The sequence below is a fragment of the Anser cygnoides genome, chromosome 2 (genome assembly GCF_040182565.1).
Source record: "Anser cygnoides isolate HZ-2024a breed goose chromosome 2, Taihu_goose_T2T_genome, whole genome shotgun sequence".
Classification (NCBI taxonomy): Eukaryota; Metazoa; Chordata; class Aves; order Anseriformes; family Anatidae; genus Anser; species Anser cygnoides.
In genome coordinates, this window is record NC_089874.1 from 33,395,295 (window position 1) to 33,467,383 (window position 72,089).

General features: G+C 39.5%; 1 protein-coding gene across 9 annotated transcripts; it reads left to right on the forward strand.

The window, feature by feature from the left end:
• Nucleotides 1-3,442: 3,442 nt before the first annotated feature.
• On the forward strand, nt 3,443-37,639 carry ABCB5 (ATP binding cassette subfamily B member 5). 9 transcript variants are annotated; one of them, XM_048068386.2, is made up of 29 exons: nt 3,448-3,583; nt 4,277-4,347; nt 5,489-5,576; nt 5,691-5,736; nt 6,803-6,956; nt 7,375-7,441; nt 7,674-7,865; nt 8,954-9,125; nt 9,938-10,062; nt 11,091-11,268; nt 13,306-13,419; nt 14,291-14,401; nt 16,793-16,918; nt 18,163-18,366; nt 19,039-19,209; nt 21,489-21,650; nt 21,871-22,110; nt 24,141-24,287; nt 25,132-25,236; nt 26,004-26,081; nt 27,156-27,239; nt 29,138-29,341; nt 30,125-30,225; nt 31,644-31,784; nt 32,292-32,448; nt 33,980-34,177; nt 35,043-35,249; nt 36,240-36,386; nt 36,923-37,639. In XM_048068386.2, exons 2-29 carry the CDS (start codon nt 4,299-4,301, stop codon nt 37,118-37,120), a joined length of 3,966 nt encoding a protein of 1,321 aa, XP_047924343.1. In that variant the 5' UTR covers nt 3,448-3,583; nt 4,277-4,298; the 3' UTR covers nt 37,121-37,639. The 9 variants fall into 9 exon arrangements, 7 of the variants coding, with proteins under 7 accessions (XP_066847899.1, XP_066847900.1, XP_066847898.1 ...); XM_066991797.1 differs by lacking the exon at nt 35,043-35,249 and having other exon boundaries at nt 3,447-3,583; XM_048068389.2 differs by lacking the exon at nt 29,138-29,341.
• The last annotated feature ends 34,450 nt before the right edge of the window (nt 37,640-72,089 follow it).

Sequence of the window (72,089 nt, forward strand, 5' to 3'; positions counted from 1 at the left end):
TTTAGGAATAATGAGCTATTCTTTATATGCTCACTAAAATATGGTCTTATTCCAGAGTGAGGCTTCAAGTACTGTGACATGACTACAGTTACTACTACTGGTTATTAATAATATTACTGTCGAACATGAGAACAATTAGTGTGCCTCTGTACTGTTGTAGAAATGTGGGAGTTGATTGTGACTAATCCATAAAGCCTAAGGTACCTGCATCATCATGCAATCCATTTTAGTCATATTTCTGAGAAATAAGAATGAAAACAGATTTCTTTCCAATATATATATTTTTAATTGATTATGGCAAGTTTTTTCTGGCTGAATCACAGGCATAACAAAGGTGCAAGAATCACAAAGCTACTGTACCAAATATCAGTAAGGAAGGATAAAGCCTTTTATAGCTCCATCCTGCTAATTGTGATCCAGCTACATACGAAAGTTAAGAGATCAGCTACAATTAAAGTAATGAGTCAAATACCACCCATGACTGTCCATATGCAGCTCATGGGTGCAGACCGGGTGTCTTGCTGATGCTCTTCCGGGCTGTTGCAAAAGTTGAAAAGCAGTAAGTGGATACAATGCTTGTAAAATGCAATACACCTTCTTTGTGTTTGACTATTATTTTGAGGAGATGTTCCAGTAAAATTGGGTGTCTTCTGCTTTCACATACCATGCATTGCATTCTCTTTAGTACTGCTGTCTTGCTAGAGAAATTAGTTGTTATTTCCAGCCTGTGCCTTTGGGGAATTTTTGGTGTTGTTTTGTTTTGTTTTTCTATTTGTTTTTAATTATTCTGTGATTCTGATTAATAGTTCTTCAGAGTAGGTATCTCTTCTAGTTAAGTCTGTTATGGAAGGTGTTAATTAACGTTACTTGATTGTGTTTATTTCTTCATTTCCTGTTACAAGCTGCTTCTGGACAGATCAACAAAATGCATGGAATCATACTCTCTGTTTTGATTAGAAGAGTGTTTTTCAGATGTAGTGGGTGTTTTCTGAAGTTAAAACATATTTTTGGATAAAACAGAAAACAGTATTTCCCCTCCAAATCGTATATGATACTTCATTTTACTGGTCCCAGAAATGTTACAGAAGCATTACTGCAAACTACTATTTCTTGTGTTACTTCCTTGCCTTTCTACATAGACTGGAGTATTTTCTCCTCGACATATGCGTGTTTTAGTGCAGAACTTCTGCTTCTGCAAAAATGTCAAATATTGCTGACTTATTTTTGATTGAAGTATAGAGTAGTATAGCTGAATGAATGAAGATTCGTGCTAAAAGTCTACTCCTTATTTGGTTGGTTCATTGTTGTGGTTGGTAGGGGGTTTTTTTTGATGTTTTTTGTTATTGTTTGTTCATGTTTGGGGTCTGTGTCCCTCTTCGGGGCTTAATATCACTCTTGAAAGAAGAACTATAAGGGGAGTGGGGAGGTCAAAGGAGGAAAAAACTTTCTTTTCAACACCCTGTTATTCTCTTCATTGCATTATGAGATGTTTGCCCTCATCATTTTCACACCCTTTTGGGTCTGTATATTCTAAGCTGGGGAGATCTGAGGCTTTCTCTTGCCAGGTGTGCAGTGCATAGAGCAATGTTTCTGAATAGTAATTGACACTTCAGTGCTACTGTGTGTGAATGACTGATAATGAGGCTTTGAAAAGTGAACCCTGCTCTGTGCTGGTGCGGCCGCACCTCAAGTACTGCGTGCAGTTTTGGGAGCCACAATTTAAGAAGAACACAAATTAGAGTGTCCAAAGGAGGGCTATGAGGGTGGTGAAGGGTGTGGAGGGCAAGACATGAGCAACAGCTAGGGTCCCTGGATTTGTTCAGCCCAGAGCAGAGCAGGCTGAGGGGAGGCCTCATGGTGGCCTGCAGCTCCCTCACGAGGGGAGCGGAGGGGCAGGCGCTGAGCTCTGCTCTCTGGGGACAGCGACAGGACCCGAGGGAACGGCGTGGGGCTGGGACAGGGGAGGGTCAGGCTGGGTGTCAGGGAAAGGTTCTGCACCCAGGGGGTGGTCGGGCACTGGGACGGGCTCCCCAGGGGTGTGATCACAGCACTGCACCTGATGGAGTTCAAGAAGTGTTTGGACAATGATATAAGACACATGGTCCAATTCTTTGGGTGTGTGGAGCCAGGAGTTGGATTTGATGATCTTTGTGGGTCCCCTCCAACTTCTTGCTCATTGTGAGATAAATAATAATAATAATTTTTAAAAAGTTGTCTTTAGTGATGAAAATTCTGCACGCAGCTGTGAACCTTGGGGCTGGGGCAACGAGGTATTTCAGCTTGCCACTCTGCCTTCTGTCAAAGTCTGTAAATGCAGATTCTTCATGGCTGCAGAAGTTAAAGCTTTCTGGAACAGAAAACACAGTTGCTGATGTGGGTTATGCGGGCTTAACTTGAGTCTGGAATAAGACTTCGGTAATGCTAATGAGATAAGAAAGTAAAAAAAAAAAAAAAAAAGTAATAAGCCTGACACAAGTTTCTAAGTTTTCTAGTTTTCTAAAGTGAACATAGAGGGTCCCAGTGGGCAGCAAGGCAATGAAGGCTCAGCAAGCAAAATGCCTTTCCTTCTGAGGTTCTTTCAGGGCATCACAACAAATATGTAAAATGTAATGTGAATCCCATGGGGCCAGCTGAAAAGGGAAGCTTAATTTTGTTTTAGTTCTGAACATGTTACTCAAGAACAAATTCAGCTATCCGACTGACTAGCTTAATTGACTGGGACTCAGCTTTGGGACAGTGGTATTTGAGTGGATGGGAAAACAACTAGAGTTTGTTTTTCATAAATTCTGAAGGCATTTCTGGAAGCAAATGATAGATATTTCAGTATGTGCAGGTGAAAGTGATGAAGAATCCCTGTTTTTAGGGCTGTGCTGAAAGTTCAGCTTGTGTACCTGTTTTTTTGGTGTTTTTTTTTTCAAAGAGAAGCTTGAGGGAGCAACTTCTGAATTAAGCCAAAGCAAGAAACAGTCTGACTTTTGCCAAAATGAAACCCCACTCAAATTGTGGGGGAAGAAGCGAGAATTACATGAGCAAAATGTGATGCTTTTGTGCATCAGTTTTCATGAGTTTCCCCTCCCCATGGACAAGTGACTCTACTTCATCCCCCTGCAACCTCTGCCTGACAGAACAGACGACAGGAGGGACTAGAAGCGGTCCCTGTGATACTTTTCCCAGCTAAAATCCTTCCAGCTTTATTATCGGTGAGAACAGAGTCGAAAAGGTCCACCCTGACGGCAGGGCCAAGCGGCCCTCTGTGTGGGGCTTGCAGGGCCGGAGCACCCCGGCTGGCTCTGAAGACAGGAGCCGGTGCGTGTGCCACCAGCCAGCCGAGACCTGCTTGTGACCCCCTCGCTGAGGCAGCCTCCCGCCGGGCTGCGGCACCGACCTTCACCTGAAACCCGAGCCGCCGGAGGGCGGGCGGTGCCCGGCGCTATAAAGCGCACGGCGGGCAGCGGGCGGCCCGCCCGGCAGGCTCCGGGTGGCGGCGGGCACAGCCGGGCTGGGCAGGGCCTCCAGTGAGGGGCCCGGCCGGGGCTGGTCCCCACGGGCACCCCCGCGTGTGGGCACAGCACTGGATGTAAAGGTAAGCTGAGGTAATACGAGGACAGCCACAGCCAGGAATCTATCAGAAAGGATGCTTATATATAAATATACAAGCTTTAACATCAAGTGTTAATGTCAGGTTGACTTTGCGTTTTGTTTCGTTATCGTTTTAGCCTACATCAAATCCGTACGTGTTTCTGCTTGTGTGTTTTAAGCTGCTATATGTGACGCATCAAGAAGAAAAGCTTGGGGACACTGAGTATCAGTCACTTACTACCTCTAAATTTTGCTTAGCTGGTGTGTGGCATAACACACACGTGTATCTTTAGTCTTTACCACGATAACCATGATCTTGTTACAACTGTTCAGTGAAGTCTTACTGAAGCTAGTGAAGGAAATCATCTGTTCTGAAATAGATCATCCACAATAATCTGAATATGAATGATCTAGGTCTTTGCCATAGGCTACTAAAAAGACCAAAGACTGCTAAAACAGGCTACTGAAATAAGTGCCACGGTTCCAGTTTGTACTGTTTATAATATCTCCTTAAAAGTAGTCTTTTTATTGTGCTGTTATATGTTTCTTTGTTGTTGTTAATAGGACAATGTTGGGACCAAAATAAGACTTGTGAAAAAAATGCAAATATAATGTGAACTCTTTAAATATCTACTATTTCCAAAGGTTTTGTTGCATATGCAGATCTTGCTTAATGTGACTTTTACCTTTACCTCAGAAGCATACAACAAAGAACAAAAATGAAGGATCATTTTGTAAATCCCACAGAAAAGGACCTCTCCGATGCTGGTAAGCCACATACATGGAAATGGCATGTGCATTTAAGGAGAATATCCCACAGCTCTAAATCTGAAGGTGTATTGTAAATCTTTCCTGATTGTCATAGTGGTTTTAGAGGAGATAACATATTAGCAATATCTGAATCTTTGTATTCTGTAGTGACTTTCTGGGCACCTCTGATTTTCTCCTTAGTGATTCCAGCTCCCTAAGTTTCTAGTGAGTTTCCAGTGAATTAAAGCCACCACCTAGAAAACACTTATACATGAGTCATTCCACCAAGTTCAACGAAATTCATTCAGATGGGTAAAACTATTTAGGTGGGTCCTAGGCTGGGCAGGAAAATGCTTCTAAGATAAATTCATTAAGGTAGAAGCACATTACTGCCTCTTCATTAAGGCAGAAGCACATTACTGCCTTTGAATGTTTCTCTAAATTGTTCTTTTTGGACTGACTGATGAAGGTATATGAAAAACCGTATACAGAGAATTATACTCACTCAGCTTAGTACAGATGGGAGACAGCTGATGTTTTGAACCCTCTTCTCCTGGTGTAATTGACAGCTGGCTCCCTACTGTGGTTGCTCATCAGTTTCTTTATCCATTTATTACATCCTGTGTTTTTAGATTTATAAGCTTTCAGGGATAGGATTCCTCTTTTGTATAGACTTCTAAACTTCTTAGTACAAAGGAAGCTGGGTGTATGGCAACTACTGCAATACAAAGAAAAAATAATGAGGGTTATTACAGGAAAAGGCATGATTCTTCAGTGAATTAGCGTGCATTCAGTGTTAAATACATCAATTATAACCTATAAGCAATTCAATTTATATCATTAGGACTTCCCTTTTTTCAACCAGTTGTGTAGGTGTTTGCAGAATCACTGCTCAAGTCTTGCTTTTAGTCCTTGGTAACTTTTCTGTATAGGTATATTTTTAATAATATTCAACTCAGAAATGAAGCTGGAAGCTTCTGAAGAGGAGGAGATGAACTGAAGAGAAAGAAAGTTTCAAAAAATATCATTGGGCTATTTCAAGAACATGCGAGAAATAATCTTTAAGCTTGAAAAGCAAAAGAATCAGCAAGGAAAGTTGCAGGAAACTGGAAGAAAGTATGGAATGTTATGTTAACAAAGTCTGCTGCTTCTTCCACAGAATCTGCAAGTAAGGGATATGACAACCCTTCTTTCCAACATGATGAAGATCTTGAACAAAGTGACCAGCTAAAGACCAAGAGAAAAAAGTAGGCATTTTTTGAACTGAACGTATTGGCCATGGGTATGTTGGGAGTATGGGTTTATTTTTAATATGGCTTTCCTAGAAAAAGCTTATCTTAATTGTATCTTATATTTTCTAGGAAGGAAAATAAGCCAGAGAAAAAGGTGGTTGGCGTTTTTGAACTGGTTAGTGTCCAGGTTGATGGTCTACCTTAGATTTCCTTTTCTTTATTTGTCATTGTGAGTTGTTTGCCTATTAATTGTGGTTCATAAATCAAAAAAGGAGAAGAATCCTGAGACCTGTGAAATGCTAATGTTGATGATAGCTCTCTTTTAAAATTTGACGTGTTATGTCAGGTTCCAATCTTAGTGTATTGGTAGCACTTAAAGTAATTCAATGTTAGTGCTTTTGGAGAATGAGGTTCACCCATGCTTAGGCTGATCTTGGCTACACATACTATGAAGGTCCTTCCCTTGGTGATATTTGATAAAGGATTTATCCTGTGTTTGATATCTGAAGGATTTGCTGTCTGAAAGAACCAGGGGTACATTTTTGTTTCCATTTTCTATACAATAGCTATTAACCCTATGTGTGAACTTGCTTGTTCTGGAATAAGAGAACTTTTATTCTTCTCTGGTTTATTCCATGTCTGTTTACACTTTGGAAGTGTGCTAGGGCAGTCAACAATAAAATGGTCTCGTTTCAGATGAATCACATCCAAGAACAGCTATTGCAATTTAAATTTGCATCCTTTTTTAAACCAAAGAAATGTTGAAGGATAGGCAAGTCTTAAGATACAATCACTGCTGCAAACATTCTCTCCCGTTATATACAAGCCAGGTGCTGATCGATAACTCACTCTTGTTTACGTTTCAAAGGCGTTATCTTGGTAAATATGAAACTCACTGGACAGCTAAATGTAATATATTGTGCAGAGAAGTCCATCACTTAGAAACATGTACAATATACATTTTTATTTATTTTTTCTAACTTTCTGCTGAGCTGGGGAGTAACCACATGTCTGGCCAACATTCCCTCAGCAACCTTACTGAATAAATGATTTAAAGATGTATGGAATCTACTACAAAATTCTTCTCATGGTCTGATTTTGCCTTCAGCTGTAGTATCATTGCTTTTCAAAATACAAACCATTCTATGATTCTAGGAAATGTGTATTCTGTAAGTCTGCTGTATTGTAACTGGTACGAACTGCCAGGTGTAACTTTTACTCTTCCTTTAATGTTCACATAGTTTCGCTATGCTGATTGGTTGGATATACTTTTGATGGTAGTTGGCTTGATCGCAGCCACTGCAAATGGTACTGGATTACCACTTATGATCATTGTCTTTGGAGATATGACAAACAGCTTTGTGCTAAGTGGCGTGAATTCAAATGCGTCAAAAGGTAAAGTTAAAATTAGACTTTGCTGTGTACTAGTTATGTTTTGCTACAGGATCTAAGATTGTTCTCCAGACTATGCACCTGGTACCTATCAGAACAAGAGTGAAATTCATCTTGTTGCAAATTACCCAATCATATTAAACCTTAATTGCTTGAACAGGACAAGGCAGTGTGTTGGTTATGCTCCTTATAAATGAACTTCATTTTGGGTGGTATAGTAAGGAGGATGAACCACCTTTTGTATCATGATTTATCAGGTATCTACTGTTATTAGAATTTCAGAAGAAATAAATGTATGTGCATCTGCCACATGTCTGACCCTACTTCGAAAATACAAATCATTCCAAAACTGATGACCCTGTATTGTCATGATTTATCATACGTAGAAGATACTTTCTTAAATATTTGTTTTTCCCCATAGATACTTCAGTAAATAGCTCCATCTGTCCATCAATTCCAGGTATAGATATAGAAGCTGAAATGACAAAGTAAGAATCTTTGTAGTTATTCTGTTAACATACTATTGGGGGATTTTCTTTTATTGTGTTATCCCTTCAAGCAGAAGCCAAATTTTTACCTCTTCAGAAAGGCTTCACAATAATGTACCACAGACTTCCATGTTTACTGTGGTGGGGTAAATAAAGACTGATCGTGGCTTTCTGTGTAACTTCTTCCACAAAATACCTTGTGGTTATATGTCCTTTTGTCTCCTTATTGCAGGTTTGCTTACTACTATGTGGGAATTGGCTTTGCTGTGTTGATCCTGAGCATGATCCAAGTATGGACATTTTTGGTTGCTGCTACGAGGCAGTCAGCAAGAATCCGTCAGAAGTTCTTTTTTGCAGTGCTCCATCAGGAGATGGCTTGGTTTGATAGTACCCAGATAGGAACACTGAACACCAGACTGACAGAGTGAGAGCTCTGTTTTTTTTTTTTTGACCTCCTAAGCATGACGATAAATGGCAGTTTTCTTTTAAACATCTATAGGATAACCTATAGAGAGCTTTTACTTTTTTATGAAAACAAACAAACAAAACCACTACTGACTTGAAATATTACAGCTCTGAGGGAGAAATTTGTTATTGTTTTTCCATTTGCTTTGTGCAGTTTCTGTGATACATGCACTTTGAAGGGGTTATGCTACGAAATGCAGTATTCTACTTGTTTGGCACTACCTTTGTAATATTTATGAAGTACATGGCAGACAGTACTAGATAAACAGCTCTGCTTTATCCAGCTAGTTTACAAACACTGAAAGCTCTGACACTTTATTGAATGGAAATGAACTTGAGCTTACATCTAGCCAGATCTCAGACTGGACTCAGTCCAATGTCAGTTAGTCTTTGGTCCTCTTCCATATCTCTCAATAGATTTAGGGATGAGGACTATATGCATGAGCACAGACTTTCCTGGGTTTTGAGGTAGTTTTGAAAAGAGCTGTGTCCTGAAAAGTGCAAGAGAAGCTTAAATAAAATCCCTCTCAGATCTATTATCTGTACTTGCTGGGAAAAGAAAATGGGAAAGGAAAATGTGTATGGAAAAACAAAGTTTCTTCCAAATAATGTTTTTCTGATAGAGTGAAGATAACACTTGATCTGAGGCTGTAACCAAAATTAGGAACATAATGCATTGGAGAACACAAAGGAAAGTCATTTGGATAGGGTCACAGGAGGTGAGGAGGCCATTTATCTGTTTACTTTTACTTCTCCATTTGGATACTGGAAAAGGAAACTAGGTCATCTGTGACCTAGTAACGGTGTATAGAAACACCAGAGAATGATAGAAAGTACAGGAAACTAGGAAAAAAAAAATAAGAGGCTGTGCTTTGGCCACACAAGAGACCAGTGGTACTGCACAGTAGCTGTGGTTAGAAATTCTGCTATGCCAGTTAGGAAATGGCAAAACTTCTGACATTAGGCCACACAGCATGAAATGGGGGGAGGTAGAATGAAAGCCATTCAAAGCTAACAAATCTTTCTTTTTATTATTGTTATTTAAAGTGACATCAACACCATCCATGAAGGCATCGGAGACAAGATCTGTATATTCGTACAATTTTTTGCCACATTTCTGGCAGGGATTATTATAGGATTCATCCACGGGTGGAAGCTGACACTGGTGATTTTGTCAGTCAGCCCTCTTCTAGCTGCGTCAGCAGCAGTTTGGTCAACTGTAAGTGTTTGGGGATTAAAAAACAGAGCAAACCAGAAAAACATTACAATTTCTCTCATGCACAGGAAAGGAGAGAATGGGAGAAACCTAGTGTGGTTTTGAAATTGGGAGGTTTGTCCCGCATTTCCTTTATGATTTCTGCTTCCTCTGTAGCTTTTCTGAGTTCCCAAGCGTGTACTTGCATGTCATATTCCTCTTATTCCTCTACTCTGTTTTCATGCCATGTGGCAAGAGGATAATTGGCATCAGCATCTTCCTCACATAGCATTTTCCTTGTGCAGAACACTGCCTGGGGCAGCCCAGGCACATGCTCATGATCCTCACTCTTACCTGTTAAAACAAGTGCCTTTCAAGCTCTTTCCATTCGTATGTCCAGGACACCACATTTCTTGCAAATGATTTTTACCAAGTTTCATGCTGCTTACAGTTGACACTAGGGTGTAGATACAGCTACCACAGACAGGACTGAAACAAATTAATGAAATAGCTGGACAGGTTTCCCTTTCAAGCAAAGAAATGTTTTTTTTCCCTTGTGATCTGTTGTAGCCACATTAATGGGTACTGCTTGTATTTCTGAGTGGTTACTTACTTTTTTGCCTCTTAAAGCATTTCAAATAAGGTAGGAAGAATATTAGAAGCTGTAGTGTGACTAGCATACATACTTCAAAGTTTACCACCTCAGTAGGTGATAATTCTATGCTCTGAGCACCATTATGTAAAAATGCTGCTTGTCCCCATTATTTAGAGAACACCAGTACAGTGTGTATATCCTTTCAGTATACTGTGATAATATCTGTTTTTCAACTTTTCAGCTTCTGGCATCCCTTACTGCTAAAGAGCTGTCTGCTTATGCCAAAGCAGGAGCTGTGGCAGAAGAAATTTTGACTGCGATCAGGACAGTTGTGGCTTTCAATGGACAGCAGAAGGCATTAGCAAAGTAAGCTTTTTGAATTAATAATTGTATTTAAAGTGAGTTTGAGTTTGGCTCTGGGAGTTGTTTTGGTTTGTTTGTTTTATTGGAGGGTCAGCCAAAACCAGGACAGCATCATAGAACCAAATTTTTCTTCTGAATGAGATCTGGAGTCTCATTTAGAAATGAAAGCGTTGAGAGGGTTATCTTTACCTAGTTGTCAAATGCAGAAAAGCATGTTATTGATTAACTTCTAGAGCATGCACACTGCTGTTTTTATCTTTGATTAATGACTTATATTTAAGCTTCACTGAATAATGGTCTTAAGTAAAATCATATCACTGCTTTTTATTACTTTGATTTGCAAATAACGTCTGTTGGCCTAATCCAGCATGTCCTAGTCACATGTATCAAATGACTTACCTTTTACGAATCAGGTACGGCTGATCACTAGGGACTGAGTAGAGCATTTTTTGAACTGGGGATTGTTAATCCTACATAGCTCTTGAATGATGACCTCAGAGTTAGGAAAAACAATCTTTCACTGCACAGTGCCTTCAGAATGTTTATCTTTGCATGGGGCTTTCAGTCATCTGGCATCAGAAGCCCTGGCTTTTATTCATTTACCTGCCTTCAACCGTAGTACCCATTTTTGTTTGGGTTTTCATTTGTTTTTTTCAAATGTGGAAGACTAAACCTTACCTTTGATAGGTAATGTTGATAAATGTTTTTCAAGACTTCTTCTCAAGACTAATGCAAACAAATTGCTCAAGAGTGGTATCTTGTCTTTTGTCATGATAATGAAGTCATGTATGTCTTCCATAGTGGTATCATCTAAACCTGTGAATGACAAGTTTAGATATTGTCAGAATATGTCAGAACAGATTTACTCAAAAGGAATCGTATACCTACTAGTCTGTTGTCAAAAATATTCTCTGCAGTATGTGAGACTTCAATTGCTTTTATGGCAGAAAAAACCTGTTATTTAAAAAGGGCAATGGGAAATATCAGTCTGAATGGCATGTCAAAATAACTGTTTCCTCATCCATTTTCAGATATGATGCTAACCTAGAGCTGGCTAGAAGCGTTGGAGTGAAAAAGTCCATTACCACCAATGTATCTCTAGGTGTTTCACAGTTTCTTATATTTGGATCTTATGCTCTTGCATTTTGGTATGGAACCAAGCTCACTGCTGAGGAGAAAGAAAATTATGACATTGGCCACGTGTTAATTGTAAGTATAGCAATGCAGCTTGAAAAATGTTCTGCAAATTCAAGAAAATACTGATATGTAAGTAGTACATATGATTATCCTTATTTTCTCCTAAGTGCTTGTTAAATTAGCTGTTACGAACTTGCTTGGTGTAAAATAACTGAAAAGAAGGCATTCATCTTACCTAGCTTTTGATGTTACAGGTTTGAGCAGGGCACCTGGATTCCCACTCTAATCAATGTAGAGGCAAAATTATATGCAGAGGATCTGTTTTAAGCATAGGACAGGATGAACAACCTAGAGCTGATTGTTAGGAGGCAAAGATAAATTACTTGGCTTTCCAACAAAATTCTAGTTAGCTCCTAGGAGTAAATGAATCTCAATGGTGTGTTGAATATGTACTGTGAAATCCTCCAGATCTCATTTAGGCATGTCTGCTGTTATTGTTTACTTGCAAGGATTTACCATCCTTTACTAATATGACTAAGTTAGTATTGATTTGAGACTATTTAGCTGCCTTGTCATCAAAAGTTTGGCTACATGCTTGGCTATGATACCCAAGTGACTTCTGACAAGTTCTCTGACTATGGTTCCTCATAGCAAGTGAAGTTAATTGTGTGTTGATCCCACATGTGGGACTTCAATTAGGAAACTCTGGACTGAATTTTGGGGGTCCCTTAACTTTGGTGACATCTGGAAAGCAACAGAGAAAGATGTGTTCTGTTTGTAGATGACTTTAAAAAAATAAAAATAAAAAGCATCAAAAAGAAAACTCTTTATGCCAAAAAAAGCATGTCAGTAGCATGGTGGTTTTACTGGTTGTGGCAGCTGAACACACACACCACAACCACTCTCTCACTCCCCCTACTCAAAGGGAAAAGGGGAGAAACTACAATGGAAAGGGCTCAAGGGTTGAGATAAGAACAGGGAGAGCACTCACAAATTATCATCATGGGCAAAACAGACTCAGCACAGGGAGATTAATATCATTTATTACCTATTACTAATAAGCTAAAGCAGTAAAAAACTAAAACACCTTCCTTCTCATCAACCCTTTTCTACTTTCTCCCCCTGAGCGGTGCAGGGGAACAGGGAATGGGGGCTGCGGTCAGTCCCTAACACTTCATCTCTGCTGCTCCTTCATGGCTACTCTCTGCCCCTGCTCCCCGTGGGGTCCCTCCCACGGGATGCCGTCCTTCCCAAACTGAGCCTGTGGGGGCTGCCCACAGGCAGCAGCTCCTCAAGAACTGCTCCCACATGGCTCCGTACCATGGGGTCCATCCCCCAGGAGCAAACTGCTCCAGCACGGGTCCCCCACGGGCGGCAGCTTCCCCCAGACCCCTGCTCCTGCGTGGGCTCCTCTCCACGGGCTGCAGCTCCGGCCCGGGGCCTGCTCCTGCGGGGGCTCTCCATGGGCCGCAGCCTCCTCCAGGCCACATCCACCTGCTCCACCGGGGGCTCCTCCACGGGGGGGCTGCAGCGTGGAGATCTGCTCCGTGTGAGACCCATGGGCTGCAGGGGACAGCCTGCTCCACCAGGGGCCTCTAAGCAGGCTGCAGGGGAACTTCTGCTGCATGCCTGGAGCACCTCCTCTCCTCCTTCTGCACTGACCTTGGTGTCTGCAGGGCTGCTTCTCACTCCTCACTCTCCCAGCTGCTGTGGTGCAGCAATTTGTTTTCCCTTTCTTAAATCTGCTCTCACAGAGGTACAAACTACATCACTTACTGACTCAGCTCTGGCCAGTGGCAGGTCCCTTTGGAACTGTCTCTAACCTGACATGAGGCAGCTGCTGGGCTCTGCTCAGAGAGGCCACCCCTGCAGCCCCCTGATACCAAAACCTTGCCAGGTAAACCCAATACAAGTAGTTACTATTCACTTCAGGAAAATGGGAGTGGACACAGATGTCTGAAATACACCTTTCACTTCCACATTTAATTTTCCTAGAAAAAAACAGAACATCTTTAGACATTTAAAAGTTAGGCACTAGTGACTCTGTAATCACGATTAACCACAAGGTTTCTCTCTCTCCCTCTCTCTCTCTTTCTCTCTCTCTTACAGGTGTTCTTCTCTGTGCTTGTTGGAGCCTTCTCCTTGGGACAGGCAGCTCCCAACTTGGAGAGTGTGTCTAATGCACGTGGGGCTGCCTATGAAGTATATCGAATTATCAATAAGGTAAGAATCCAAGTAGAAAAGCCTTTCAACCACACTTAAAATTTTCACCTTTCCTTGACGTGTAACACAAATGGCCAAGAAAAAAAAAAAAACCCTAAACCATAAACTCTATAGATGCCTACTGCTGAAGCCAGTATTTCCATTTATATTAAAAGAAAACCTGCCTCGTTATTTGTTACAATGAATGTTGGGAAACCTGGCATGTGCATCTTTATTTATGGATACAGTTTTTATCCAATATTAGATTTGCAACTCCAGAGGGAATGTAGTAAGGCACTATACTTTTTTTTTTCTTGAATGCATGTATGCACAATTTCAGCTGAGCTGTCTTTTTGTTTTTGTTTTTTATTTTTGAGGGGGGATAGGGAAAGGGTGGGATTGCAGAGGGGATTAAATAGTGCTATTGAAAGCTATATTAATGTAAAGTTACGTGCTGATGTTGCTGTGAAAAATGGTTTCCACACTGTTGTTATCTCCCTCTTGCTGTGTTATTGCTGGTTCAATATCTGTGTATATAAAATAATTAAAACAATTAGGGCTAGGAAGTTCATACAGAAATGTCTACATCATTCATCCTGATGTGTCTATAACCCTCCTATATGCATAATTGAGAGCCATGTTTCAGCTGCAAGAAAGTATAGTTAAGTTATTGAATTACTGATTTTCTCATTTTTTTCCTCATTCTCAAATGAGGAATCTGTAGAATTAAAATTTGGTTCCTCTGCATTCAGCATCCTGCAAGTAAAATGTAGCTTTGTAATGGTGTGGTGCAGTGTAAATTGGTATCTAAGAAAGTATTGAACAATGTAGCCAGCAGAAATAGCAGTTCCAAAAGTGTAGTAACAAGCAATGTATTAAAACCTCTTTCCAGAAACGGCTTATAGATAGCAGTTCTAAGGAAGGCTACAAACCTGACAAGCTCATAGGAGAAATCGAATTCAGAAACATCCATTTCAGTTACCCATCCAGACCTGATGTTAAAGTAAGTGTTCATGTTAGATGCACCTGCTGGACTGAAATTCTGAAGCCTGTCCAAGATTCTTACTCTAATCTTGCTGATGATGCTGTTGTTCTTTAATGCAAAATGCATCCTGTCTTGGGGGATTGTGCACTACTGGGGATAAATCCATAATGTCAAAAGACAAAGCTCTTGATCTACTGCCACTGGCTACCTGCTCACTATTCTTCTCTGTTGGACAAAGCTAAGAAAAGGATGTGTGTTATCTATGTATATGTATATCTATGATAAACCAAATAAGATGTTTTGTTTGATTTTGTTTTGTTTTTCCCCTCAAAATTTGTCACTAAAACTTCTAGACCTTACACAGTTAATCCATGAAGTTTCTCTTTTCGGTCCCTTGGTTGTCCTGAGTTGCTGTGATGTCCTATGTGAGGAAAGGTGACCTGTGAGATAGTTAGGCTTTATAACAATAGGACTTCAAATGAATTCAAACCTACCTTCCTAAACATGCACTTGGAAATCAAATGTTATTCTGGACAAATGTTAAAAATGCTGTTCAATAAGCAGATGTCCATATTTTCTGCCAGCTGAACTTCCTCAGTAACCTTATTGTGCAGTGTTATGTTGCCATGGTGATTTGCTCCTGTGGTAATACGGTTGTATATTGTTGGTTTATCTCTACTATATTCAGCAAGTAATCTCTTATTGACATTCAAAGGTGAAATACAGTGATTTGCCACTGCCTTTTGGTGATGAAGAAATGAGTAGAAATAAAGATTTCAAGTGTTAACGAGTAAAGGCTGGCCATGCCGACTGTGAGGGGTGAGAATGGGGAAGTCTGCATCACTGTGGCTGTTACTTCAGATGGGTCATCTCACTTCAGTTATCTGGTGTCTGTCCCATCATGTATCAAATCATTATGCATCAAATCTGTTTCCAGAACACTGGGGCTGCTGAAGGACAGGCCCAGAGCTGGGCTCTCTGCCTAACTGAAGGCAGTTTAGTGGATCTTATTCAGCTCTTGGCTGAGAAGTCACAAGTGATAGGGCAGACTCTTCATCAGACTGTTAATCCATCTTCCTAGAAATTGTCTCCAGGCAGATAAGCTGTGTTGTGAGCCTGAAAGCCAAAAGGGAGGGAAATAAATATTTTGTCATCCTTCCCAAGTCTACTGAGTCAGCAGCTTTCCCTACTAACAGTATCAGTTATTTAATAGGGCCAAAAAGATTCAGCAAAGATGTATAAAAGTTATCCACAATCTCCCAAGTGATTAGTGCAACACAGTGTAATTTCCCTGTGTAGACTAAACTGGATCAGAGTCTAGCTATTGTCAGTGTTAATCTTGACAACAGCTTACTTGATAAAAGAGTTAGAAATAGACTATTAGGTGGTTGTGAGTGTTTGCACCCGGAGAAATTATGGTATCCAGAATGTAGCTCTAGGTTGATAAAGTAGGCATCAGGATATCAGCTTCTTTAAATACAAACCACACTGGTTGTAACATAGGGAGAAGAGAGCAATATTGCAACTATTTTAATCTCTCATTGCAAAAACATGTGTAGGCAAAATTATAAATCAGCCTGGTATAAACAAGAAGAGTTCCCATAGCAGCCAAATATTTTGGCAACTACACAGTATTACTCATATATGAAATGGACATCTTTTGAGGTAAAATGTTCCTAAATGTGAAAATGGCAACAAAGGTACCATTTGTCTGTAACTACTCTCTGGATTTTTGAGGCTGTTAACAATAAGGATTGGGTTTTAGTAAAGACTTTCCAGCAGTTACCTTGTCAAAACAACTATTTATTTTCTAAAAGTAGAAGAAAGCAAACTTGTTTCTCAGCAATAATATTTCAAAGGTGCTAAATACCTTTCTTTGAGATTCATAACTGTTATGCCACTGTCTAAGCACTGCAAAATGGGACAAGAGAACATAGGACCCTGAGCTTCCTACCAGATCACACCAATAGAATAAATTGAACTATCACATTTAGAATACTGTGGCTGTATTAGTTGATTTGAGTGTACTGGGAATTTTCCCAGGCACTGGAATGTAATGGTCTATGTAGGGGAACTCTTAAAATGTTTCTTGGCATGAGCTTGGCCTGTTCCAGTTATCAATCTTCTCAAATAATTCCCAGGCTTGGTTTGGTAGCCAGAAGAATCCAGGGACCATTCCCAAAAGGCAGGTTGTATGTAGCCATCCTGTTTCAAAATCTAATAAACTTCAGAAGCATGGATTCAGGCTCCTTCATAACAGTGCCCCAGAATATCCCTGGCTATACTTAATTTACTGATAATGCCCAGGCTTTAAACTGTGCACCTTACTACTACCTTGATTATTGCTACAATTACCTTAACAGACTGTTTTCTAACCAAATTTGTCAAACTAAGATGTATCTTTTCTAGATTCTCAAAGGTCTAAACTTGAAAGTTCAAACTGGGAAGACCATTGCTTTAGTTGGTGCTAGTGGCTGTGGAAAAAGCACTAGTGTTCAGTTGCTGCAGAGATTCTATGATCCTGACCAAGGAGAAGTGAGTGCCTTTGAAGAAGAAAAAAAAAACTATTAAAATAAACATGAATTTTCCATGTTGACTGAACTTTGATTGTTTATCGGATTTGAACATTAGTCTTCATAGATCTGTATTTCCGTGATTTAAACTTCCAATGTACTATCTTTTTCTGGTGGCCTGACTTCATTATTCTCCTCCTCCTTCAAGTGTGATACCAAAAATAGTAAATACCACAAGTCTGTAAATTATATCCTTGCATCTATCTATTCAAATTTATTTTCATTAACAGTCTTTTAAGATACTGTAAACTTTTTTAAGCAAAGAATAATCCAACAGTACTTTTTATCTGCTTTTTTTAATGACCGTAAACTAGAGAGGTTTTCCTATTTTAAGTGGTCATTTTTTTGTTTTGTATCTGCTAACCCAGAGCAAAACTTTTCATCATTACATAGCATATGTCTGCTCCACTAACACTCAACACTAGATATGAGAAATATTTATCATTTTTCTGATTGCAAATTTCTGAAGGGGCCAAAAAAAGTAGGAAAAAAAACATGCTTAAGAATAATGCTCTTTTTATATTTAATAGTCAAAGAATGGCACTTAGTAGTTGTTACAGTTAGTTGGAACTATGTATTAACACTAGTTCAGTGCTATTAACACTAAATAGTTGAGTGCTATTAAACATTGAACTATATATCACTGCATGTCAAAGTTATCAATTGTCAGCGCAGATGCTTTTTAAACTTGCCATTTCCAAGGCATGGGGACAGGAAGGAACACAGTTTTGTTTCTCTCCTGTGCTGATACTAATGTTCGTATGGTCACATTGCAAATGATCTAGGTAAGAAAAATAACCTCTCACTTCACGTCAGTCTATTTGGATTATTTCTTTGATGTGGTGTAAAGCATTGCCACAACAGAGAGGACCACAAACTGTGGCACAGGGGCATGAAAACATAGTAAATAGTGTGTAGGGAAGCTGGAAAACTCTTAAGCTGGGTTTGTTCTTGGATAGCATAGTTATTGGACAAAACCCTGATTTCTCCGGTTATACTGCTCCTCGCTGTTTTCTAGTTTGTGCAGTAGATGGAAAAATTACTGTTGTAACTTCTCTGACTTAGTTTTCTATTAAAGAGGACACTAATTGTCTTTTCTTTCTTTCTTTTTTTTTTTGTCCTTGTAGATGATACTTAAGTAATAACAATGGATTTATTATAAACAAAATGCATTTCCTCAAATTCTAACATACACTTTTTTCTCAGGTTATCTTAGATGGTCAGGATATTCGGACACTTAATGTAAAGTGGCTAAGAGAAAATATTGGTATTGTGAGCCAGGAGCCTGTTTTGTTTGCAACAACAATAGCTGAGAACATTCGCTATGGCAGAGAAGATATTTCTGATGCTGAAATTGAGCAAGCAGCCAAGGAAGCCAATGCTTTTGACTTCATATCTAGACTGCCTGATGTGAGTTCATGAACTTTTTTCGAGTAGAAGAACGAAAGGTCCATTTAAGCTGGTATCCCATTTCTGACACGGAGAGCATGGGAATTTAAGTTATACTATAACTTCCCAAAATACTCATAGCCTCCAGCAGCTTTCAGTTCAGGGACTCTCAGCTAGATATTGTACTTTTGTTTGGTTGCCTTCAAAGGATTTGTGCCTAATCTGGAAAAAAAAAAGTCGATGCCTTAACTCAGGAGAAAGGAAGCTACACAGTTGTATTACCATCCATACTGATTTCACATGGCATGGAAAGAGTTGGGCTTTAAAAGAGAAGATCCAGAAATCCAAAGCATTGTCAGGAGCTGCCTGCATATGTAGTAGGAGATGAGGGAGGAAAGTGAATTAGTATGCCCTGAGCCAAGGCCATTTTTAGCAGCTGGAAGCTTTAGCTCTCCCTATACCTGGCATTCACAGCTTTGAGCTAACTCAGTAGATGCCTTACACCTTTCAAGAAAAAATAATAATAATAATAATTAGCCATTTAACATACATACTTGGGAATGGATGATGTTATGGCCTTCCTTTTGGTCCTGATATCTCTTGTCTAGAAACTGAGTGCTTATAATTGCACAGAGAAGTGGGGATTTCTTTTGAGACATTCCCTAATTTCTGTTTTGTTTTCTCTTTTCTCAGAAATTTAACACCATGGTAGGGGAGAGAGGAGCTCAGCTGAGTGGAGGACAGAAACAACGAATAGCTATTGCTCGTGCCCTGGCAAGAAATCCTAAGATTCTTCTTCTGGATGAAGCTACATCTGCACTGGATACTCAGAGTGAATCCATAGTGCAAGCAGCTCTTGATAAGGTAAGGGTTGTGTTATAGTAATCAATTTCCATGAAAAGGTGCAATAGCAATTAAGAAAAATTAGCACTGTTTTCGGTGCAGCTACCCACTGGAATCAAGAACACTAGAAAATAAAATTTGGATGGATGTTTCAATTTCAGCGTTAAAACTGAGTTTAAAACAATCCTAACTTTGCTTAGGAATCATTTCAGTTAGTAATTAGTAATAATGCTAAAAAAACAAAGACATTTATGCTTAAGTGCAACTATACCTTAGGTCTCCCGTGCTTTCTTCTCAAATCATTTGTTCATTTGCTGGTGAATTATGGTTAGCATGTTAGCAAGACAAGGCATGAGAGCTCAATGGACTATCTTCAGGTAGAATAACAGCAAAGTATAGTATAATACTCCTTGTACTGGTTCTTCATTGAACAGTTGCTTCATAATTTTCAGAAAGCTTTTGGAATTAGCCATTTCATTTCTTTACAGAGACTGAATGCAAATCAGAACCCACACAGAACAAAAAGTGGAGCCAGTTATAAATGTTAAGTTTCTGTCTCTCTTTTTCCTTTTATCTTCCTTCCTTTTTTTAATTTTATTTTTTTATTTATTTTTTATCGGCCCCACTGCTCTAAGGCAGATAGTACTGCAGAGCTGTAAGCTTATACCTGTGCCTCTGTACCCTCCAGCTCATGGTCCTTTCTTCACTGCCCTCTTACGTCAGCAATTTCCACCAAGATGCAGTGGAACCTAGTGACTTAAAAAAAATACTACATGTTTGGATGGGAATGTTGTTTTACATATCTAATACTTAATACATTTTTAAAAAGCTAAGTGAAAAATCCTGCCTTTTATTTCAGTAGTTCTGAACAGAGGTGTGAGTTACAAGTATGGCTCAAGGGAAATACAGAACTTACCACCTTTACCACCAGTCAGTTTAAATCTGAGGTAAAACGTAGCTGTTATATTCACCTGACTGCACTGGTTTTTGGTTCTAAGCTAATACAAAGATGTCAAAGTAATATTTGTATATCAGTGATATTATCACTGCAAAGTCAAGCACTAGAAGGTTGCTGCTTCAACCATAATTTAGCCTTCTTTTGCGTGTTCTTTAATTCCATGATTTCATACTAACTTTTTTGCAGAAGCTTGCTGTTTCATTTAGTGGATAACATAAAAGGAGAACACTGAATTAAGGCAACTGTTATATATATACTTTATCCTCAAGCTTCAGCACGTTCCCACATCATGCCAAGATGAACCTTGAATCATAACTTAATCCTTTTTTCCACAGGTTTTTGATGTGTAGTCTCTAAACAGGGTTTATGAATTTCTTCTCCATAGTCCTGAGTGGAAAAAGTGGTGCTAGTATTAGTCATTTGTTTACAACTGGGGAGCAAAGAAACTAACCTCACGAATGCACGCCTCTTCTGAGAGGTCATGTGCAGATCCTTATGGTCTGATGTTTTTTCAGATAACAAGCAAAATGCTTTAAAAAGTTGAAAAGTTCTGATCACAGCTCCTAGCTACAGTGATGAAGACTTTGCACCTCTGCATATTAGGGCACAGGCATGGAAACTGCACCAAGACTGACCTCCTGTGAAGGCTCTGAGTGACGCATGTCAGATCCGTGAGCCAGGGTAGGGCAAGAATCCAAATCCAAAATATTCATCTACCAAAGCTGTCCTCATCTCCACACGCCTGTTCCTGTGCTTGTACACTGTACAAATTTTGTAGCAAGTAACTTTAAACAGGCTCCTTGGCCACAGAACATAATTGTTGCACGAGGTCCCCTTGAGTATCTCCTCCTGCCACCAAGTCACTGTGTGCTCCAGCTGTCAGCCAGGAGGGAGGTCACTTTCTCCAGCAGCTGCAAGCTGACCTGTGTGTGTGCTCAGTCACTGCATGAGGACTGTGCCAGCAACTCATCTGCATGTGGGAACTGCAGAGGGTTGGAGCATGTAACCTGCAGACTGAGGCTTTGGAGGTTCTAGCTGCAAAATCCCACCAGGTTCCTGTGGAGAATGTCTTAGCTGAACATTTGGGCTGTAGTTTATTTCGATGGGCTGGAAGAGTTTTAGGGAATGAGTAAAACACATTTCTGACTCAAAATGTGCTCCACTCCTCTACACTTTCCCATTAAGCTTTATCAAAAGCCATGCTAGTGTTATACCTCCTGAAAATGTGTGGACATATTTTTTTAAAGATTGCATTTCTTGTATTATAAATGCCTAAATTATCTTTAGTTTATTTCTAATGTTGTCATGCATCTTAATGTGAACTTCTTTTGTTTTATATAAGGCTCGGACTGGACGTACCACTATTGTGATTGCTCACAGACTGTCTACCATCAGGACTGCTGACACTATTGCTGCATTTGAGAAAGGAATTGTGGTTGAGCAAGGAACACACAGCGAACTCATGTTGCAGAAGGGAGTCTACTATTCTCTTGTAATGCAGCAAGTAAGTGCAAATTATTTGCTTTATTTATCCATTTCATCAAGGTGTGTAATGTCTTATGGATGCTAGTCTGCTGTTCTGCCATTACACACTGAAACAAGTGGCCTGTAAGTAACAGCAGTCACGTGACTGAAGCAGCAGTAATCATGAGAAATAATTTTCACTCTTTTCTTTTCCCTGCTCAAAATGTCGTGTGACCTTGTGTATCCTGAATTCTCACTAGGGCTGTAGCAATAATGTTCAAGACGATGGTGCATCAGAAGAAGATGAAAAGGCAGAAGATGAGGAATATGAGGAAAATGACAGAAGTGGTTTTGTGGAGGAACTGACACTTCAAGATCGTTCTGAAGAATTGGTGGTCTCTGGGAGAAGCAGCATTCGTAGAAGATCTAGCAGATACAAGAGCAAGAGGTGCTCTTCTAAGAAAAAGTCATCTGAAAAAAAGAAAAAAAAGGAGGTGAAGGTTGGTATTAAAACTTCCAGTTGGAATTTTAGTGATAAGATAGAAGCATAGTCACAAAACACATCATTTTTTGGGGATAGCTGACTGCCACGCAACCCTTTCTCTGGTCCTATCAGAAGCAGTACTCACCAGGTTGAATATTTGCCCTTGGAAGACAAGGGTGGTCACATCTTACCAAAATCTTTGCTTTAACGCTATTGACTTAATGAAGTGAATTGGGAAACATTTTGTGTTGTTGGTTTGTCATACTTCATAAAATTAGGTATATTATTTCATTGCTACTGAAATTTTAATTCTATTTAATTAAAACAAGCTGTGAGATTTCATTTGCAGGATTTTTCTTTGCTCCCTGGAACTCACTGTTGCAAATACTAGTGGACAATATAATCCATGCCTACCAAGCTTTACGGCACTTTAGAATATTGTGTGTCAAATGGAAAAAAATATACCAAAACCCTGAAGCTTTGGTGTTACCTAAATAACAGAATAATCTGTCTCCCACAGCCCCACTCTCCTGCAGCCTCTCAGTCTCTGTGCCTTAGTATATGCTTTCAAACACTGAGTTCTGGAGCTATACATTCACGTAATACACTTTGACCGATACTAAATAGGAATAAAAGTCATATAGGAAATTCAGTTTTAAAAACAGAACTTTGACTTGTCAAAGTTGACTAAAACTTGCTCGCTGCAATCCATAAGAGAAGAATTCTAGTGGACTTGGTTAGATTTTGGGTAGGTAGGTCAAAAGGAGCTTAACTTTTTTTCCTATTTTGTACTGCTTGAACTGAAGCAATGTTTTGTGTGTGTGAAATGTATTGAAAGAGTTGTGTTTAGGGACGTGTGTGTTTTTTTCTTTTTTTTTTTCTTTTTAACCTGTCTTCTTAACCTGACTTCAGGACCATCAAAGTGAGGAAATAAAATGTAAATTCTGAAATACAGATCATGGATTCTTTGAAGTCTATGAAGTTAGGATTTCATCTGTAATCAGATTATTTAACACACTTGTGGAAACTTCAGTGTACTTTGCATCTATATTCCTTCTCACTAGAATACAGATTCCAACTAATACATTGAACAGTATGAAGGAACTGGATCCATTCCTATTATCACTAAGAGTTATACAACTTCAAAAAATACTTTTTATCTGTGTATTTGTACAGTTTAAGACCTCATTAGAGGAAGTAGTGGATGCTCATGCTTATGACTTAAGTATTCATTACCTTCATACACACGGGGGGGAAAAAAGAGAGAAATCAAGTGTCTAGCTGTTGTAATTATTTCAAAAAGTTCAACCCACTTTTATGGCTAAAGCTTAGCCACCCTAATTCAGCATCTGAAGCATGGGATAAAATAACCAGGAAGCAAGAGCAATGTACTTATAATCCTGCCTAATATTTTGTCTCACTTCCAATGTTTTCACTTTTTGCTTTTCCAGAACTCCCTCTGTGGAGGCACAGACACTTGAATAAATTATTAAAGTAGAACAGGACATTTTTTTGTAATCTCAAAGGAGATACAGGCTAACTCACTGTTACATATGCCTCTTTTATGCTCTTGGTAACAATGCACAAGCTATAGTTTGCAAAAGAGAAAGATGACATCTATGCTCAATTATATTATTGCCAACCCACTAGCATTTAGCTGAACTGGAGGGATTTTTTTCTGGGCTCTAAACAGTGAGACTTTTAGTTCTTTATAATGATGCAAGTGTTAAATTTGCCATTCATGGTGACCAGCTCTGTCCAACTTTCAATGAAGTGCACTGGCCCTCATTCACCCCTCATGACTTAGCCTTTTATTAAATCTTTGCCTCCGAACTTTTACAGTGCTGTTGAAGTTCTGGAGTATGGAACAGCAAAGCTGCAGTTCTCCAATATGTTTGCTCACTTGGAGTGCACAGAGAGGGCTTTCAGTAGTTTACAAAGACAGATCACTACTCAAAGCCTAATGAACTCCTGCTGCCTGAGGATTTTCATGTTTTGCAACTTTCCAAGGAAAACTTGCAGCCTTCCTTTTTTTTTCTTTTGTAGGAAGAAAATCTCCCTGCTGTGCCTTACTCGAGAATCCTGGCTCTGAACAAACCTGAGTGGCTGTATGTACTGCTGGGAGTGATTGCTGCTGCCATCTCAGGTGGGGTCCATCCTGCATTTGCTGTTATATTTGGAAAAATCATTGGGGTGAGTTTTTTCACAAATGGACACTGCAATCCTGAGCTTCATTCATGTTCAGACAGTTCCCTCTATGCAAGATTAGGTGGGATTCACTTGTATAAGTGTAGGTTTCCTGACACCTCTAAAGGTGTCTCAGATGCCCAACAGCATGTAGAAAGGCGTTAGCTGCATGTTTAGACAACAGAATTACATCCCTGCCGTGTCAGAATTGCATCCCTCACTGCCTCTGGAGGCTGGGTGCTGGTATTTTTGTGGGTTTTTGTTTGTTTGTTGTTGTTTTCTCTGATTCTTCAAAGACAGCTAAGATAATTCTAAAAGGCACTGACAATCGGACTTTGTAAACAATTGCTTCTGTATTTCCCATGATGTAAGGGTTAAGTAGTCTCCCATGCATTTCCTACCCCAAATTGTTTGAAAGTTGTCAGCGCAGAAGTAGGATGACAGAGTATTGTCTTGGAGAAGACTGGAATCAGATCATAAAGGAGGGTGATAGGATTTCCAAGCAGATTGATGAGTGGTGGATCCTGTCTCTCCATCAGACAAATCCAATGAAAAATGAGTAAAAGTTAGTGACCCTCTAGAGGTAGATCCCAGTGTGACTGCACCTGACTAGTAGAGGAAAGGAGGAATAGTTGGAGCTGGGGAAAGTAGTTAGTGAGATATAGGCTAAATAGAAAGCTGGACTGCGTTCTAGCTTTCAACAGGAAGTTGAGTGCAGGCTGGTTTCAGGATCCAGAATATATGTTACGAGAAATCAAAGTAGACATGTTTCTTGAGATGAAAGTTGGTTTATGCAGCTGGCAGTCACTGTCTGTATACTCCATTTTTATTTATTTTTTTCCTTGCACAGGCTTTTCAAGAAACAGATGCAGAAAAGAGGAGTAAAAACACTTTGGTTCTTTCTCTAATGTTTCTTTTACTTGGAGTGATTACTTTAGCTGCGTACATAATCCAAGTAAGTGTCACTACGCTGAAATGTTGGAAGTTCTTAACTCACCAGCAGGCTGCAGGTATAACTTGTATCAGTGCAGTTTGAGAAGCCAAAGCACCAGTCAGAGCTTACAAACACATGCACAAGTGCAAGGGTTCTTCCTGAGATGCCTGATTTTTATTGATGTATTTACTTAAATATATGGCCATGTTTTCTATTGATCTAAATAAGCATGGCTCCACTGAAGGCAATGTCAATTCAGCATGACTGAAACCAAAGCTGAGGGTTAGACCATAAAAGTCAAAGACCAACATTTATAACTGACAGTCTGTAGACTCTTGCCAAAGTAAATATAAAATGGCTTTCTGAAAGGGCCATACCATCAAACAAATTCCATCATTTGCTGTCCTCTTACTACTGTTTTGCAGCTTTCAGGAAATATTGCATATTGATGTCCATCCCATAAAGTGTGTTGGTATGACTGCTGCGAGTGGATGTCTCTGGTAGTGGTTGGAATAGAGGTCAACAACTATATAGGCCAATTTATCCTCCAAAGCTGTTGAGGCATGTGAATAAGGCATTACAACAAAGCTCCTGCCTTCTTTGTCATGTTGTTCCCTTTCTGTAGGAAAAGAGTTTCAGGTTCCAGGAATGTTAATGGCACTCTTCCCAAAACTTGCATATGTGCAGAGGGTTGTAGGAGACTTTTTGGTGTAATTGCTTTTATTGTGTGGCTTTATAAACAGAGATGAAGCATCAAATGAGAAAATGTGACTGTTTTTCCCCTGCAGGGATTCATGTTTGGGAAGTCTGGGGAAATACTAACAATGAGACTACGCTCCTTGTCCTTCAGAGCATTACTTCAGCAGGTATGAATTATGCAGTGAGGTTGTCATGAGAGCCAGATGGTTTTTGCAGACCTTGCAAGGTACATGTTGGATTTCAACTGTGTGATCTGGAGACAAGAAATACAAAAACATTTCTCTTCTACCACTAACTTAGAAAAAAATACAACTTGTCTGAAAATCTCCTGTCACATGGAACTTAGCTCAAATAGTCTAATTCTGAAGGAGCGTCATTGCAAACATGCACATTTCTGACACTTTAATATGCACATGGTTTGCAGCTGTTTGTGTGTACCCAGATTCCTGCAGGATGGCCAAAAATTTAATCTCCACTTGCTTAAGTCTTATCTGTTTGGCTATTCCAATTTAAATATATGTACTGCAATCCATATTAAATAGACAGTCTGGTAACTTTCTAATGCAAAAATTCAAATTGCCCTATTGCATCAAGAATTACTTGAGAAGAGTGAAGTTACTTGTATTAAATATTTCCTGTTAATCAGTTCATAAGACTTCATGTTACTTGCATAGGACTTTTAAGAATGCATGACTTAGTACATGGTGCACCCACTGGGGACAGCTGGCAAGAGCCCTGATGTTCATAGAAACACCTGAAAGGAACTAGGAGAAGGAAAATTAAGTGGTTAAAAAATAACTCTCATTGTCTCTGGAGATACAGAGAGGGAGTAAGGCCCTTTTATGTACAAATAGAGATGAGCAATTCATTCTCTATAGTTAAAGCAATAGGTAACTTGTAAGAAGAGAATGGTTAACCTCTTCAAGCCCAAAGGAGGACTGAGTAAAAGCAGATTATAATAAAACTTGTCTAAATAGACACATTCAGAAAAACATTACCATTAATAACACTTCTACTGTTATTCTGCTTGGAACATGTAATTGTTCGTGCCCTTTAAGCTTTTTCTTTTACTTTATTTGGAAGAATAATGCAGTTAGCTGTTACTGACTTGTACTTCCTTTTCCCTGTATGCTATCTGATCTGGAAATATTTATTCATTTTACTAGCAAACCTGATAAATCTGAAATACGATAAGAACATGTAACTTTGTAAAGCAAAAATTACTAACTTTTTTCTTACAGGAGATTGGATGGTACGATGATCAGAAAAATGCTGTTGGCGTTCTGTTAACTCGACTTGCTACAGATGCTTCCCAAGTCAAAGGGGTATGTTGATTGTTTTTTGTGTTTATTTTTTAAAATATTTTTCTTTAGAAACATAAAAGCCATTTGCAAGGAAGACTGACATTATTTCAGAAGACAGGGTAGTAAATCAACCCCTACAGACTGACAGATGCATTTAAATAGCATGTTGCTGACACTTTGAGCAAGACTTAAAGCTGATAATTTGAAAACTATAGAAAATCCCACAGATATTTATGTACCTTTCATTTCCCTCTCTGCAAGTCTCTAAGCTAAACATATAATTGTAGACTACTACGTCACTGTGCAAAATGGAATCTGTGTATGCACTGGGGACCAGAATTAGTGGACCTCAGGTGTTTGCACCCTATGATGTGTATCATCAGGGTGCCATGAAAGCTGCATCTGCAGATGAGGCAGACTCTTACTGGCCTTAATGAAGAGAATTCTTCCTATCCCCTACCAAATGTGCTTCATACACAAGAAGGCCAAACAAAGAAATGTTATGGCATTAATAAAGAACACCCTAGAGGGCAATACCCAAGGGAGGAGATGACTCAAAGGGCTGATACTGGAGAAGTGGCCACTCGATGCTGGCAGAAGAATATGGCAAATTGTGCACGGTTCCACCTACTGCTCATCTCATTAGCATTCCCTGGAAAAAAAAATACTGCAGGACTTGCAAGGGAAAGGTTGGCTGTTTCATTTTAAGATGGTTTTGTTTCCTTCAGATGTGTAAATCAAAAACCCTTTAATCTCTTCATTTTTCATTCTCAGTAGATATTGTTTGTTTCTTTCAGTCCTCTGTCCTCTTTTCTTATGGGCTGGTAGTGAGAAAAGAGTCTTTGAAAAAATTTAATCATTTGCATCTTTCAAATTTGCAGTTTGCTTCAGTGGCATTGAACTACATCATCATGCAGGGCAGAAATAGAAAAAGGGGATGCATTGGGTCCTCTAACTATAAAAGCCAACCAAGGGCATGAATTGCTCTCCAAGGCTATTGTGTTCTCTGAAGCGCTAGTGTCAGTAAGTGCCATGCCTCACGCTGTGCTGGCTGAAGTTTCCAAATTCATCTTTATGTGCAGCCCCTGGAACATATGGCAGTAATTCACCTTGGCATTGGTTTAATTATTACTATTTTAAATTGTATTGAACAAGAAAAGTCTTTTTAGGGCAGGAAAGTCTCTGGCAAAAGAGAGGAATTTTGTTTCCTGCCCAAGGATTTTTGTTTTTTTCCATCAAGCCAAATGTTGGAAGACGAGCTATTTCCACAGGGCTGTTTTCAGACCTTTTCTACTGCACGTCAGAGCCCACCCTGATGCTGGATACTACTCATCTCTCGTTTTGAAAGCTCTCCATGTAAAGGTTATACAGGCTGGGAGGAGATAGGAGTTCTTCAGTACAAGTTAATCTTTTCCACTCATTAGCCTTGCTGAGATGAAGCATTTTTGCAGGGTGGCCAAAATGAGGTTGGGTTCCCAGAAAAATGTTAGATGAAGCAATGCAAGAACTTGAAGATGTATAGTCACACTCCTGTTGGTGGGATGGGTTAACGGATGGCTGTCATTAGAATGAAGCTCCTCTTGCCTACTGTTGTGCGCCCAACCTGCCGCCTTACAACAGTGGCCACAGTTTCATGTGCCTCAGGTAGCAAAGAAAGTCTCGGATATATGTTATACAACTGCCATGACCAACTTTCTAGACATCTTTAACCTCACTTGAAGGCCTGAACGCTGGCAGATAGAGGAATGTCGAGGAACAGTTACATAAGTACATGCACAATGTCAGTGCACATGACCATGCATGATTTAGTTTTCCAGCTGAACTGTTGGCCTCAAGTAAATAGTGATTTCAAGTGGTGATATAACTAGCAAAAAGAAAACCTAATGATGGATATTTTGGGGTTTCTGGATTTTTCTTAGGCAACTGGAAGCCGACTTGGACTGATGACTATGACGGTCTTTACCCTTCTGACTGCCATCATTATTGCTTTTGTGTACGGCTGGCAGTTGACTTTGCTTATCCTGGCCTGCATTCCTTTCGTTATTGCTACAAATGCTGCAAGTGTTAGCTCTGTGTCTGGTCATGCAGCAAAAGATCAAAAAGCTTTGGAAGAGGCTGGAAGAGTAAGTTCTCCAATTCTAAGTACAGGGTTTTGGTGTGAGATCACTTTTAAGGACAACATTACAGCTGACTCAATTATCCAAAATAAATGAAGGGGGGAGAGGACAGGACAGGGTGGGGGGATGAAGGAAATGTTTATATATCCTCAAGAAAAGCAAAACATAGATAACACAAAACATCTGTAAATTGGGCTATAAAAATGCATTTGAATGCCTCTGTAGCAGATTTCTGGGCAGCGACAGCTGTAACAGTACTGCTATGTTTTGGGCCTGTGCTGTAGCCAGAAGTGTTGCAGGGCTGAGCCACGAAGCCCTGACACAACTGCTTCTTCATTCTGTCACAAAATGCAAACTCTTAACATGCTCAAGAGTTAGGGTGCTGCCTTTGTTTACCTGATACTGCTTTTCAAGGAGACAGAAGTAATCCATGCAAAAGAATAAGCTGTGTCTAGATGATTGAGGTTTATTCTTATTTTATTAAATAGTATTTTATTTGGATCCCAACCTATGGGATAGGGCAGAGACTGACACTTCCTACATCCTGATGTAAAGGTTCAAAATTCAAATACTTTGGCTTCAGACTCCCCTTGCCTTGTGACCTTGGGATGAGTAACATCATTGTTCTGGGCTTTCCTTCCCAGAGATAACAGACCTCAATCTCTTTTCTTAAGTACATGCTTTCTGATCTAAACTAATAAATGTTAGAGAAGAACTCAAGTATTTAGGAGATATACTGTAGATTTCAGGTGTAAGATATTACCTCTTACCTTTTATCTCCCAATTTAGATTTCAACAGAATCAGTTGAAAATATAAGAACTGTAGCTTCGCTGACAAGGGAAGAAGCATTTTATGAAAAATACGTAACAAGTTTGAATGGTCCATATAGGTAGGATCTTTTTTCTTTAATTCTGTCCTTTGAACAGTTTAGTCTTTCAGATTTATTGTAAAAATACTTCTTGCAAACTGTCCAATACCCACAAGATTAGGAAGGGTATCAATAACCTTTTCTATAGGCTTGAAACTTGTTCACTTGGTGTATTTTAACATGCTTTCTTGAATGCAGAGTTTAGAGGAGATTAAAAAAAAATAACACACATTTGCAGGAATTGCATTTTCATTATGCAAATATTTTATAAAAATTCATTTTCCTCATATTTTACAGAATATTGTTTGCTTGCGTATACATAGAATATAGGACATCTATTCACTCAATTTCAGCATGTTGGATTAATACTTGTTAACTCAGGAACGGACAGTTAACTCCCATACCACACCCATTATAACATAAACCAGCTTGATTCCACTCATGTGATATTGAAACCTCAAAATGAACTTCATGCATTTCCCTTGTTTGACCCACTATCTTTGACTGACTTTTTTGTCTCTGCTGAAATGCATTCAAACCACCAGGGCTGCCAGATTTTTCTAACCCCATTTTATTTAAATAAAATAGCCTAAAATCTGATTTGTTTCTTTCCTCCTTCAAGGTGAAAATGTAAAAGATGGAAAAGGTGGAAGGAAAAAAAAAAGATGGAAAAAGATGAAAAAAAAAAAAAACCCTACCCTCATACAAACCAGTATTAAAATTCAGTATCTGGTAAACTAGCATTACCCAGGATATAGGCAGGATGCTTGCCTGGACTATCAAAAGTCTCTGATTTACTGCTCAGATTGGAAAGGAGATCTCCATTCCTTCAGAGAGAGCATCCTAAACCACAAGGGCAGAGAGTCCTCCTGACTCTGATTCAGTCTGCATTCAATTAGCTACACAAAATGAAACTTCTCCAGAAGGACAGATTGAGAAAGAGAGGCTTAGTCTAAATCCCTGAGGGGAAACCCAACAATATGTCCCTGCTTCGAATTGAGATGAGATGTCTCTGCTTGGATGGGAAGACCTGCCGGAAGCCCGCAGGCAGCTCTTAAAGCTGGGCTGAAGCCTGCCTGTTTTCTTAATAAGCTGGGTCATATATGGTAGTTATTAAAATGTGTTTTTTATCTGCTCCAGTGACCTGCCCTGCTGTAGAAAAGCAAAGGGAGAGATTCAGGATAGCATAACTGAGGACGAAGGATCTCATTGCTCTAATTTTCTGTCCTAAGGGCAGTTCCATGTCACGAGGCATGGTGTTTTTAGGGTCAGGCAGGGGTGGTTTGTGAGTGTGTGCATGTTCTGGGTTATCTGATGTGGTTTCAGGGGGAGAGCTGTGTTCCTTGGAAACCTTAACCCAGAAAGTTGGCCATCCCCAAGCCAGTGTTTGCTGTTTCTATTTTATGAGTTATTTACAGAAAGTCTTCTTCCTTTATCAGAGATTCTCTAACAAAAGCCCCTTTCTATGGATTTACCTATGGAGTAGCTCAGTCTGCAAACTACTTTGTTAATGCAGCAGTCTTCAGATTTGGGGCATGGCTCATTGCCCATTGTTTGAGCAACTTTGAAAATGTGTTTATGTGAGTATAGTTTGTGAAGGTAAAGATGGATACATGGGATAGTGATTTAAATGCATGCTAAATTTAATCTAATTACAGAGGTAATGGGGTGTGGAGACTAAGGAATCTGCAGTCTGGTTGGGAGTGCAGTTTGAGCAGAAGGGCTGTTTTGGGAAAAGGTGTGTATTTGGGCAGTGAAGCAGCAAGCATGTGACCGTGCTCAGTGCACTGTCTCTGGAGGGGTCTTTGCAGTTTGACATTCCTTCCAGGCAGAGGGTTTTACGCGGACAAATGACATGACACTAACCTATACTACTTACCTATAAAGTAGCAACAAATAGTTTTTTTTTCTAATACTCTATGATATTGGGGGGGGTGGAGGGGAGGAGGGGAGAAGGGAGGAAAAGGAGCTCTAGAAATGTCATAATCTAAAGATGCTGAAAACTTTATTTTGAGGGTTTGTTTTACATGTAAAGAAAAAAAAAATGTTCCACCAGAAGCAAATGATGCTTTGTCTTTTGTTTTTAGAGTCTTCTCTTCTGTCATATTTGCAGCTATGAATGTTGGTCAGTCTGCTTCCCTGGCACCAGATTATGGTAAAGCTAGAATTTCAGCTCAAAGAATCTTTCTTCTTTTGGACAGAAAACCTCAAATTGACAGTTACAGTGAAGAAGGTGAAAAATTGGTAAGATTTTTCAGAAAAACCTTTATATAACTACTTAGTAATGCTTTATTGTCTACAACTGTATTTACATGGTTTCATATTTGTAGGGTGTCACTGAAGACAGACACTATAAAATAATAGTACTGCCTTGTTATTTTGCCTTTTTTATTTTAATGGACCATATTATTCCCACTTTTCGGTCAGAAGTGTATAGCCTTCAAAGCTTTGCTCTGAATGAACTCAAAATGATTTTTTATTCAGCTTGCCCACATTTTAAGTGGTTTCAGGAAAACACTGACAATGTCAGTTCCACTCACAGTTGCATTGTCTTTGTAAGGGTTTATGGGAGAAATAAAATCCAAATGCACTTTACTGCTGTTTTTTGTAGACAAGTGAAAGTTCTTTTAGAGACAGAAGAGTATTGCCAAAATCCGTCCTCTTACAACTGTGGAAACTCTCACAAGTAAAAATGTGCTCTTGAGAATTCAGAACTAACCTAATGAATAATCTGTTTTACTCTAGAGGTTTAAAATATCTCACTTTTAAACCATCATTGTCATTAAGGAGACTGATCTTGGCACTTAAACTGGAAGCATTTCACGCAGAAACTTGACATGATCTGGAAGGATTACGTTTGTGCATCCAGTTCAAAATGAAACCCCTTGTAGGTGTTAGGTGGTAGCCACTACTCAGGCAACTATAATCTGGTTTCATTAACTTTAAGCTCTTACACGGGGTTTTCAACCTTTATAGTTAGGATCATGCTTATTTATATTCTTGAACCAGAGCCCTCAGGCACAGACTTCAAAAGATTTAGTAGAAGGTCCTTGGTAAAATTAAACTTGAAACTAAGTATTTCTATTATAGACCAGACTCAAACATGAGCAACACTTGTGACTTGTAACTTCAGCAAAGGAAAGATTTGAGGCCCTTAAATTAGATCTTCAGCAGCTGTGCTAGTGCTGCTGTTTACATGGGGCTGGCTCCTGCCCCAAACAATAGGCAATGTCTTACTGCATGCCCCCTTTCTTCCACTTGTGCTTAGAAATCTGTCTGTCTAGCTGATTAATAACTGCTGTTACTTTTTAAAACACATCTTGTCCTGCATACTTGTAAATTATCTGCTAAAGAGTTTAGCTCTGTTACCTTAATATCTGATCGTGACCTTGTGGTTTATTCATTCAAATCATGCTACTCAGAACATGCAGTCAAGAAAGCAAATGCTGTAGTAGAAGCGCCTCGACTAAGTGCATCACAAATGAAAAATATTAACATTATTTCTGTGACATAAAGATAATCCTTCAAAAGTTGAAATGAAAAATAAATACAGGAGAGAGATGCAGAAAAATCCAAAGGATCTAGTGATTTGCATCTGGAGGTTGTATCATAAATAACAATACTGAATGCAGTCCAATATGTAATTGTAAAGAACATCAAAAGTGATTTCAAAAACACCATCCCAAACGTCTATGTCAGCTCTCATTTAACACTTGGTTATTTTAGTTGAAGCTACTAAATGCTAATATAATCATGTGAACTCTGTTTTTTTCAGAGTAATTTTGAAGGCAACATTGAATTCAGAAACATCAATTTTGTATATCCAACAAGGCCAGAAGTTCAAGTTTTGCAAGGACTCACTGTGAAGGTTAACAAAGGACAGACTCTGGCATTAGTAGGAAGCAGTGGCTGTGGCAAAAGCACATCCATTCAGCTCCTGGAGAGATTTTATGACCCTGCAGAAGGACAAGTGGTAAAAATAGATTTGTGTGGCTATTAATAATTGTTGAATCTACTGAACTCCTTATCTTCCAGAGTTCCAGAGGCCTTAAACAATCCTGGCAATATCTCTGGAGAGCTGCCTCTTTCAGAGGTATGGGCTACTGAGGTTGCAGCTGTAAACAACCTCAAGACCCCTGTCACTGCCTGCCCCTGTGCATTACTAGGCCAGCACTGGCACCTGTGTGCTCAGGGCAGAGATACCACTGAAAATAATGGTTTCAGACTGCATTGCCTCCCCAAAGCTGCTCACAACATGGTCACACGGGTGCATAACACTCATATCACTTGCTTGATGGTGTATGAGTCCTCTCATAATATGAATTCACACATTAGAGACACAGATATGTGCTTCAGACAATACAAATGTAATCCCACAGGATGTTACTGTGTCACTGTCAGAAGGGTGCAATGGGCTTTTTGATGCATTGCTAACAATATGTGTAGAAGGTCCAAGAAAACTTTCTTGGAGGTTTTAAGATTGAGCTAAAGTTGTTGCATGCAGCATCTTAGGGATGTTTTTTATGTGTAAAGTTTCCCAGTACTGTTTCGGTTCTGCAGGGCTGGAAGGATTGCAGGAACAGCCCGTGTGATGTGTGCTCCGTGCTTCTGTTTGCTAGGAAATAGAAGTGAAAACACACGAAATTAAAAACTAATGAAAGGAAATATTTATCTATACTGTTGGTTCAGTTCCACTTTGCATGAAAAATGTACTTGATTTCAGCTGGAAATCTAACACATAACAGGTTTCCTGTTACAATTCGTTTCCTATTTACACTCTGTATCTCTGGATGAGCTCTGTAGTCAACTTGGCATCATTTTTCTGTTGCTCTTTCTAGTTAGCAGATGGATTTGATACTAAATCTTTGCATTTACAATGGCTGAGGTCCAAGCTGGGTCTGGTGTCACAGGAGCCTATTTTGTTTGACTGCAGCATTGCGGAAAATATTCAATATGGAGACAACAGTAGGGTTGTTAGTCAGGAGGAAATTGAAGCAGCAGCTAAAGCAGCAAATATTCATGCCTTCATTGAAAAATTGCCAGAGGTAAGAGATGGTGGTCTTCTCTTCACAGCACAATTAGATATTTGGAGTGGCATGGAGAAATCTAGGCAATGTGCTTATATAGATCAGAGTTAAGTGCACACTTTAAAATGAGAAAATACAGAATTGATGCTTAAAAATTTCAGTATGTGTGATAAGTTTTTAAAATCCCTGTTAAATTGTTCAAAACAAAAGTCGATGTTCCAATTAATATAGCGGTAGACAAAGGAGAATGAGTGGAAAAAATGAGGACACTGCATACAAATATGTCCTCATGTCCTCAATTTTTAATATTTTTTTCCTTTTACATCTGAAACTTCTCAAGTTGTTTTAGAAAAATTCATCTTAGAGTATTTCAGTAAAACTAAATGCTTTATTTCTAATTGGATGTGCATGCATAGGGAGTGATTCTTAAAATAACACGTGCTGATAAATCAAAAGTGAATGACGTGGCATTTAACCTTCATGCCTGCCAAGAACTTGTTTCTAGCAAGAAAAAATGCTTTGATGGTTTGTTTTCGCTGTAGTTCTGCGTAACTGAAAATGATGTAATGATGCTGAAAAATACTGCATTTTTCTTACTACTAATGATGTTTGGGATTTTGTATTGTTACTCACAAGTAACACAGATCAAGTCCATAATGTATATGTCAGGAAACATTAAATATATGGTTACTCTTACGGTCATACACTCATGGCCAAATGTCTGGACACCTTACCCCTATTACTGGCAGTACTCTAATCTTTGGGGAAGTAAATTTTCTGACCAGGTATAAACATGTGGCTTATATATAACTGTTTATACTTAAGGTTTTATAAGCACCTCAACTCTATTAAAACCATTTGTACTTTTCTTTACTTTCATCATGGAAATACCTGATTATTTTTATAGCTACACATAAAATTCTACTTTTCTAATATTTCTCTCCTTTCTCTAAGAGTATTCTCAGGATTATTATTTATTTTTCACCCCTCTTCATTTTTAATATCCAGAAATATAATACCCGGGTGGGTGAGAAAGGAACACAACTTTCTGGAGGTCAAAAACAAAGAATAGCAATTGCCCGTGCTCTGGTTCGTAATCCTGCCATTCTACTTCTGGACGAAGCTACTTCTGCACTTGACACAGAAAGTGAAAAGGTGAGTAGTGAACATTACATGAACTACTTATGTCTATATACATGGCTAGTTATTTTCTGTAGGATAAAATTTTAAGAGAAATCAACATAAAGTGTTGCAGGTGCTCAGCTATGAAACAACCAGGCAGGTGTATGTCAGTAGCTTTTCCGTTTGCAAGTTTTGAATTTAAAGACAGCAGGAAGCTGTGCATATCTATTAAGAAAGTTTAAAAAAAAAAAAAAAAAGCCATATAATAACCAGCAACATTATAAAAAAGACCTCGGAAAGATAACTCCTCAGTAGTGTTCGTGTTAGCTGTATTTGATAGTAAATACTGAATTTGTGTTCTGTTCCAACCTGAATGCACAAGAACCAATTTTCAGTGACAAGTCTGACTGGCCTCAAAGCAAAACCCTGTTGAGCAAGGGTGTCTCATATGCACTGACTTTCTATCTATAGGAGATATACTGAGGTGATAACAAAGAGTAAGAAATCAAGTGTGGTTCCTACAAGTGAGGCTCTCCAGGTGCTAACAGCATTTTCACATCTGTGTGCAGATTGTTCAGAAAGCTCTGGATAATGCCCGGCAAGGTCGAACCTGCATCATAATTGCTCATCGCCTGACGACCATACAGAATGCAGACATCATTGCAGTGATCCAGAATGGCAGGGTGGTGGAGCAGGGCACCCACAGCCAGTTACTGGCAAAGGAAGGACACTACTATGCCCTTGTAAATGCACAAGTCTCTACTTAGTGCTGTTCGGACTTTTTTCACATTTTCCTGGAGGAAAAAAAAAGCTTACAGAGAAGTAATGCTGGCTGTATCTGCCATGATGGAACAAGGACTGGTTGCTCTACCTGTTGTAATCTTTGGCCCATGTACCTGGGGAAATGAGCAGTGCATGCCCAGGAGTGGTAGGTGCATGGGGGCATCCCAAGGTCTGAATCTGCTGGGCATTTGTAGGCATCGCTTGATCAGGAGAGAGCCATATCTGGACTGGTCTCATCCATTCTACTGGTTCTGGTGGGGTACCCAGGTCTTTCTGGCCCTTCAAACCCTGACCCATAAAATTGGCACAGACTCTTGCACATTGGTACAAGAGTGTGACAGCGACTAAGTGTCATGGTTAAGCAGAGGGCTGGTATTTATGCTTGTCCCTGGGTTTTCTTCACCAACCAAATGCAGCCATAAAGTTTTCTTGATTATCTAATAACTGTTGATTCTCACAGATGAGATTCAAAATAAAATCATTCCTATTAAATTGAGAGAGAAGGGAGTGTTTGTGTTTGTTTTTTTACCACATTACTGATACAATTTCACACATTTCTTGGGGATTCAATATCTTATTTCAGACAATAATTGTAGCAAAGTAGCAAACCTTCCATATAGAGATAAATTAACATAAAATATACCATTGTTTTTTTAGTATTTTTAAATCGAGGACTTTAATGATTCTTGGCAGCCATCAGGGCAACTTCAAAAGTCTTCTGGGGAAAAAAAGCTAGGCTGGCTCCTTTGGAGTGGACTCACATCATCAATGTAAATAGCTTTAAAAAAAATTTTTTTTGAATAATTTTAAAGCTTGTTTCAAGTGTTGAAAAACTTAAGTTTACACAAATTTTCTATAATAGATTATTCACCTGCTCTATCCTTCATGATGCTGCACTACCTCCTTCAGCAGCTGTGGAATACCTACTGTGTAGCCCAAGAGTATGACTCGGAAGCTGTTTTTTGGCTAGCTAAACCCAATTACAGCATTTTAATTTTCCAAGGCTTTTGCTTGTGGCTTTGTTTTAGGATTTATGACCTGGAGCAACCTGCAGTTCTTTATCGCTTCCAGATAACTCTTGTCTGCTACAGCTGAGCAGACTTACAGTAACAATCATCTCCTCCACTCATCTCAATTGTTTTCCAGCATTGAGGTCCATGACAGGAAAAGAATACACACAAGAAAACAAGTGCTGGTCTTAGCTTTGCCAAAATAAATAGTCACTCTCCCTTGCACAGTCTTTTTCAGAGACTGTTACAAAGAAGTTATCACTTATTCAGGCACCCCTGTTGTGTGACTTTTTACTCATAGTAGGCAAATACCACAGTGCCTGCTGTCCTCATTACATTCCTAATTATCCAATGGACTATAATTCCCTTTTTCTTTGTTTTATTTCTTCACTGGAGTTAAAATACGTAGTAGAGTTTGATTTTCAATTTTGGGGGGGAAAAATACAAAAATGTTAGTCTACCGCTCCTTCTGTTGAAGCAAAGAGTGACCTTTTTTTCTTTGGATTGAATGCATCTGTGTTTTTTTCCATTATAACTAATAAATTGCAACGTTGCAAAAACTTATTCATTACACTTTTAGAAAAACAAGTAAAATAGTTTTTGTATATAAAGATAGCAAGTAATAAACTAAGGCTCTGTAACAAAATGAATCATCTAACATCTGTAGTTGGTTAATGGAACATCTTTGTGGAAAATACTACGTATGCATCCATGCAGGTAAGTGAAGAATCCAAAATGTGCTTCCTACTGACCAGCTTGGAATTATTTAGTAACACAGGGGCAAGAGGAGTGAGAAAATGTGCACTATTTGACCTGGAAGGTGCTGAAACAGCTACACCACAGTCAGCCTAGAAAAATAAGTTCTGTGACTACTGGGACTTGTTTCCTCTTATTCACTCTTACAGAGGTCAACATTACCTACCATGGAAAGAAAAGTGATTACCCTTGCATCATTTTTGGCATGTTCCTCACCCCTGTTTATATAGAGCATTCTCATGGTGCAATAGCTGGACAGTCTCAGTACCAGCTCTGTATTTCAGGGATAAACAAATAAAGGTCTCAAAGTGAGATGCTTGGCAGCATGTGTGGAAAGATGGACTTGGATTTTGGCTGGGGCGAGAAGGAGCAGGTGCTGATGTCGTGACAGGAGGAGTGGGTGTGCACTGCTCGGGGCTATGGGAGCCGAGCAGTGCCTAACAGATGTGCCTCAGGGGTATCCTCCGCTCTTATGTAGTTAAAAGAGGGAAATAGAAAACATGACTGACACAAATTGCATTCATTTACTTAACAAGTGAAATGTTATTTAACATAAGAATGCGTTTTACAGATTTATCTCAATTCAAGGATAGTAAAAGCTGCTAATGTCATACCGCCCTTTAAAAGATTCTCTGCTGACCTAAGAAAACCATTAGACAAAACCAAGTCCTACGCCCCATGAAAGATGGTGGACAAGGAAACTGAGCAAAATCCCAACCATCAGTAAGAACAACAAAAAAGCATGCTACTGAATGCCTGCAAAAATACAGGCTGAGCTGGATGACTTTAGTGACTCCCTTAATCCATGAATAGATTAACTTGTTCAGCCTGTAGGCATCACCAACACACTCAGTGCTCTGATGGTTTATTTCAGACCATTCACGTCACCTTCCCCAGCTGGATATGCCCATACAGCTTGCAGACTGGCTGTGCTCCAATTAAAAGCAGATGTAAATTCAGAGACAAATGCATGTTAAAAGCACCTTTTCAGCACCAGCAGGCTGGTATAGAGATCAAAAGAATTAACCCTGACAGTAAAGAAAAGCCTATGAACTATGATCCTAAGAGCTGAGGATTTGTTGGCCCCAGCACTCTGTCATGTGCTGCCATCTACCCCAGGTGCTAGAGTTACACTTCCTTCTCCAAGAAGAGGCAGGAGTTCTCCAAACACGTCCAAAATGAGGTGAGCTGCTGCTGGGACCACGATTGATGAAGGAAGCACATCAGCCCATACTTGCCAATGAATGCCAGAGGCCTCGTTCTTGACTAGACAAAAGCATTTAGCTCATGTACTTGCTCTATGCCAGCCCTGGTCTAAGCCTGCTCGTGAATTGATGAAGCACCATGTGCTGAAGAAGAAAATAAAGACTTCAGAGAAGGCAGTCTTAAGGGGTTTTGGAGAAAAAATTTACAGCCTCTTAAATTGACAGTCTAGTTTAATAAGTTAGTTACTAACACAAACTGAAGCCCTAGAGATGGGATAAATAGTTGACAAAAATGTGAACTAGAGGGCATGGAAACTGATTATCCTTATGGCTCAAACAGTTAATTGTCCTCATGTGAGCTTTGGAGCTCACAGTCCCAGTGGGTGTGGATATTTCCCGTTCCTGGATGTACTATTTTGGTTTGAAATACCTGTCAGCGATTGAAGGAAAATGTTTGCAAAATAGTAAATGAATGCAACTTTTACCAGCTCGTGGTTTTTCTTTTTTTCCCCAGATGTCTACTTTCCTCTGTAGCCTGTAAAATTTATATTCACCTAAAACCTACAAGAAGTGCACAGCCTCATAAAGAAGTTATTGATAATGATGATTGTATAGCAAAGATAAATGCTTTCGTGAAAATTGCTATTCTCAATCCCTTCCTTTTAGACTTTTTTTTTTTTTTTGGAAAAGTGGGGAGAAAAGAACAATCGCAGTTTACTTAGGGTCAGCTGAAATACTAGATTAATGTATCTTTAAAAAAAAAACTGGTATTAAATTTATGGGTTTAATTAAAATTAAGGGAGTATGAAAACATTCATTAATCTGCGGCAGGCAATAACTAACTCGTCCTTTTTTGGCTGTAATCAGCATTGTACCGATCACTTTTTACCTGTGAGTTTGTAAGTACGAACGAGGCTAGGGGAGAGCTCGCAGGGCTCTTGTCATGCCAAGTGCTAGGAAAATTCCTGTCCCACTTAGAAGCAGGCCTATTTAGATGGTAATGGTAGGTGATTTCACCTAATTAATAGGGGAAATGTTAAGAAACTATGCAGGATCGTTAAGGTCCGATCACCTGACATTGCTGGAGGGTTTGAAGTGAAACTGCTTTACTGGATTGTGCCTGCTCTAGGAAAACAGCAACACTTGTAGCACTGGTAATAAAAAGTCAGATTTTGATCTACTAGATCCTAACCCATAGATATCAGTAGGACAGCTGATAACCCAGTGCCATTACCTTCAGTGAACTTGTTTCTACATTTAGCACAAGAGTTTGGCTTTCTGTTTGAGGATGTTGTGGTTTAACCCGGCCGGCAGCTAAACACCACACAGCCGTTCGCTCACCCTCCCCCCTCCCTCTCTGGGATGGGAGAGAGAAACGAGAAAACTGAGGCTTGTGGGTTGAGATAAAGACAGTTTATTAAGACAGGAAAATAATAATAACAATTATAATAATAATGATGATGATAATAGTATTACTAATAATAATGTGTACGAAACAAGTGATGCACAATGCAATTGCTCACCACCCGCTGACCGATGCCCAGCCTATCCCCGAGCAGCCGGCCCCCCCACCCCGGCCAGCCACCCCTATATATTGTTTAGCATGACGTCAGATGGTATGGAATACCCCTTTGGCCAGTTTGGGTCAGCTGTCCTGGGTCTGTCCCCTCCCAGCTCCTGCTGCACCCCCAGCCTGCTCGCTGGCAGGACAGAGCGAGAAGCTGAAAAGCCCTTGGCCTGGTGTAAACACTGCTCTGCAACAATTAAAACATCAGCATGTTATCAGCGCTCTTCTCATCCTAATCCAAAACATAGCACCCTACCAGCTACTAGGAGGAAAATTAACCCTGTCCTAACTGAAACCAGGACAGAGGATTAAAATACTTTTCTGGACAAGGCCTTCTCTTCCATGAGGGAGCATTTCACAGCAATCAATGCTGGAGCTCCGTCTCAAAGCAGAACTCACCCACTGCCTGCTACCATGGATGCCTTTGACAGATAACTCATCTTTCTATAGAGAAACAACCAAAAGAAGGAAAGTTCATACAGTATTTGGAGCCATGGTTGTACCTTGCTGAAGAAGGAAATCAATTTTTTTTTCCAAGCTTTTATGTACATTACTTGACCTCTTTCCATGCATCCATACTGCTATGTATAGGACAAACTTCTGTTAAAAAATTGTCATGTATATAAGGTCTGAGATACCAAGGCATTTCTAAACTGTTAGGAAGGAATATAATAGCTAGCCAATGAAGCCATCAAGAGCATATATGTAGTTTCTTAATGTAAAATATTCGAGGGACTAATTTGTTAAGCCCTGATCCTTAGGTACTTGCAAAGGACTCCTAGTTTTCCGTGCAAAGGTAGAAGAATCCAGATGCTCTGCTATTCTTTATCAACTTCCAGCTGCCCTATAAGCCTTATCACAGATTGCCCATTGCTTTGACATTTTCCAGAGTTACAGCTCTCCCTGGATGTTCTCTTCCAGCTGCCTGAGCTGCTTTTCCTCCTCAAGCACCTACACGAGCACACAGAGCAGATGTTGTACTATGTGATGCAAGGCAAAAGGACGGATAGAGATGAGAGGGGATGTGCCAAAAGCAATAGAGATGCAAAAGGATTACATTTTAAATTCAAGAAAATTTCTCAGCAGAACTGGTCATTGCTCTCAGTAAGTGAATCATTTACACTGGATTGCTTCCATCTGCCACTGTGCTGTGCTTTGTCAAATATAGACTCCAACCAGCTCTTATCTACCTGAGATCCTAGCAATCATCTTCTCATTTGAGCTTTTATTGCCTACCTGGTTCATCGGCAGTTATGTCCAGAAACTATTTTATGAAGCATGTCTTTCCGTCTGGAAATAATAATTTGCTGTGCCCTTAGGGAGGCTCACACATCCGCTGTAGTTATCCCTAGCCCGTCCAACGACATCAGTATCTCATGCTCCAAAGAAAACTCACTAAGCCTTCCTGTAATTCTCATGAAGATGCCAATCTTTATTTTACCGAATGCTTTCACAGAAAGAGATCTTAAAATCACGTTAACTCAAAAATAAAGTTTTTATGGATGTTTGAATTGATCATTATATATTTGTTCTGCTGTTTCCATAGGAGTAACACCATCATTTCTTTTTAATCGATTTGAATGTCATCCATGACATCATCCTTTTTTCCATGTCATCATTTTCATACATATTCCAAAAGCAAAAACACCTACTGCTAATCACCACTAGAATAGTTTCCTTTGTTGCAGTCTTTCAGATCCTAAAAAAAATGATCTGAAAGTGGTTATTTTTGTGCAAATAATTGTTCAGATTCACCCAGACTTCTCAGTATTTGATCCAGCTCAGGCAGCGCTCCTGGAAAAGCACATGGTATTCTACAAACAAGGGGGAAAAGACACTGTAATGGGACACTTACCACTTCAGACAGGTAGGGATGAAGCAATACATTAGATGACTTTTAAAGCGCCTCATCTCTCCCCAGGTGTCTTGCTTAGAATACTGTGAGCCACATCAAAGAAGTGCTTGCTTCTTTACCATAAATGTAAATGGAGACTCTCAGTTTTCATTCAGGTTATACATTTACATGAGGTGAAGGGAATGCCACCCTGGATGTTTGATCTTTCTTTAAAAGGTTGTTGCATTAGCTTATCAGTCCTGCAAATAACATTTGGAGGCCCTGATCACGAAGGCAGCTCTTGCAGACAAGGAAAGCTTTGAGGAAGAGGAAAGGCCTCTGCAGCACAGGAGAGTGAAGTTTATCCATCTGGATATCAGCAGTGCATGAAGGTTGAACTGAAAGACAAATGTTCAGAAAACAGGAGTTATTTATCCAGAATATGTAAAATGGGAGATAAATTCACACATTGCAGAAACATCCAGAAAGGCTTGAAATAAAGAATGAATTAGCAGAATTAGGATTTCTCTCCCCAGATAGCAGGAGGAGAATTTTAAACAAGGAGTTAACATTTTCAGCGATCAAAATATGATCTCTCTGCCAATCCTTTGCCTATTTTTTATGAAACCACATTAAAAATAGTAAGTGGAATTCTCATTCTCACATCTGCTATTCATATGAACATACACCTGGCAATCTAGTGTATGTGTTGCTTCAGAAGAAACTCAACAAAAGAGCTATCACTTTATACAACACTAATGGTCTCAGTTATAAACCCAGTACATGTGTTTTATTTACTGTAAATGAAGTGTATATAAGAAACACAGAATATGAAAATGAAATTTTAATGGGTCACCTTTATGATGCTAGAGCAATATGAAGAGGCATCTGCAACATGATTTACTTTTTAATGCTCGGTAAAATAGTTCTAGTTGGAATAAACAGGGCTCCCAATAAATACTCACATGATTGTTTTCTTCAATTTCTTATTTCACACATACTTTGAGACCTGGAACAACTTTTTCCATGAATATATGCCAATCCTTCTGGGAGTTATGTTTCCCAGAGTTATGCTTGCTTTCCTTTTTTTTTTTTTTTCTCCTGTTAGATCTTAGTACCTTGACATAATTATTTTACAATCCTACATTTAGTTGCAATGTGTTAATGTGCATTGATCCTGACAAATTTGCCTGTATCCATCATAGTTTAATAATATTTGCATTGATCATTTCTCATTGTTTCTTGAAAATAAATGGAATTATGGGTGGGCTTTTTCCGAGAGAAAACGTCTGATTTACCTCCTGTACAGAATAAAGTATACATATTACACTATATGAGCATACTTAAATGGATATATGGTTTAATATTTATAAAATATTTGTATATATTTAAATGCATTAGAGATTGCTTCATGGCAAGAAGTTTGGAATGAATCCGAATTGTGGTCAAATGAATCATGGGAAAATCCAATTTGCTTTCAGCATTTTGGTTCAATCTTGCAGAGTCAAAAGCAGCTTTTTTTTTTTTTTTTGACAGTCATCAAGCTTCGATGATGCAATTTCTCTGTTCAGCTTAGTCAGACACATAAGCCACCACTCCTGACTCACATACTGCTCTTGCCCACATGATGTTAGTTACACATGCAGATTTATTCCACTTTTCAGTAGATAAACCTCAGTTAGCTTTTATGTCTAGGCCTTTTAGCCATACCTCCTGGGAAAGCAATTAAACTCTGTGCACTTGAAAAGCCCAGACTGCTCACTTTATGAAAGCAGTAACAAATCTGTCAGAACCCCAGAAGCTGTCCTCTGGCTTTCATGAGGGATGGTATTATGAAAAGCTACAGAACCCACACCAACTTCTCTGACAGAACTTTTTAGAACAAAATTAAACTTCTCATCTCTCCGCTTTGCCAGAGGCTTGCTTTCTTCCAGAGAGTATAACTTTCCTGTGAAGGTTTCATATTTACATTCTGCCTCCAGCTATCCCACAACCGCACGTCGTTCTCAGAAAAACACTGCCAGCAGTGATCACCGCTGCTCTGAAACAGCACCTTTGGGGAACCCCAATAAGCACAGAAGAAGCCTACAAGTGCCACTACATGCCATGGGCCCAACACCCCCAGACTGAGCATCCTTAAGAAGTATCTCTGGGCAACAGAAGCATGGTTCATACTGCCCTAGTCATAATTGCCTAGTTATTGCCAAGAATCGTTAAAGAGCTGTACTATGTGGGTGACATTTAAAACACATTTTGTTCAAGTTCAGCATTTGCCATAACTTCTTCAGCTTGTTTTCATCTTTCTGGGGAGTATAGTACATCTAAAAAATGTATTTTATCCTCTTTTCCTGTTAAACGCACTCAATCATAATGCCACCAGGACTGGCACATTCATATAAGCATTCACATGTGTTTATATTAAACTTGTACTAACACAAGTCATATTTAATCTCCCCCCCCCCCTTTTTTTTTTAATAATTAAAAAAGTACAAGCAAAAGAAATCAGGCCTTGATAAATATTTTTTAATGTTACGTATACTGGGTTGTGTTATTTGATTAGGTAATTTGTAAATAATTTTTAAAAGCTACATAACATATCTTTTTTCTAAATAGTAGTTCTTCTTTTCTTTTCTTTTTTTTTTCCCTCTCCAAAATCTACTGGAATTTCCTTTACCTCCCCTCATTTCTTCTTAGATTGCCCCACATATTAGTCAATGTCTCAGTTGCAACCACTGCCATGGAAAAGGAACTTAGGCTACCCTGGTATTTCAGTCTTTCACTAAGACTAGCAAGGGCCCACTTAGTGAGACTGTATTACTCGGAATAAGGCTCCCCTTCAAACAGCGGTATGCCAAGAAGTTGAACACAAGCTTGCTGCATTTCATTTACCAGAAGGAAAAATAAAAATGGCCATATCGACTAGATGTCTGGAAACTTTCAGTATTGAGGCAGATGCTCCATGTAACCCCTGTTCGATGACATGTCAAAGTCAGAAGAGGCTTTACTGTAATTGTTACCATATTTATTGTTTAGACAATTGTCTCTAAAACATGCCAGCTATTTTCTGAAGCACCAGGGAGAATCCTGTGCCCAAATGAGATCAATCCAGAAAAAAAAAAAAGGGGGGGCGGGGTGGTGGAACTAAACACTTTAAGTTCATACTTAGATGGATATGTATAAGCAGAAACATCTCCAAGTCTTTTTTCAGGTCTCTGCACTATATTAACCTTCCAAAAAAAAAAAAAAAAACTTGGCAACCAGTAAAGGCTGAATTAAATGACAGTCAGATGTATGTGCTTTCTGGAAATATTTCAGGAGGCTCAAGGGGTAAATGATGTGCCGCAAGGACATTAGCCATGCAGCTCTCATGTGGCCTTCTCTCTTTCAGCTCATCACATTCACTTGTCCTATCTTGCTTCAGATTAAATGGCAAACCCGTCAGCAGAGGGTGAGGTATTTCCCCAAAGTCATTTATAACATGACTAGCATGGTTCAGCTTCAATCCTCGCTGAATACTTTCAGCACATGGAACACAATAATAAAATATCTCAAACAAAGAGTCTTACAAACAAAAAGAGTAAGCAAACTCCAGAAGTGATGAGTAATGATGCTTCAGGAAACTAACAAAAAAAGAGGATTTCTGTTGGGTATTGTTGCTCTCTGGGTGATTAGTAGGAGAGATTTCAAAAGGTCATTTTTTTAAGAAGCCTCATTATGCTCAGATCACAAGACAGGGGATTTCCTCCATCCAACAGCTGAGAAAAGCAATCTGTTCACCCAGTCACAGGTTTTAAAGCATAAGGGTCTTACCTGACACTGCTAAGTCTGTCGTGGCAAGTTGTGCCCTAGCAAATTATAATTGCAATACCATTGCAAAGATGTTCTCCCCCAGATTGTTTTGGGGACAACAAGAGTGAAAATGCATCTGCTAAAAAAAAAAAATTATTTTGGCTAAGCCAACAACTTCAAACAGCTTGTTGAAGCAAAAATTGAAAGTATAATGAACTGAAAGCAGATATGCTGTTTATAAAATTCTTCATTAGAAATAATTTCTTAAAGTGAAAATTATTTGGTTTAGAAGCATTGAGATGAAGAGCTTCAACCTTCTCAGCAATTTCATGGCCAAAGCTATTTTTCATATTTAGAAGCAAGCAGTTTTAACCTCCACTGGCCTTTTTACTAAATAAACTGTATATCCAAAGCCAATCACCAAGTCCTAGTGCTAATGGGATGGAGATGCAACCCCAGTGGTTGACTCCTGCTGGGGAAGGGAGGCTGAGGAGCAGCAGATTAATAAACCAGCAGCAAGAAGAGCATGTGCACCTTGCAGAGCTCTTCTCATCCAGCTGGGACACGGACACCCCGCATACATTCATGGGTTGCTGCCCAGAAAGGAAGGCGGAAAATGGATGGAGCCTGTGGTGAGATGTGTAGAAGAGGAAAGGGAGGACAATGACAGGAAGCCACACCTGCTGCCCATCCCTGCTGTGCCTCTCCAAGCGCTCATAGCACAAACACTCATTTCAGCATGACAAGGATGGATGCTCTACACCTGCCCACCATCTGCACCTCACCAGTGGAGATGTCCCAGGTGGGACACCCCTGCCACCCCTCTTCTCCCATGGGAGGCAAATGGGGCCTGGACCTGCTGGTAGAACCCTGTGTGGGCCTAGTAGGCAAGCTTTGACCCTCTGAGGTACTTGCTTATGGTAGGAATTGGGGCTGGAGGAGAAGGGGGAGATGTCACCCATGTTTTCAGTCAAGTTTATTTTGATTACATGATCTTAACACTTTTCCTAATTGGAAAAAATGACTTGCTAGTATTAAATAAAAAAACACTCTTCCTCCTTCCTTAGTATAAATTCACACAACTCAGTGACATTTAATGCTTCAACAGATAATTGAAAATATTTTTAAGTTGCCATAAATCAAGAAGCTTGTAGAAAAAAATGTTCTCAAGCAATGTTTTAATGAGAAATTCTCTGTATTCCCAATCCAGGAAACGTCTGAAATTCCTGAGGAAGAGAAGTATTAGCAGGGCAACGTGATGATGCTCAGTTTGTACCTCCAGCTCTGGACTCTGGGATGACAAAGGTTTTGAGGCAGTTTAATGACAGGACAAGGGGGAATGGTTTTACACTAAAAGACGGGAGATTTAGATTAGAGATTAGGAGGAAATTCTTCACTCAGAGGGTGGTGAGGCACAGTGACAGGTTCCCAGAGAGGTTGTGGATGTCCCATCCCTGCAAGTGTTCAAGGACAGATTGGATGGGGCCTTGGCCAACTTGATCTAGTGAGTGGCATCCCTGTCTATGAGGGGAGGGTTGGAACTAGATGATCTTCAAAGTCCCTTCCAACCCAAGCCATTCTGTGATTCTGTCGTTAAGGCTGAGACACTTTGGTTCTTGATGTAAGTTTAATAGTTCACACATACAAGAAGTAAATTCTGGTAATTGACCAGGGTGTTTTTTTTTTTTTATTATTTTTATTATTTAATTAGGACAAAGTAATGGGGTAATGGAAAAATAGCTTTGACTTAAATCTTTCTCTTTCGTTTTTTGATATACACCTTGCAAGCTGTATATGGTACAATATGATCAGGGAAAGAGATAGATTTAAAAAAGGAATTAGAGGAGGCCAAAACCTTCTCACCAGTGGGACCCTTCTGTGTAAATGACAAGGCAAATCCCTGAGGTTAGAGCCTCATCTGTGGGGATTTTCCACTTCATCACACTCAGGCAGCATGGAGGCCATTGCACATCAGCATATGCTAACACCCACAGAGAAGTGAGCTGTCTGATAAGGGATTGCTTTGGTCTGCCTCAGACTCCCATGAAGGTACCCAAAGCACAGAGCAACATTTGTGTTAAGCCAGGAAGGGAAGGAGTTAGGCCAAGAGAAGCTGGCAGCCATGGCTTTTTAATGAGCCGTGTGCTGACAGGCCTGCTTGTGAGCTGTTACAGATGTGCGCCGCACGGCCTAATGAGATGCAGGAAATTCGGGAGGCCAAAAAGCCTCTTCAGACTTTCCGGTTATGCCGGTAGGATCAAAACTGCTTGTGCTCTACCTGGCATCGCTGAGAGAGGGGCATGCTTGCTGTCCTTAACAAAAACATTGCCATTTGGGGTAAAGGCACTGATGCACGTGGATTGCCATACAGGGAAGAAAAGCAGGGGTGAGTCATTAGCCAGGAACGAGAGCACAAGCAAGACGGGATCCTGAAGTGGCACATTAATTATAGCAACGATTTCTGTGATTCCCCTGCTACCAATCCAGATGTGCAGGAGCATGAGAGGGGGCCATGGCGTAAAATGAGACCAGGGTGAATAAGCCGGAGAGGAAGGGAAAGCAAGCCCCTGGTGAGAGAACAAACCCCCCTGGAAAATGCCTCCTGGCAGCATCACGGGCGAGGAGCGGGGCGAGGACGAGGCACACTTCCCTGATGCTGCAGCAGAGAAGGCTTCTGGTAACTTTCCCAGAGTGTGAGTCAGCCACAGGGGCTGCCAAAACGCCGTGCCAAGCCCTGCTCTCAGATGCATGTGCCCACAGCAGCACGGCATGTGAGGAGATATTATGTCAGGACTAACCAGGGTGTCGGAACGGCCAGGCACTGCTGGGTGCTGCTCTGCGGCTCCTCCGCTTCACCTCTCTTATCTCTGGGCAGCCTAATTATCACTGGATTTCAGATGGCATTGCTAATTGCCAGGCCTGCAAATTCAAACAGATCCATGGTAAAGATCTGGTTTTATCATTAAGTGACAAATGCAACTTATTTTTAACAAGCTAACTGATGAAGCACTAGACAACAGAAGCCCCAGTTCACTTACTCCTTATCATACGGGAAGACATATACATTAAAAAGCATAGACAAGAGTCTATAAAACAAAACAGGAGACATTTACAGTTCTTTCCTAGCACAGCTACATCTGACAGCATTTGCCAGAAATGTGAAGCTACAGCAACAGTGACATCTATCGGCACACAGACCTTGCTTGTCATTGCTTGTTTATTTTACCACAACTTTTTTTTATCTGCATTAGCAATGCCATGAGTGCATGTAGCATGCTGCTGTGATTACAGGTAAAGACTTCCTTGGATAACTTGCCCTTAAAAAGCATGGAAATTTACTCTCGACTATGAACAGACTATTCTCTTTGCGCAGTAAAAGCTGCAGTTCATGCTTCTGCAATACACGTTCAGAGTGGACCAATTTTTCCCCTCCAAGATACATCCACTTGTGAAAATATGCACTTGTAGCACAAACATTTGTGATGTTAGCTTGTAAGGAGAAGAGAATTCACCACAAAAAATTCTTCTCTCTTGGGAAGCCAGTGGTTCTCCAGGCAAAGACCAGTAGAACCAAGACTGCTAGTAAAGTAAGACTGTTTCTCCCTTAGGGATGTACAGACCTTGAGGCTATGTGTTAAGTGTAGCCCCGGGGAACTATTGTCATTTTCAAGGGAAATTACACTGTCAGAAAGCCTAATTTGTCACACAGAGCTAGGAAGAGAGAAGGTAAATGTGGAGGGAATGCAAAAAGTCAAAACATCATAAGCAAACACACAACGACCAGAACAATACTTACCACATGAAGACCTTCTCTCCATCTACTCAGAGGGTTGATTATAAGGGCAGGTGCCTCCCTTCCAGCTCTTGTCCCATCTTGCAGGGCAGTGGCTGTGGCCAGCATGCTACTCCACAGGTCTAAGCAGAACACCCAACCTCACACAGAGCCCCAGCTGCTAGGGGACCTGAACCACCTTCATCACTTCCCTTTCATCTACACCTCCTCACCTTGCACCTGCAGTCTCTTGCCTTGGGTTAAGGTCACCACATGCCCTTCATAAACACTGGTACATTTTGCAGGGCAGATTCCTACCCTGAATGCAGTTGTATAATATTGCTATTTTTTAACAGAAATACTTCCAAAATAATGTCAGTTGTAAAATGCAGAACAAACATTTATCAGGTTTGCTTTTAGTTTTCTGTTTAAACTCTTTTTCACCCCACAGGATGACAGTAGTGTTGTGTAAGCCTCCCCCATCTGCTTTCCACGTCAAAAGATTTAGCAAGATCAGCTTTTTAATACAGGCCACAGGCATTAAGCTTTCTTGTTTTTTTTGTTGTTGTTTGTTTTGTTTTTACTGATTAGCAAGCTAATGCATAATATCACATGGATGTCCCGTGTATGAAAAAAATCCTGTCATCTTCAGGTCTCTTTTGCAGAAAGACTTCCAAAATAGATGCTCCAGTAGTCAAAGGAATGACACTTTCTCAATCTTTTGTTAGCAGAAAATAGAAGGAAAACAAACAAGCAAACTAAAGTGCCATGTGCTCCAGATTCCCTAGCCCATGAGGGTGTTGCAGTTATGAGAGTCTTAAGTTAGGCCACTTCATGGTGATTTTAGATCACTTGACTTGCCAGACCATCTCTTTCAGTTTAACACAACTTGCACCATAAAAGTAACTTTCCTGAAGAAGATAATGAATTTTCATTAAAGCCCCTAAAATTTCATAATCGACTCCTCTGCTGCATCCCTTTTTCAATAATCCTGTTCTTTGGGAGGGTAAGTGAAATGCTCTCAAGGAAATAGTTCACACCTGTGCTTTCAGACAGAGCAAAGATCTGCAGGTTGTCCTATAGTGCCCAGGTGAATCATCCAGTGAGTTGGAGGCACCTTTAGGAAGGGTCTTAGGGGAGGTTTCCTGCAAGTGATCAAGACAAATGTGAATTTATCATCTCTTGGCTTCTTTGTGGAAGAGCAGCAATGCTGGCACACAGCAGGCTGAGCAGATGAGCTGCCAGAAAAGCATTTTGTATGTACATGTGCAAATGATGAGTTTGCCAGTGAGTGAATTGAGGTTGCTGTGACTGTTCTTCTAGTCAGAGCCCTAGTAACATAGGTCAAAGTAAACGCAGACAAATGCTATCTAGCTCCTTCTAATGTGGGCATTAGAGACTTTACCCGTTTCTTGTTACCTGGATGTGAACAATAAACAGGTGATTTTACTCCCTCTTTTATTTGCCTTTACATGTCTGTCTCACCTTTTCTGATTTGGGGTGGCACATTTTAAGTGTTTTGAGACTTGCTTCTAACTAAAGCCGCTTGACTGTTGTGTGGCCAAAATAATGATTCTAGCTGAGTATTTGGTTCAATAACTATTATTAACTCTCAGTGATCTTTTCCTGTTTCCATAATTGTACCTGATACTGTGCATCTCAATTCAAGAGGATAAACTGGGTCCCTGGAATACAGTGTGCTCGAGTATTTCAGGGGCATTGTAAAGTCAAGTTAAATCTCCAGTTTTGTTAAACCTAGAGGGTTTTTTTAAGCAGTCTTTCAGTGAAAAGATTCCTGATTATTTCAGTTGCAAGCAATTTACCTAGCACCATGTGGCTCTAAAAAGATGTAGGGTAAAGCTTAAAGGACCAGTTATTTTAACCAGAAGACATTGGTTTGCTGCTTTCCTTGTACATCAGAGACGTATGCAAGAAAAAAAAAAAAAAAAAGAGAGAGAGAGAGAGAGAGAAGAGGTCATATAAACGTGATTTAAAATGGATTTTCACTTCTACTATGTTAGCCATTCTTTGTAAAAAGTGGTGTCTAGCCAGGTTTTATTGTATTAATGCTTTTTAACCTTATAGCATCTAAACCAGCCATGTGTAAATAAACCTAAGCTAAATAAGATCACCCAATATTATGAAATCTTGTGTAACAAAAGCAGAGAAGGAAGAGACTGTGAGGAGACTGGATTTCCGTTGTGGTCGCAGTCATTGTTGTTGCCTAGGGAGAAGTGGTAGCTGGTGCATTCACTGTTAATGACTAAGAAAATAGAGCTCAAACAGAGACAAATGCTGCCTCTAGAAGAAGAAAGTAGCTTTTCTACATAGCAATGCAAGAAAATCCCCAGTGAGCAGTCAGGTCTCCTCCAGAGAGATGGTGTTTGATTAAAAACATAAGTAAATCACTCAACCATGATTTGTTTTCACATGCAGGAGACAACTTCAGCCAATTAGTGACTGCTGCTGTTTAAATTGCTTGTCAGTAAACCTGTGGCATCACAGCTATCCTGGGTGAACAGTTTTATGCATGCACTACATGATAATGCTTCCTGGCTTACAGGGTTGTCCAGCAATCATCCTGCTGGGTGTCATTCCCACTGTGTCCCCGAAGCCAGGACTGAAGATAAGGGAAAGCAAATTCACAAATGTTTTCACAAAGCTTCATTCCCTTTTTCCTTTTTTCTTTTTAAAATTAAAATTTCCCTTTTATTTGAATGTTTTCCACAGCTGATTGTATTGGTTGTATTTGTGAATCCAGACATGCGGGTTTAAAAGCTATATTAAAGCTGGAAGTACTCGATATTGATTATAATCCACGTCACTGTCTTAAGAGCAAAAAAGATACATAGAGCTTAGCTGGTCAACCACCTGAAGCAAAAGAAAGAAGCACAAGTCAGAAGGGTACATTGCAAATGACCTATGCTTTTGTATAAAGTGTCAGTCAAATTGCAATGCATCATTCATCAGTTCTGCAGATAATCTTGGCATTTTAAAGTCTCTGCAACTGTTTGGTTGCAGAGAAAATTTGCTGTGGTCCAGAAAAAGTGTTTAATGTCTCCTCCCAGGCTTCTTTCTTACGCCTGTGTCCTTTCATAATAAAGTTGGCCAGCACAGCATTGCAGGGAAAGCCATTAACCAAAGCCGCCAGTCACCAGCCTGCAGATTAGGGGGACCAGCCAGCAAAGAATTGTTAAAGCAATTTAAGCATGGAGTCAAACGCATTTTTAGTAGCTTTTCTACTTTTCTCTAAATTCTGGCTGGTGTCTTTTCCTGGAGTATCAAAATCCACTGGAGCTTGGACTTGGGAAGGAGCACTATCTGTGGTTTTGTCCCTAAAACGAAGTCTCCTGATAGCTACTGATACTTGAGATGAATTTGGAGAGCTGGTATTGATGCCAGTGGCTTGAAGATGGGCAACATTATCACACAGAGAGACAGACATGCACATTTTTTTCCTGAATTGCTTAACATTTTCCAGTATGTTCTGCAAAGAAAATGCTTTCATAAGACTGAAAGGCAAGGTCCCCCTCTATTAACGTTCATCCATGTGTTTTGCTGAAGTCAAATCAAATTGAAGAGGAAATGTTCTAAATAAAAAGCCTATTCCAAAATGCAGCATGTCTTTCCATTATCCAAGGACAGCAACTTTCATAATTCTGCAGAGAAAAGGCTTGTCATTTAAAAACAAATTATTTTATTGTTTCAGAAAAGAAACATCTTCCTACTCCAAGCTACATACTGTCTTCGAGCACATTTTTCTCATCATCTAAAAGTTTCTGTTCAAGTATGAAGCTTATTTTTGTGGTCCATAGCTGAAAGTTTTGCATTTACTTTTGGCAGTAGTATTTATTTCCATCAGAATTTTGTTGTAAATTCACTAAGCCATAGAAATTCTCAGAAAAAAAATAAATAGTGTGAATCCAGAAAAGCCTGTAAAACTGAGAAGCTATCCCACTGAACTTATGTTTTGGCAAGCTATTGATTGTGTGCTGGGGGCCAAAAATCTCACCAACAAACACAAATCAGATGCTAGTAAGAAAATCCTTTAAACATATCACTTGGAGAGTTACCAGAATTTTGAAATACTGTATGAGTCAAGAGCATTACTCTTGGGGAAAAGGAAGGTCAGGGTGGAATTTGTTTAGAAAATTAAAAAATTGTTATTATTTTAATGGGAAAATATAAAAGGAGATTAATATTCATAAGCTTAAGTATGTCTATAAGCACGCAGTTACTCAACATGGAAAAATTGATAACAGCTCTTTTTCTTTTAAAGAAAAAAAAAGTTATACTGTAAAAGCAAGGACAATGCATGCAGCAAACACCATATACTGACTCAGATTTCTATACTCACCCTTTCTGCAGAAATATATACATACCCAGCAGAATGTAAATATGAATCTTATAATATATGCACACTGTATAAGTATTTATTATGTGCAATGATACATCAAATGCATGTAGCATTATATGTGATGTGATTATATAATATATAAATTTATTATAACTATATAGTAGTATTTATTTTATTACAAATATTTAAAAGTAAGTAGGCCCACCAATTTATTTTAATCATGTAAATAATTTAATTAAACTTTTTGCTGCATATGGCAGACCTCTCTAAGGCAATGTTAGTCCCTATGAAATTGGTAATCAGTTTTGAGTTGAGTATAGTTAACATGTTTGGGGGAAAAAAAAGAGTTTTTTTTTTTTCTCTCTGTTTTCTCATTCCTCATTTATACTTTGAACTGTCAGCTACTCCCTCAGCAAAAGATAAAGATTCAGTTGCAAAACAAATCAATGTAAAACTTCCTTGCTTCAGATGACTGTTCTCTTTCACTGTTGTGAATGCGTCAGAGGTTGCATGTTGCAGAGCCATTCCCACTTTTATTTGCTGCTTGGACATCTATAACCTTCCTCTGTGTGTACAGAGAGCAGCACTTTGCACAAAGCCAGCTTGCATCATTGCTAGTTGAAATAAGAGGAGACAACAACTGTCTTAGATGGAAGAGCCTAAAGAAAGTATTGCAAAAGATATTAACTTTAGAGAAGTATTTATAAAAATTATACCTTCTACCAAATCCACTGAGTGTAAGTACAGAGGAAGGTGAAGAGAAAGACATCTCTCAAACAGGAGCATTTTTCATAAAAGCATGTTTTGAAACTTAGCTCAATCTTTGCAAGCCAGGTTGTGTGCTCTACACCTCATGCGTGTTTTATCACTTACAATGATGTAATTTATATGTATAATTTATATGTATTAAGCCCCAGAAGAGCTTAATACAATGTGAAGGCAACAATGAAATAATCATTTCTGGTCTGAGCTTCTGCTTTATATGCAATAACAGTGGAATGAATCACCAGTCTTAAACAAGAACTTCGTATGCTAGAATATACTATCTAGATCTAAAGGAGTTGCAGATTTAATGCTGACATGTCTTGTAAATGGAACATGCTGGTGGAGGTGACCCTGTTGCCTTGAATTATACCAGTTAATATTTTTCTTTTCTGAATTTGCAGGTCAAATTCATCCCTTGGGTAACAGGGAAAATTTGCACTAGAAACTTTAAACAAGTCCTCAATTCTGTATTGAAAGGTACTCATTATTTAACCTGGTAATTTAAATTCAATTCTTGCTGATGTGGGAAGAGTTCATTAAATTAAATTACTGATGATCAAATTGAATGCAAATTACACTTCTCCCTTATTCCTCTTATACATACCATTGATTCAGTAAAATAAATTTAAGATCACATAAACTGTTCACACGAGTACAAAAGGTGATGGAATCATTTCTGTTATCTAATCCGTTTCTTCACATCCAAAAATATTCTTAAAATTGATTTTCTGCCAAGTAAAGCATACAACATGCCTCTGATGCAGCCAGAACATCTCAGACTGACTGCCCCTGGGCAGAACTGTACACACCATTTCCTTTCTGGAACACAGATTATCCGAGCAGAACCTTCGAGCTCTGTGACCATAGACATTTCCATCTCCATGCTGTCTGCCCCCTTTGTCATTCTGTCTCACCTCCATACATGACATCACCAGCTTTCTGAAAAACTGAGACAAGGTACTGACTGAGTAGCTTAGGTCATACCTAGATTACGCAGTTATGACGGAAGCAATTACACGGTATGGTCTTGTTGCCTCTTTCATTTTCTATCTAAGTATCTTAAGAACTAATTCATATTAGTCTTTTTTTTTTTTTCCAGCACTTGACTTTTTTTTTTCCTGCTTGACTTCAAAAAAAAATCTTATTTCATCTTTATGCTTTCTGACATCTAAAATATAAATGATAAATATATTTTCCCCTTCTGGCGGATTCTTTGTTCACTTGTAGTATCCTTTATTAAAGAATATATGTTCTGAGTCTGTTCAGTTCCTGGTAACTTTCTTCTGAATAGAAAAACCTTTCAAGTGTCCTCTGTATTCAGTATCTGAGCTCTTCAACCCAACTGACTTCCCTCGATATTCAATCCAGTGGAATAAAATTCACACTAAAGTTTTGCAGTTAACATACTTATGATCCTGATGAGTAGTGAAGTCAATGGGAGAATAGATAGTCATGGATGTTAAAGGTTCCATTTGTCTTTCAATTAAAATTAAAATAAATAAATAAATAAACCCCATCTATTGCTAATTACATGTTGTCAATCTACTTTTTCAAGACTAAAATGTTTGCTTTGTTATGGTTCTGCTGTATTCAAAGACAGTGAAATCCATGGGTTAATTATGCTCATGCATTTTAATAACATCTTCAGTTTTTAATCACTTAGAGATTTCATTGCATTACATGCCCATTTCCCTGTGTTTTTTTTGTTGTTTGTTTGTTTGTTTGTTTTTAACCCTGTATTCATTGTTATTTTTTATATTGGAACCCTTTCACTCTCCCATACCTCTTTATATTCTCATTGGCAGCTGGGAAGCTCTTGGTGAAAGCTATGGTTGCTACTAAAATTCATCCAGGTGTATCAACTAGTGTAGAATAAGGAGACCTGAACTCCTAGCATGGTTTGGATAAATGTGATCATTAAGACAATGCAGCATAGTGGTGGTGTGTTCTTGTTTGTTTCTAGAGTCAAAGCAGAGGCAAGAACTTGCAGATCTGAAGGTGTGAGAGGTCTAAAGAGTCTGGCTTCAGAGGAGCCTTCAACCTTCAGACTTACAGTGTGACAGGATAACTTCAGCAGTGATTGAGGAACCCTTGACAACTGTCAGCAGCAAAGGCTCAGGGCCAAAGGTACAATTCTTTGAGTGCTCTCTTATACACCACAGGAAAAGTCAGCAGCTTGGCCTGAACTTCAACTTAAGGTGCTATTTCCTGAGATGGTTAACACAACAAGCTACGTCTTCTATAGGAGATGGTCTCTCTTCATTTTTCTTTTATTGATCCCTCAGACCTTAATTTCTTAACGTTTTGCACCAGTGCTCTCAATATATCTTTTGCTATGATTTTTGATTCTAAAATAAAGGAGTATTTTTTCTGCATATTCATCCTGTCTGAATAAGTCCACTTTTTCCCAGTAAACATTTGCTTTGGTAAACTAAAAACAGTACTCCTGTAGCCATTACAACATAGTGATAGCTATATAATAACCTAAGTTAAAAATAGGCTCATGCAAAACAATCTCCCATGGCAAAAGGCAGAAAATTGGTTGCAGTTGAACTAATAATTCTCTGCAAATGACCTGCATCTGCTATATGTATGCACTTTCTGCACAGCCTCAACCAATTCTGGATGCCTTGGAAAGCCCTCTGAACCTGCTTACTATGTCCTGTATATGGACAGGCAGTGTGATTTCTCATGTTTGTAACTCTTTGGTATCCAAGAAATATTCATCTTTGTAGAAGTATTGTAGAAAGCGTTATGTTGTGTCAGATGACTTGTTTATAGTATTTCCTTTTTCTAAGTAAAGAATAAAAGAAATGCATCCCTAAATAGGTAACTTGCATCCAGGCTTGTAAGGCAAAATCAGAAAAAAAAAAAAAAAAAGACGAAGTCCAGTATAGTCTACGCTAGTGTATTGAACATAAGGCTAGAAACAATTTTTGGAAATGGAACTCACAGTGTTCCTGCTGAGTTCCAGATGGACAGTTCTCATGTTCTTGGATACTGAAATTATGCTATTGCTGTTGCACAGGGAGATATGAAGTCCAAATCATGTCCTATCCATTCTCTCCCAGGTAAAATATTCTCAATTTTTTTTTTTTTTGGTGCTTTGTCTCCACAGCTATTTCTCTCTCTCTCTCTCTCTCTTTTTTTTTTTTTCTTCATTTGAAAATGCTGGTAGAGTCACTGAAAGAAATAGGATGAAGCATGTAAGGTATTCATGTACAAAAACATTTAGAGGTGGTAAGGGCTTTATAAACTGTTCAAAATTAAAAATTGGGAAACAGTAGTGTACTTGTAAAAGTAAGGTTTCTTTTAATTTGAACAATAAATACTGTCATAAAGCAGAGAGAAATGAAATTGCTCTGAATGAATGGAAGACAAACATATTTGATAGATAGGTAGGTAGGTAGATACATACATACATAGATTAGATAGATTAGATAGATAGATAGATAGATAGATGACACAGAAGTAGCCGAAATGAGGAAATATGGGCTGGGTAGATGGACTGCAAAACTGGTGAAAAACCAGATGTACTATGCTCCAAGAATAGTCCCTGGTTCAAAGTACAGCTGGTGACCAGTTGCAAGTGGTGTTTCTCCATGGACACTGTTATTCGATGCTTTCTTTAATGACCTGGACCATGGAGCAGATTGTGCTCTCAACAGGTTCACAGAAGACACCGAACTGGGGCAAGTGGCTGATACGGTTGGTCAGGAGCCAGGGCTGCCACCCAAAGGGGTCTTGGCCAGTTGGAGGAAGGGGCTGAGAGAAACCTCAGTGCATTCAGCAAACGCAAAGTCTTACACTTGAGGCAGACTACCTTCGTGCACCGTCGCAACTTGACAATAAAGGGCAGGGGAGCTGAAGAACATAAATCAGGTGTTTCTGTTACCGTGACCAACTGAGATAACACAGGAAGTCTGTACAAAGCTGTTCTATGTTGTTTGTTATTTTTTTCAGGTTTATTTCTTTCTGCCCCTTGTCTATAGGTGGTTATCAGAGTAACCAGTTAGGCACTAATAAACTGTACCACTGCAGGTGTGCACCACAGCTGAAAACATTTTATCATCGGTATCAGTAGTGAGCCTTTGGAGGCAAAAAGAAAGAAATCAACTGGTTTGCCCTCGCTAGCTTATAACTGCCTTTTGTTGCAGATTTTCATTGTAGGTACAGTGCCTGAAGTGTTTCTTTTCAGAAATTATGTCTTTAAACTAGAAGCAAAAAACCAATAATATAAAAAAGCAATCGCTCTCAGATCTTTTCTTGGTTGGGTGAAGCAGTTTATAAACAGATGTTATGGGCTTTGTTATTTTACTTTTTTTATATATATATATAGAAGCATCTATTTTCATTCTTGATGACAGTACTGGCTGTGTCATTGAGATTGTTCTTTTAGTAAGTGAGATGTTTTCATGTAAGCATTGACCTAAAACCTAGACTTGTCATGAGGTTTAAATTTGCTATGGTAAATGTAAAGGCAGAAGAAAAGAATTCATTCACCTATGGACTGTACAAACTGAAAAATCATTTCATTATTTCCTGCAAAAACAATTTTGTTCTGTAAAATCTTACCCTGGGAAAATAAAGTATTTACCCTCATTGGGTAAATATAAAATTGGATATATATATGTAAAAAAGAATTTTACTATTTATTTTTTTTTAGTGTAATATAAGAAGTATGAAGTTTCTTCATGGAATCAATGCATTGTTTATGTTGAAATCAAGCCTTTTTATATTTTCCATTCATTTTGGTTTGTTTTTCACAAACAAGACTAAGTTATCTTTCTCATTTCAGCCAGCTACCTAATAGAAATGAAATATGACAGGAAAGAAAAGATGTCTTAGCCATATTAAAACCTGTTTTTTCCTGTCTGATGTAAATATTGTGCAAGAAGAATTTAAATAGCTTGAAGTGTGAGAGGTGACAGTGAAAATCATTTTCTAGACTCATTAAGGCCAAAAATATAACTTATTCTCTGGTTAAATAAATAAATGATATGAACAACATTATGTGACTTCATGGAAAAATAATTGTTGATTTCAAATACCTATATAGAGAACATCATAAGCTATAGATGGACTTCTCAACAGTAGAAAGGGAGAGCATTTCTTACCAAATACTAAACTAAACATCCTGTGATTACTAAAGCCTAATGAAAGGTCAGGTTGCTTTTTATTTGGACAATATCTTGATGTGTAGAGCTGAGCATTTTGAAGACAACAGAGAGAGCTGAAGCTGGATTTGCTTCTGTCTACAAGATGTGAAACGGTGCTGTTTATAATGTGGCCAGCTAAAAAGTTCGCCTTGTGCTGACTGCAGGAGCCTGCAGGTTTTCTGTAAAACTTGATCCAATGATAAATACTTATGTTAAGCTAATGAATGTTTGAGAATGACCTTGTTGTCTCTTTGTGACAGGCTGGTTCTCCAAAGGAGACAGGTAACATTGAAAACAATCTACTTATCAGTTTCAAACATTTCTGCTTATAAAACATTCTAAGTTTAAACTTAATCATCTTTACATTTCATGTGGGCATTATTTTGCCTGGTTTTAACCATCTAGAAGTTAGGTGTTTAGCCTAAGCTAATCATCTAGGCTCCCTTTATAAACACTGGAGAGAAGATTAAGAGGCCTCCAGAGAGCCTAAATGAAAGAATGGATAATGATGTAATTTGGGGTAATGCTTTTGTAGATGGGATTAAGCATAAGAAAAGTTAACAGAACTGAAGCCATTAAGTCACGTATATACTGTCCAGATCAATCTGTAATGCCATAAATCCAGACACTAACCCTGTAGCAAAATACACTCAAATCTAAATTCCAGTACAATGCACTCCTCTTTGAAAATGCAGGGGGCAGTTTGTCAGCTCTATATCTGCTTAATATAAACACGTGTATGTATGCATATTATCACTTCCTATTTGTTACCCAGACAAAGAATCTACAGGGATGCTTGTATACACGCCTAAAGTGGACAAACTCCTACCTCATGACTCATTAAAATAGTATCACATTGTCCTAAATTCAGTCTGCTCAAGAGATGAAAGGCCATAAAATGAAGTCTGTCACTCTGATAAGGGTGTGGCATTTTTCTATAGGTGACACTGGAGGAACATGATGGAAAAAAAATATTTATATTTCTGACAGTTCAGGGCATGGTCAGCCAAGCAGCCATCCTCCCAAGGATTAGAACAATTAGAACTGGTATAAGACAAGATAAAGAAAATGATGAAGAAATTGCAACTGTAACAAAGGAAGAAAATATATATGTTAACCTAGGGGATTTCCCTGCTTACAAACATCTTTCTTCCTTGGAAATGAACTGGCATGAAGTCCAGTATTGAATAGAAGCTGGTTTTTTTTTTTAATGTGTTTGGTGGAATTTTGTGGGCTTACCTATAAAACATAACTTATCTCTAAACACATAAATGAAAGCTAAGGGATGCAGAAATGATTGAGAATAGAGAGATGGAGTAATGGGTAGAAAGAACAAAATCAAAAGCTACAAGGTGGTCAAGTGAACCATTAAAATGCATTTTAAAAGTTACAATGACATCTATGACATCTTGATGGGGGAAAGTTTTATATGCTGATCCCAAGCACAGGGTACATCTATCCCTCTGCAAAACCAGTGAAACCCAGGAGTGGAGGCTCTCAGCATAAGCCAAAGAGTGATTTTCTGCAGCCACCTTGTGTCGAAAATGGAAATTACAGCTCTCAAAATATTTTACTAAGTACAGCAGAGCCCTGCTTCAGCAAGATGCTCAATGTAAGTATAACTTGAGGCTGACAAATGTCGCTGCTATTACCAGGGGACTCGTTCACATGTGTTAAGTTATGTCAGTGGGCAAGTGTGCTGAATTAGAGTGGGTTTGCACTGATATTCAGTTGCTAGGAGGAAATGTCATGTAGCAAGAAAACATTGCATCTCCAATTTCTTTGCAGCCTGAACTAAACTCTATAGAAATCAAAGGGTATGTGTCCATTTATTTCTACATTCATTCACATCCTATTAAAAAGCAATTGTTCACAGTGTAAAAAAATGATAGATCTTATACTTTTCTTTTAGAAAATATGTTACTATTGTGTTTACAAAAAGAAATCAACAGAAATCAGGGGGTCAGAAACCAGGAATCACTATTGCTTGAGCTGCAGTGTGCAGTCCTACAATCCTCCTATCTGATGGCACCGCATCTGCTCTAGGCACAAAAAGCAAGATGTTAGCACACACGGAACTAGGAAAAGTAAGTGCTTTGTCATTGATATAACCCTCATTTCTCTTTTCTCAAATCACGCATTTAACTTAAATTCAGGGAAGAGACAGAAGTGACAGTTATCATTTTCCGTGGCAGATTTGTAGAAATGACGTGTTATTTCCCCATTCACTGGAAAAAGGAAAAAAAAAAAAAAGCATCTGCCCACTGTTCTTCTGTGGCAATACTCTCATATCTTCCACCTCACCACCACTGAAACAATGATTTCCACTTGGCATCGCTTAAGACAATTCACTCCTTTGAATATTCAACTCGGAACAGTTAACTCAGAGGGAGGCTGAGTCAGAGGCTTTTTGGAAGAAGTCTCCCTCTTCTCTGGTTATACAGATAGGCTGCAGGTACTAACCTGCATGCTTGTTTATTCCTGGAAATTAGGCCTCTGCATTTGGGTGATGTCAATAGCTTTCCTCCATACATTACAAGATTGTGAAACCTTTGTGTCTATGTGGAAATGGAAGCCCAAAGCTACCTATTAAAAGCAAACATATTGCCTTCAGCCAGGTCATGCTGGGCAATGTTTTCCAGTAGCAAATAACTCCTGTCCTGCTGTTGGAATTACTGGGACACAGGGAGCAAAACACAGACCCTTGTTGTGCCCTCTGCCAACAAGCCAGCCTCCAAGGAAATAATCCTAACTTTATACCTCCTGGATGGGCTTTTAAAGAGAATTTTAAACTACAAGAGATACTCTGAGAAAAGCAGAAGCAGCCAAATAAGCCAAAACAGAAAGCAGGTTACAACTCCAGCCTGTCAGGGAAGGAAACGGGTTGTAGTTTAAGTCAGTTGTGAAAGAAACATGGATTGTACCGGTGTTCAACAGATGAGATCAATGGGATGTAACAGCAGTATCAATATGATAAATTAGAGGAATTACTCTAAACCACCAAGCAACAGGGGACATGAATTACAGTTTGGTATTTTGTTTACAGGCCAGGCAAGGTCAAACTACTGTTATTATTGCTCATCGGCTCTCCAGCGCTCTGACTGCAGATGTAATAGTGGGCATTGTGGATGGCGCAGTGGTTGAAATGGGAACACACACAGAGCTGATGGAGAAAAAGGAGCCAGATTATTCACTTACAACCTCACAGGTACTTTTATTATTATTGCTATTATTATTTATATAATCATAGCATGCAGGATGATCTATCACAGACCGAGTTCCCACTAAACCTAGTTTTATTTGTGAGAGCTGGAAACATGGCCATCCCTAGATGCTTCTGTTACTCAGCAATTTTACAATGCTGGATTCTTTTATGCAGCATAATGACTTTGTTTATTTGTGAAAGTCTCAGATGATCTCTAAAAGAAAGCCTTGTTCATGCCTCAGCCATATCCTAGCATGATTTAAAATGGCACTTAAGCACACGTGCAGAAGCACTGAGTGACATAAGAGCCATACCTCGACCTCCAGTGGGAAAACACTTCTGTGCTGAGCTGTCACTGCTGCCAGGCACTGAGACATCTCCAGAATCAACCCATCTCCAAATTCGGCCACACCTTTCTTGTAATTCAGCTCCTCTGTAAGATGCCTGCAGCAGCTGTGCCTGTAATCTCAGGTAGAAGTGTGGGTGAAGGTTTTCACTGTTCAAAATGGGGTCTAAAGACAAGGTCAGCAGCCTAGGCTGTAACTGTGGGACCTACCTGTGTTGTGGGAGCCAAACTAAAACCAAACCAATAGGAGGACACAAAATTTCCCAACACTGCCAGCCAAATATTGGTTTTGTGCAGACATTAAAAGCCTGGATCACTTTTCCCAAGCTGATCTACCTCCATCAGCAAAATGAAAAGTACAAATGAAGACATAAGAAGGACAGAGGGAGGCCAGGTACATATGGGTTCTCCATCATGCCACCTAATTAGGGTTGAGCGATTGTCAACACTAACAGGCAGAAAAGTGCTGGCAGTATTACAGAAGAGACAAAGTCTTGACTGAGCACATTGTCAGTTCACATACCATTTGTCATAGCATAACTTTAGACACTCCTGTCTACCACAACCAAGTTAAAATGGATAGTAAAAATAGTGGGTCCAGATTTCCAGAGGTTACTAAAGCACATTAAAAACTATGTTCTTTAAAGCATCTTTAAAACATATACTTATCTGGCCCTACCCAGGAATGCCGTGTGAACCATTTGGTAGGTGTGGTTCTGCCATGGCTGGAAGTGTGCTATGGCCAGGCAGTCCTGCTGGCCTACTGCCTAGGATTAGCTACCTGAGCTTTTTTGTGTGTGTGGAGGAGGTGGTTAGAGCTATAAAGAACTCACAACAGAAAAATCTTGAAATCTGGTCCTACCTGGCCTTATCAGAATCTTTGTTAAACCGTAGACACTGACAAACATGTACCCACCAATTGCAGCATCCACCAAAGACATTTCCTGAAGAGTTTGCCAAAACATTCAAAACAATGGGATTCAAAGTTGTCAATGCCTGTAGGAATCTACTGTTTGCTTGCAAACTTTGCTATTTGAAGAGATGCTGAGTAATTACATCTGTCATTGTAGTCAATGGATGCTTGCAGGAATCTTTCAAAATTGCACAGAATTAGCCTTTCTGAAGGAAAACAAGTATAGTTTTCCTAGGGCTTGAAACAACACATTCACCCTTTTTTCACTTTTTTTTTTCCCTTTAGACTTATACATAGTTTTCCTACTAAGGGATAATAGTTTTCCTACTAAGGGATATGTTTATAGCTTTACCCAGCAATAGCTTTGAGAAATGTTGCTAATTTGACGAGATGAATAAATTTAAAACAGAATACCAGAATAACAAAAACTAAATCAAAATATTTAATTTCTTATTTCTGTTTATAGGAATCTCTGTCCCAAATGTCTTGCCTGAAGATACTGAAATTAAACATATATGAATGGTCATTTATTGGGCTAGAAGGGCTGGCTTTGAAGCTAGGTCAGGCTGCTCAGGGTCTCGTCCAGGCAAGCCCTGATTACCTCCAGAAATCCCACAGCCTCTTTGGGCAGTTTGTGCCCGTGTTTGGTCACCCCACTGTGAACATTTTGTTCCTAATGTCAGGCAGAATTTTGTTTAAGCAGCTAATGCCTGTAACCTCTCATTCTTTTGCTGTGTACCTCTGAGAAGAAGCTGGCTCCGTCTTCTCTCTATCTTCCCATTAGGTAGCTGAGGACAGCAATTGCTATACTCCCTTTCTACAAGCCAAACAAGCCCACTTCTCTTAGTATCTCAATAGCTTCTAATACACTGTGTGCTCCAGAGCTCTGTTTATCTCTGCAGCCTTCTGCTGGATTCATGTCAGTATGTCAATGTCTTTTTTGTAGTTGGAAACCCAGAATTAGACAAAGTCCTCCTGACATCATCTCAGTTTCTGAACAGAGAATAATCACTTCCTTCCACCTGCTGTCTACACTCTAACAACCCCCTGTACAGTTGCCCTTCTTTGCTGCAAGGGCATGTTGCTCATCATGTCTACAGTATTGTCCAACAGGATCATCAAGTACTTATAGAATAGCACATACAAAATAAAGACTGATAAGCGAGCAGCCAAAAGCTGAAAACTGGCAGCAAGACTGTCCCTCATAGGACAGTCAGTGCCTTGGTCAAGAAACCATACAAGCATATTCCAAAAATGTATGTGCATAAACAGTTTTTCAATGTGTGTCTGAAATATATACCTATATGTGTATCTAGGTGTATCTTACATACATGTATTCACTGTAGATAAGCATAGATTGGACTGTCAGATTTGTACAGTACAAATCCACCTCTAGTAGAAAGCAAACCTTTAATGACTGTGTGTTGTAAACAAGGCTGTATAAAATTCCTAGATTCTGTCATTTTTTTAATGAAAACACTCTATGTAAACATAATCTGTTTTCAAAATCACTATCCTAACTTCATTGTAATATCCTACCTTAATATTCCTATCAGCAAGAGTGAATTTATGCTATTGATTAGTTTGTTTGAATAAAAAAAAAATCAACTTAATCCTAGTATAGATTTAAAATTCATAATTTTCCCCAGTACATGTTGTATGTGGCCTGGAAAAGTCCTTTTCATTTCCATTCTAATTTATTTTGTGGTTCTTTTTAAGATACCATCTACATATTTATCTGTGGGAAACAATTTTGATAAAAGCACTATATATAAATGTTTAATTCAAATTGCAAGTTTACCCATTTTTCTAGTGCAGCAAACAGCCAAATCCTATTACAGTGAACAATCTGATATCATGAATATTTATCCTAGCACAGTGATGATTTGTTATAGTGAGGTTAGATTGTGTCTTCAACAGAAATTTATTTCCACAGTTGCAGTTAGAACAGAACCCACATTGACACGCTAATGGTGTTCTTTCAAAACGCACATTAAATCTCAATGACTTGAGATGTACAGAGTTTACAAGACAACTGTTTTGGAAAATTTTACACTGAGTCCTCATTCTCAGTCTGAAAATACTCATTCATATAGTATTTTCCATTCTTCTCTATTCCATTATCAAGATTATGACTAAGAATTGTATAAAATTAAACAGAGTGAAACCAAAGTCCTTTCCATTACACTGGTGATATTTTGCTAATCACTTAAATCTTGCAGGTAATTCTTATGTTCAACAGAATAACTTGTTGAAGAAATAGTTTCCATTCTACTTATTTAAATTGTGGTGGATTTAGCGTTTGCAGCCAAGGGATCATGGCATGAGAGGTGAAGAAGTGTTTGGCTGTGAAACTGTTTTGATTCAGTCATTTTAGTATTTACCTGTAGTACCATATTCTTAAAATCTACTGCAGTAAACTATATACACCATGTAAAATAGCATTGACTGCCTAATAGTGTCAAATTGAAATATAATATATGCACAGTTATTTTCTTGCAATGATTTCTTTGTAGGAAAGAGGGAGAAATTCTAAGAACAATGTTAATGCATATAACATTTAAAACCTTGCTCAGTCAGGTTGGTATTAGGCACACTAATATACACAAAACTTTTTTATTTTTTATTGTATTACAAAACTTAACAGGAAAGACCTTGATTCACATTTTCCTCTTCTGGAGTTCTTTTTTTTTTTTTTTTTTAACATCAACTTCTACAGGAAAAAATAAGAATTAATGTTTGAAACATTTGGTAATTACCGATTTTTGGAGTACCTATCAGTATCAGAGGTGAGCTTTGCTAAGTACATCCACAATTAAACATTATTCTCTCACACAATTTCCCTGACCAATCATGGCACTACAGTGCAGTGGGAATGGAGTTCAGCTTCCTTTTAATAGTTGGCTCAATTAACCAAAAAGACTGTGGTGAATGTTTGTATGTTTATCTCCAACACATATCATAAACATATGTGCACAAAAAGTTTGCAAGAATCTCTCCTGTTTGGCCACCTTTCCCATTTCACTGATTAAGACACAAGACATTGTTTCTTATTTTTAGCAGTCATAACTCTGCCTGCCAAGAGCAAGTGATTAATCAGGTCCTTAAAATGACTTAACAGCTGTAAATCAAGTAGTAATTTTAAGAAGCAGAGCTCACGGACAAAATAGCTGTTTCGTTTGCCAGGGAGCAGAAAGATATATTTAGTCCCCTCTGGATGCTAAAATTGCCTCCACATCAGATCTTTTAGAAGGTCAAGTTGATTATTCCACAGTCCTTGTCTGCATGATGCTCCTGAAAAATCTCACTACAACTTGCATAGATTCCCACTTTTTCTGAGGATTCTCCAGTATCACAGCCACAAGCTCTTTGAAGCTGGGCCTTTCTTGAGAAACCAGGTAGTGTTTTCACAGCTGCCCATGTCCTGGAGTTTGTCCTCCACATCGCTCTGAGGCTCCTGTCACTGCCTGCTTTTCATGCTGCTCCTTGCATCTTTACTTCTGTTGCTGCCAGGTCCATCAGCTAAGACAAATCAAACAATTCTGGCTGAAAGCAGTCATTATTTTTTTTTCCAGAATCACAGAATTGTCTAGGTTGGAAGAGACCTCCAAGATCACCTAGTCCAACCTCTGACCTAACACTAACAAGTCCTCCACTAAACCATATCACTAAGTTCAACATCTAAACGTCTCTTAAAGACCTCCAGGGATGGTGACTCAACCACTTCCCCGGGCAGCCTATTCCAATGCCTAACAACCCTTTCAGTAAAGAAGTTCTTCCTAACATCCAACCTAAACCTCCCCTGGTGCAACTTTAGCCCATTCCCCCTCGTCCTGTCACTAGGCACGTGGGAGAATAGACCAACCCCTACCTCGCTACGGCCTCCTTTAAGGTACCTATAGAGAGCGATAAGGTCACCCCTGAGCCTCCTCTTCTCCAGGCTGAACAATCCCAGCTCCCTCAGCCGCTCCTCGTAAGACTTGTTCTCCAGACCCCTCACCAGCTTCGTTGCCCTTCTCTGGACTCTCTCGAGCACCTCCATGTCCTTCTTGTAGTGAGGGGCCCAAAACTGAACACAGTACTCGAGGTGCGGCCTCACCAGAGCCGAGTACAGGGGGACAATCACTTCCCTAGACCTGCTGGCCACACTGCTGCTTATACAAGCCAGGATGCTGTTGGCCTTCTTGGACACCTGAGCACACTGCTGGCTCATATTCAGCCGACTATCAACCAATACTCCCAGGTCCTTCTCTGCCAGGCAGCTTTCCAACCACTCATCTCCCAGCCTGTAGCTCTGCTTGGGGTTGTTGTGCCCCAGGTGCAGGACCCGGCACTTGGCCTTGTTGAACTTCATACAGTTGGCCTCAACCCATTGGTCCAGCCTATCCAGATCTTCCTGCAGAGCCTTCCTACCCTCGAGCAGGTCGACACACGCACCTAACTTGGTGTCATCTGTAAACTTACTGAGGGTGCACTCAATCCCCTCATCCAGATCATCGATAAAGATATTAAAGAGGACTGGCCCCAGTACTGAGCCCTGGGGGACTCCACTAGTGACTGGTCTCCAACTGGATTTGACTCCATTCACCACAACTCTTTGGGCCCGGCTATCCAGCCAGTTTTTAACTCAACGAAGCATACACCAGTCCAAGCCACAAGCAGCCAGTTTATTGAGGAGAATGTTGTGAGAAATGGTATCAAAAGCCTTACTGAAGTCAAGGTAGACCACATCCACAGCCTTTCCCTCATCCACTAAGCGTGTCACGTTGTCATAGAAGGAGATCAGGTTCGTCAAGCAGGACCTGCCTTTCATAAACCCATGCTGACTGGGCCTGATCGCCTGGTTACCCTGTAAGTGCCGCGTGATGACACTCAAGATAATCTGCTCCATGAGCTTCCCTGGCACTGAGGTCAAACTAACAGGCCTATAGTTCCCCGGGTCTACCCTCCGTCCCTTCTAGTAGATGGGCGTCACATTTGCTAGCCGCCAGTCGACTGGACCTCCCCTGATAGCCAGGACTGCTGATAAATGATGGAAAGTGGCTTGGACAGCTCCTCCGCCAGTACCCTTGGGTGGATCCCATCCGGCCCCATCGACTTGCGAACATCCAAGTGCTGTAGCAGGTCGCCAACCATTTCCTCGTGGATAGTGAGGGCCACATCCTGCTCCCCATCCCCTTCCACCAGCTCAGGGTACTGGGTATCCAGAGAACAACTGGTTTTGCCGCTAAAGACTGAGGTAAAGGAGGCATTAAGCCTTCTCACCTATATCACCTATATGTCTCCTCATCTTCTATCCCAGCACTCATGATTACTCTGGAAGCTCAGTTTTGCCCATTCCCAGTGTCAGGTTCAGCAGGCTATTTCAGGGACACCACACCAAAAACCATTTACAATGTGTTTATGGTACACCACTGGCATGCATTTTCCTGGGTGGGAATGGCTGTGCTTACAAACGTGGCCAGGCCAGCAATAAAGGCTGTAGACAGAACAAAGAAAGGCAGAAGTTCCAGAAAGAGTGTTCCTATGTATCTACTGCCCAGCAGTTTTTGCCATAACCAGACCAGGTTCTACAGCTGATTCTGGAAGCAGAGCTGTAGTTACTTACATCTTCTAGTTACTTTACAAGTTCTGTTGAAAAGGCCTGCTCCTGCACCCAGTGAAGGCATCTCTGTATTCTTTAGGGTCAGATCAATCTTTTCTGCTGTCAAGAAAACATAGATTCTGTATTTTATGAGCTTTGCAATACATCTGCTGAAATGTTTTTAGCTATGGCTTTGAAATACTTTCTTTAGACCAATATAAGGCATTTTATTTTTGCCTGAAACCTTTTTATAAGATCATTTTGAAGTCATTTGGACCCCAACATCTCCCGAGCAACTGGACTCTAGTGACACAAGGGAAGCACTCTCAGTTAAAATCAATACCAGCATCAAAACAAGCTGCTCACTGTTACAGTGAAGTTTAGGTTGGAGAAATACTTGAATAACGAAGCCTTTCCCAGATCTTCATTTTCCAGTTACCTTCCCTCCACTCCAGCCCTGGAATCAACCTTACTCAGATACTAACAGAGCAGCAGACTATCTAGTTTCTCACTGTATCCCATAAATGATCTTCAACTGATCAGTAACTAAAAGTCAATCTGATATATAGGACCACCCAAAGCCCTTACACTAACATGTCATCATTTTGAAAAGGCTAATTGCTGACCTCCTTTCCTTTCAGGCTGCAGGTTGTAGGGCATAGTAAGATTTATAGAGGGAGCAGAGCTCATA

Bases quoted from the DNA above. Each gene is read 5' to 3' on its own strand.
- ABCB5 (XM_048068386.2), top strand. From the start codon at position 4,299: ATGAAGGATCATTTTGTAAATCCCACAGAAAAGGACCTCTCCGATGCT. The intron at 30,226-31,643 runs GTAGGATCTTTT...TTCCTTTATCAG, and splicing joins AGTTTGAATGGTCCATATAG to AGATTCTCTAACAAAAGCCC. The intron at 35,250-36,239 runs GTAAGAGATGGT...TTTAATATCCAG, and splicing joins TCATTGAAAAATTGCCAGAG to AAATATAATACCCGGGTGGG.